Source organism: Cotesia typhae, unplaced genomic scaffold (genome assembly GCF_013202065.1).
Source record: "Cotesia typhae breed Kobodo isofemale line unplaced genomic scaffold, CoteBio_Ctyphae scaffold_13, whole genome shotgun sequence".
NCBI classification, from domain to species: Eukaryota; Metazoa; Arthropoda; class Insecta; order Hymenoptera; family Braconidae; genus Cotesia; species Cotesia typhae.
The window spans coordinates 9,313,203-9,377,448 of NW_027423774.1; the positions used below are offsets into that span (position 1 = coordinate 9,313,203).

The following is a 64,246-nucleotide window of genomic DNA, read 5'->3' on the forward strand; positions in this document are numbered from 1 at the left end:
CAATCCAAGTTTCATACAAAACCTCTAGATTGGGATCGGGAGGAGCTTGATTGGTTTTAATTTTTAAAATGAAAAGATAATGATTAACTTTGATACATATATTATAGATATCAAACTTTACATAGGTCGTTTACAATTAATTACAATCGGATTTTAGTTTAAGAGGTGCGATACGCGACGGAACCATTAAAACACTTTAAGAAGATACATAAAAGAAAAGAAATGTACAATACCTGGTTCCTTTTCCGTTGCGTAATTTCTTTTGGTTTAATTTTATTTCGCTATATAATTTCACTTAAACTGATTTTAACTGAGAAAATGATTTCTGGATTTCACTACGCTGAGTGGGAAGGCCTGCACTAGCGGTGAGAAAAAAAAATTACTTGACTGGAAGAGTCAATACTACCCTGTCGGGCTCAAGACGATAGTAAGTGTGACTAAAAAAATATTAACTAAAAAGTGTCCAACTCCTTTTCGGGGTCCTATTCCAGGGCCTTGAGAGAGGAGGAAAATCGTTGTCGAATCGGAAAAGGGCTTTTCCCTTTCTAGATCCCTTCTCTCAGTGGAAACTTATAGGGTCCGCCCTCATGTAACTGGATGGGTATGCGCACCTACACATCCACTTACAGGCACGGCTATTTCTTTATTTATTATTTAATATTTACTAGGAAATTGTATTATTTATTAGGACAATTTATTAATTATTATTTACTAAAAGGATCTATTAATATTCTTCATTTTTGAAATTTGATTTTATATTAGCTTTTACTTTTATTAATTTGTGTTTTAACTGATTAACATCGTCCAAGTTTCTAAAATTTATTCCTAGTAATTTAGTTAAATAATATTTTGTTTATAGATTTTATTGTTGTATATAATTTATTTTATGTGAAACTATTATTTAAATTTATTATTCAAGATTAGTTGTTTGCATGTTAAAAACTTCATTTATAAATTTTTTTATTAATAGTTATTGTTTAAAACTTTTATTTTACGGTTTAAAATTTACTTAGTTTATCTTAGTTATTTTATCGCTTAAAATTATTTTATCTTATTTGTTCAAAAAAAAAAAAAATATTCTATTATATTATTTAAAAATTATCTTAGTCCTAGTCGTAAATTATTTTTCTGTTTCCAGAAAAATACTTCGAATTTTTACTTAATCTAAGTACACGTGCAGTCGAGGATATTTTTCCGTTTTCTATATTTGTTTAGGCCTTCAGGACCCATTACCTATTTTTATCTTTTAAATATTTTTCGGGAAAAATATCCTCTGTATGTCTATACTCTAATGACTCAGGCGTCGTTGAGGCAAGACGAGTGTACAATTTTTATATTATTATTTAATGTATTTTTTTAATGGCCGCATGAACAGAGCTATGCACATTTACCAATGACTTGCATTTCCCAAATACAACGGTTTTAGTGGTTAAATTGATCGCGACGTAACACCCCCACCGTTAGACGGAGGCACGAGCGGATTGGGAAAGCAATCCATCGAGTACGACACACAGCTATGCTCAACGAGCCTTGTATACCTATATTTAATTACTTAATTTTGAATGAATGTTCTTGGAGCTGGAGCTGCAGTTGTTGGTGTTGACGATGATGATTGAGTCATAGCGGACTGAGATACGGTAGATTGAGGTGTAGGCGACTGAGATGAGACATATTTCGGTGCTGTAGGTTGAGGTGTAGCGTGTACGGACAGTAGTGGATAAAGCTCCTGGGCGTTGGAAGGTGGTATTTCTCCCAACTCGATATCCTTAATTGCAGGTCCGGATGATGGAGGCGGCGTAGTATGATCTCGACGTTTTCCAAGATGTAATAGTAAGTTCGTCATTGAGTCCCAAAAAGCTCCGATGAGGCATAAGGACCATCCATAGACAGTATGTAGTGCATATCCGTGGATGATCGTATCTGCAACCATCTTGACGAGTCGCAGACAGATTACAACGCCTATTATTCCAGCACAGTACGTGCCAAAGCCGGTGAATCGTCCCCAAGTCCGTGACCAAGCACTTTCTGCCAAATGTTCCAATACTTGTTCGTTGAATTTTCACCTCGACTGCCACACACTGTACGATATGTACGACCTCACCTGCAACAACGGCCATGTATCCTGGTCCCTCCATGTAGCGATAGGCGAACTCATCTGGTTGAGTTGACGCTATCGAGAGAGTATTCTTCAAGACTTCCCTCTCCAAGAGACATCGCTTTTTAATTACATCTAAGTACAACGACTGGACCTGAGACCTCATGTATCTCTCCACGTAAATGAACTTGGCATTCACGTAAAGGAAAATATCTAAATTATCTGGATGGGAGATTGCAATGCTCCCTTTCTCAAGAGTTTCTAAATCCTTTTGGTCAATAATATACAATTTTGGATGCTCAGTCCTAGTGATTGAGACACCACATGAGGTTTCAACTCCATTCGTGCTTAAGGAGAAACTCGTATCTCTTACATTTAGTGAGTATACGGTTTCCGACTTAGACCTAAGGCGAGTGGCTGCGCCGCGGTACAAAACAGTGTACGTTTCGGTGGTACAGTATTTGCGGGGCAGTGATTGCCAGTAAGTGTATCCATCCTCTGGATCGATGCACTTACCTTTGCTTAATTTACATGAAGTCCCTGATGGCAAGTGTATCTTGTCGTCAGTGACTTTAACGCGAGCTTGTTGGGTGCGAATTGTGATGGCGGCAGTGCCGGTCACGAAAACACTGTCCCAACTACCATACGCATCGCTATATTGGACGTTGGTACAATCCGCGTTGTTATTCACGCCTCCCGCGAGAGCGATACTTTTAGTTATGGTGACATTAGGGGTTATTCCATCTATAAAAGTATTACCAATGCGTAATGTGCCATGGTCGTGCGCAACCTGGCACATTTCGCGGGTTATCGGATAAACGTAGTCCATAATTCCGTTGCTGACAAGGGAATTATAGGACTGCCAGCCGCAGTGCTGGATAACCCGGTGAATCTTTATTTTACATTGTACTACTGAGAGATGTTCATATTCGTTTAATTGAAGCAACGCAATGTTTGGCAGCGTTGTCTCCAATTTTTCTTCTTCCAGTTCGCACTCGTCTATGTCCACGAGTGATAGCGTTGTCATGTTGAGGACCTGGTTACCGCAATCGTAGCCGATTATGGCGTCCACCAGTCCCCAGTAAGACATAAGTACAAAAAGGAAGTATTGAACAGCTTTCATTCAAGATTAGTTGTTTGCATGTTAAAAACTTCATTTATAAATTTTTTTATTAATAGTTATTGTTTAAAACTTTTATTTTACGGTTTAAAATTTACTTAGTTTATCTTAGTTATTTTATCGCTTAAAATTATTTTATCTTATTTGTTCAAAAAAAAAAAAAATATTCTATTATATTATTTAAAAATTATCTTAGTCCTAGTCGTAAATTATTTTTCTGTTTCCAGAAAAATACTTCGAATTTTTACTTAATCTAAGTACACGTGCAGTCGAGGATATTTTTCCGTTTTCTATATTTGTTTAGGCCTTCAGGACCCATTACCTATTTTTATCTTTTAAATATTTTTCGGGAAAAATATCCTCTGTATGTCTATACTCTAATGACTCAGGCGTCGTTGAGGCAAGACGAGTGTACAATTTTTATATTATTATTTAATGTATTTTTTTAATGGCCGCATGAACAGAGCTATGCACATTTACCAATGACTTGCATTTCCCAAATACAACGGTTTTAGTGGTTAAATTGATCGCGACGTAACAATATATATATATATATATATATATATATATATATATATATATATATATATATATATTAGGGTGGTCCTTATGTTGGGTTTTTTGAAATTTTTTTTCACGATAGTTCAAAATCGGTTCAAAATCTATAAAAAAAAAATCATGCCAAGTTATAGCTCTTAATTTTAATATTAACCCGCGCCCCCGACGGTCAAAGTTTTAAAGGAAAATAACATGGGAAAAGTTATATTTTTACTTTGGAATTTTTACGTCATAAACTAACCAACAAATCACATCAAAAATATTTTTTCTAATGCAAAATTTAACGGTCTACAAAAAGGTCTCTTATCATTTTTTGATAATTCTAACGGTTTTGACGTTATTCGAGGTCTAAATTGAAACTATAATCTTTTTCATAGTTTTTTCTGTTTTTTGGTCATTTAATAGTTCATAAATCATGAACCGGTTATTCTTTATAATCTCATTGGATTTTTTTGTTTAGAAAATTTTCAAAGTAACTGTAACTTTGGAATAATAGTAACACCAATTCATTTTTTTAGCCTGAACTGTCGAACATTTTAAAGATTTTTAACTTTTTTGGATACAAAAGAAATTCGGGACCTATTGTCTCGATTTTTATTGTTATTGGTACAAATATCAACAAACTCCAATTTCAAATTTTGATTTCTGGTTAAAAACATTTTAGAAACCGATCATGCCGCCATCTATTAGATTTTACTTCAATCTCTAACACTAAAATTAATTCTCAGATTACTCATAACCTACATTTATTTCTCAGCTTGATCAAAATCGTTCAATTACTAGTACTGATGCCTTTTTGATATATAAATAAATTTTTTGACTTCATTTATCCGATATTTAAGTAATCAGTTGTGACCCAGATGTCGGAAAAAGGGTCTAGACTAGGGAAGAGGGACTGAGCCGGAGAGAGAGGGCCGATGGCTAGTACGAGACAGCCGAGGAGTAGGGCGCGGAAGAAGGGACCAGGAGGGGACCAACGACAGCTACCTACTCTCCGTTTCTCATGTTCTCCTGATACTTCGACGGGCGTATTTTCCTGCTAAATTATTATTTAACGTTGTAAATAATCCGTTTTCTTTAGTTGAGTTATTGTTTACGAGTGCAGTATTATTATTCTAATTATTAATAATGATAATTTACGATATTGAGAGTATTATTCACTAAAAACTTGTGAAAATATTATTTATCTAATTTAGATTTGATTATAAATATCTAAAACTATTTTTTGTTAGTTAATATCGTTTGATTAAAACAATTCAGGTCTAATAGTTTAGTTACCAATGTTGAATATCTAGACGGGTTAATAATTAGTTAGTTATAAAAGTATTATTTTGTCTACGACGATTATTTATTGTGATTATATTTCTTTAGTTTATTGAAAGAAAATTAATGTAATTAATTTTGGAAACAAATTATTGTAAATTTCCAATTTATAAATTATTCTAAGTCCTAAGCCGAGTTAGTATGGAAAAGCAGCGAATGGTTATATAATGAAAGAAATGGCGATTATTATTTAAAAGAAAAATATTTATAAACGAAATTATTCTAAGTCCCGAGCAAATTTTAGTATGGGAATGTATTCTGTTGAATTTGTATGTAATCTGTTGATATTTGATTTTCAAAACTCAGAATTTGACGAACCGAATGGATATAGAATGAGGGAATTGCCAATTAAATTAGTAGTTTGTAAACAACGTGTAGAGGGCAAAAACGATTATTCTGGTTCGTTGCAAGTAACTTTTTGAAAAACTGTTAAAAGCGAAAATTGGCGATCGGAAACGAAGTCTTGTGACAGAGTGTTATTGAGGGAATATTCTTCTACCAATAACAGCTGGAGGGACATTACCTTGGTTCGCCTAGAACACTGGTAAGTACCTTTTGAACTCTCAACAAGATTTGACTTCCCCGGATCTTCGACCCTCTGTCGAAAATCCGGTAGGTAATCACAAACCGTGTAGGTGGGAGCGGAGAGGATACTCTCCATCCGCTCTCAGGGTAGAGTTTTAGGCCCAGGGTGACGGCTAGTCTCCTGGGGAGTGGGTAACCAGTTGGTGGAGTTGTAGTTCGCGATTTGGACGCTCACGGGAGCCAGAATGTGTGCGAGTTTGTCTTGTACAGACCAGTTTTGATCGGGTCCTGATACGCGTGCGCGACCAATGTCATGAAGACATTTTGTTTGTATTATTTTAGATTTAGTTGTTGAGGTTGGATATAACCTCAACCTTTTTTTTGTCTTACGAGAATTTGTTATTTTGTTTCGTAACTCTTTGTGAGTCGATTTTGATAAATAAATGATTATTTATTTCTCTATCATACCCTGTTTGACATTTGGAGTTATTTAGTAAGACGTAGTTATGTATTATTTATTTTTAAGTAACTGAGATCTGTTTTCTTCTGAAATATATTTTGTTGTTCAACCCCCCTTTTACCCTGGACTCCGGCGAGCTTCAGATTCGAGCAAGGGGGCGCTTTGTGTCGCAGTATCATTCATAATCGTTCAGCGTTAATCCCTTTTTTTTTTTCCAAAGAATAAACCCTCAAAAATTACCCGTTACACAGTTAAATATGGAGTTATCACGTTTATGTCAAAACATTTTTTTGATTGGTGATGTTGACGTTCAAATCGTAGGTAACCAATTACCATCGAAATTGCAAGCTTTGAAAGTGTTATTTTTTTATACACGTATTTCAAATAATACTATCACAGATGGTGTTGCTGCAGTGATTGATGAAATTATTGTGTTTTGGAAGAAAGCTCGAATTCCCGTTCAAGATGTGCAATGATGTCGAGATAAGTTGAAAAAACTGTATGATGAGTGACGCATACTTCTTAAACATAGAAATCGGAGTGAAGTTGCTGTGAAAAAACAAAATGAATTTTCCTGTTCATTAAAAAAATTATTTGACATCGCACCGTCAAATGTATTTGAAATGGTTGATGAAAATTCCAAAGAATTCTTGAATAATCAGAGATCAGATGAACGAATTGGTTTTATTGCAAATATTAAGACGAAATACGATGACGATGAAATTGGTGTTAAAAAATTAGAGAAACAATTGGATTTCGAAAAACGAAAATTGGAAAGTGAAAAAGAAAAATCATTATTTTGTAAATTATAATAATCAACTTACTCATTGATATTTTATTATTTTATAGTGAAGATATTTTGTGTCTTATCATTATCCTTTTTTGTAGACAAAAACGTTGAACTCTTATCAAGCCAAGGAAGTGCTCAATCAGTCTCTAGTGGAGAAGTATACATTCCAACTACTGCCGGCCAATTTAAGTCAAGAAATATAAGAGGAACTCACAATATTCTCAACGAAAGAGTTGTAGCTACTTTTGACCGTTGTAAAGTAAGCGACAGAGATGCTTTGTTTATAACTACAGCTATTTGTCAGTCGCTTATCGATTTAAAATTATTAGAAGTGGATATTAATTCCATTATTGTCAATCGATCATCTATTCGCCGATGTCGGCTTACTATGCGAGAGTCAAAATCAATAGAAATAAAAAAACATTTCCAAGACTTAAAGTTATCATCTATTGTTGTACATTGGGATGGAAAATTATTACCTAATTTGTTAAATACAGAAACTGTTTATCGATTGCCTGTAATAATTACTTCAGAAAGTAAAGAAATTATGTTAGGTGTACCAACGAGTGAAGATGGAACTGGAATGGCACAAGCTTCTGTAGTTCATAAGACATTATGTGACTGGGGATTCGACATATCTGTAAAAGCAATATGCTGTGACACTACTCCTTCAAATTTAGGCCTTCGTAATGGTGCTGCTGCATTACTGGAAAAATTGTTAGAAAGAGATTTGTTGTATCTTCCATGTAGGCATCATATATTTGAAATAGTCCTAAGATATGTCTTCGAAGCTGTTTTTCCAAATACTGTTGGTCCTAATGTTCCACTTTTTATCCGATTCCAAAAGCAATGGGGAGATTTAAATAAACTCAGTTACAAAACAGGTTTAGATGATCCGAAAAATGATAATATCTTGACAAATGAAAAAATTGAATCTATTAGAACTTTTGCGACTGATACTCTTGCATCACAACTGCCTCGTGATGATTACAAAGAGTTATTAGAGCTTACTTTAGTTTTTATCGGTGTCATCCCCGAAAAATTTAGTTTTCGTAAGCCAGGAGCTTGTCACCATGCACGATGGATGGCAAAAGCTATTTATATATTGAAAATGTACATGCTTCGGGAGCAATTGTCATTGAAAAAGGTGAAGATAATAAACTACGGCAAATATGTGTTTTTGTGACAATGGTTTATGTTAAAGCTTGGTTTTCGTCGTCAAATAGTGTCAAAGCTCCGTACCATGATCTACAGTTTATAAAAGAACTCAACAACTTTAAGGCAATCAACAGTAATCTTGCTACTGTGGCAATTAGTAGATTTATGAATCACTTGTGGTATTTATCACCAGAATTAGCAATCATGGCTATTTTTGATGAGGAAGTTTCACAAGAAACAAAATTAAAAATTGTCGCTAAGCTGCGTAAAGAAGAAGAAACAATTGTGATTGATGATATTCCGGAAGAAGACTTGGATTATACTAGTGAAAAATGTAGTGTTAAACGCTTTCAAACTAAGAGCATAACTGAATTATTATATAATGATATTGACTTTTTCGTAACTGCAGAATCGATCAATTTTTTCAATAGATTCGAGTTACAAACAGAATTTTTAAAGATTCATCCTTCTGAATGGGCTCATAATGAACACTATAAAACTGCATTACGATTCGCTAAAAAACTATCGGTTGTGAATGACTGTGCTGAAAGAGGAGTTAAACTAGTGCAAGATTTTTGTAATCGTTATACTAAGGATGAAAAACAAATGCAATACGTGTTACAATTGGTTAAAGATCATCGTCAAATGTTTCCTGACGCACTTAAAAAAACTAATAAAAAAATTTCATGAAAGTATCTGTAATTAAAAATAAAAATGGTAATGTTTGTACATTTTCGATTCATTAAAATATTAATAATACACTTCTTTAATTGATTAATACTTTTCACGTAAATTATAGTTCAAAATTATATGCATAAGTAAAAAAAGTAATCTAATATGAATAATAACCCGTCTATGATTGTTGAATTATTAAATGACCAGAAAAAACAGAAAAAACTATGAAAAAGATTATAGTTTCAATTTAGACCTCGAATAACTTCAAAACCGTTAGAATTATCAAAAAATGATAAGAGACCTTTTTTGTAGACCGTTAAATTTTGCATTAGAAAAAATATTTTTGATGTGATTTGTTGGTTAGTTTATGACGTAAAAAATTCCAAAGTAAAAATATAACTTTTCCCATGTTATTTTCCTTTAAAACTTTGACCGTCGGGGGGCGCGGGTTAATATTAAAATTAAGAGCTATAACTTGGCATGATTTTTTTTTTATAGATTTTGAACCGATTTTGAACTATCGTGAAAAAAAATTTCAAAAAACCCAACATAAGGACCACCCTAATACATACATACATATATATATATATATATATATATATATATATATATATATATATATATATATATATATATATATATATATATATATATATATATATATATATATATATATATATATATATATATATATATATATATATATATATATATATATATATATGTGTGTGTGTGTGTGTGTGTGTGTGTGTGTGTGTGTGTGTGTGTGTGTGTGTGTGTGTGTGTGTGTGTGTGTGTGTGTGTGTGTGTGTATGTGTGTGTGTGTGTGTGTGTATGTATGTGTGTGTGTGTGTGTGTGTGTGTGTGTGTGTGTGTGTGTGTGTGTGTGTGTGTGTGTGTGTGTGTGTGTGTGTGTGTGTGTGTGTGTGTGTGTGTGTGTGTGTGTGTGTGTGTGTGTGCATCATAATAATAATAATTATTATTTAATAAGTCTACTATTATCTCTACTACTACTACTACTACTACTACTACTACTACTACTACTACTACTACTACTACTACTACTACTACTACTACTACTACTACTACTACTACTGCGAACAACACAAGTTACCCCTACCTCAAAAGAGTGGGATGCGCCAAAGTTGCACCATGCTGCTTAGAAGATAATATAGTTGCTACCGTTTTGATGGATCAAACTAATGATTTATTAGTTTTTATAGAAAATTACATGCGGGTATGGTTTAAGCTGATTTCAATACTTTTCAAAAGGTAGTTCAACCATCGACTTTTTTAGCTTATCGACATTAGCAATTTAAACATTCTGCTTGTTCTTCATACGTTTGAATTATCGTTCGATTAAAATATCGTGATTGATAAGTCTGCTGTTTAACTGTCGCGGTATCATAAATCTCTACATAACAAAACGATTAAAACAAATTAAGTTTTAAAATTGATAGAATTCTTTTCAATTGTTAAAATTTTTCAAAATACTTTCTTTTGTAGGCATTTCGAACGTTGAAAATCAATTTCAATAATTTTTTTATTCTGAGAAACTTATAAAATTAACTATGTGTTACTCTTCTTATCCGTTCATTTTAATAGCATTCCGTTTGAAAACATACCACAATTTTCTTTATAAATTCTTCTAAGAATTCATAAGCTTTAATCAAGTTATGGTATGAAATCTAATTTTTTTTCAGAAATATCACCCAAGAAATGATTATAGAGAATTTTTGGAGCTCTCATTAATTTTTCTGGGAATAACTCCCAAAGAAAATCTGTCATTCAAGCGCCCAGGAGCTATGAGTCACGCTCGTTGGATGGCTAAGGCCATTTATTGTCTTAAAATATTTATTTTCAGAGACGAGTTCAAACTCAGTACTCGTGAAAGAAATGGTCTTCGAGAAGTTTGCTTATTTATTATTACGAATTATATAAAAGCTTGGTTTTCTTCGCCTTCTGCTATTCTGGCTCCAAATCATGACCTTACTTTTTTGCAAAAGTTTATTCAATATGAAGCCGTTAATTCTAAAATTTTAAAAGCTGCTACTGCAAAAATGATAAATCATCTGTGGTATTTAACAGATAAGTTAGCTATAATTTCCTTGTTCGATGATGAAGTAGAAGTTGAAGTGAAGAAAAAAATGGTTGTAAATATGAAGTATCGAAAAGGAAAGAAAGTTAAGGCAAGGAAATTCGAAGTTGAAAACGATGATTTGAATGCACTCTTAGACAAAGATATAAGCGACTTTGTGTCGGTAGATTCTGTGTCTATCTTCAGAGCTTTTGATTTACTTTACGACTTCGTTGATAAAGATATAAATTCTTGGGCTAGTGATGAAAGTTTTAAAGAATGTGTGCAATTTTTTACGAAATTAATGATCGTCAATGATGTTGCGGAGCGTGGTGTAGCGTCGATTGAACAATACAATAAGTGTTTCACGAAAAATGAAGACCAATTACAATACTTATTGCTAGTTATAAGTGAATACAGAAAAAACCTGCCCAATTGTAGTAAAAATCTTTTAGTGTAACGATATATATTACTGTCATTATAATAAATAATACATTTTTAGGTTAAAAATCTATTTATTTGAATAAAATATTTAATTTCAAGCAGTAAAATCGCATTTATTTATAAAAATTTTTAGTTTTTTGCAGGTAACGTACGATCGGTAAGAAATATCAAAAACTTGTCGAAAGATAAATTATAGGAAATTGAATTCTCTACAAAAAATGTCATATGAAATTTTCTCATAAAGTTGATGGTTGCGTCGGAAAATAAGAAAAATGTATAAATTTTGAACTAATCCAAATTTAACGTTGAATAATTTTAAAAAAAATGAATATATTAAAAAATTGGAGGAATCCTTTTTTGTAGAGCGTTAAATTTTCTATAAAAAAATATATTGGTCTATTTGAATTATTATTTCTAGCGAGAGTTAAAAAATTCCAAAATTCAAAAGTACATCGTTCCCATGTTATTTAAATGGGAAATTGAAATTTACGTTGCGGCACTTCTTAATATTAATATTAAGAGCTCTAACTTTCACAGTATTTTTTTTCACCATTTCCAACAAGATTTTCTATATAATAAAGAAAAAAAAAATTCATCGATTTTTTTGAAACAGTCTAATATATATATATATATATATATATATATATATATATATATATATATATATATATATATATATATATATATATATATATATATATATATATTAGGTAATTCAAAAAAAATTTTTAATTTTTTTTCTAACCGTCTTTTGAGAAAAAAGAAAACCACAACAATCGCTGACCAACGAGTAAAATCTACGGACCCAATATGCCGAAATGGAGCTATCAATATGTGCGCTGCTTCCAAGAGTGGTGATGAAATAATAGTAACTAACCCGATTGACAAATTGAACGTCATCGGAGAATTTTACCAGTCCATAAACTCACCGCGCTACCTCAATGAGGGAACGAGGTTCAAAGAATATGTTGACAGAAAAGCTGAAGAAACTAAAAACACTCTCAGCAACAGACGAGCGGATGGAGCCACTCTCACTACTTTCAATAGTAACAATAGTGCCCTAAACCCGACGACAGAAATTGAAGATGAATGTCCATTCACAAACTCTAATCAGCTGACAAAAATTCTCAAGAAGCTTCTGAATAAAACGTCTAGTGGTCCGGACGAAATTCCATCCATTATACTGAAACACCTGCCACCCAGAGCCATCAGGGCATTGGTGATCATTTTCAACAATGGATTAAATTTAACCTACTTCCCAGAAGCCTGGAAAGAAGCTAAAGTTCTCCCAATCCTAAAAAAGGATAAGGATCCAACTACTCCTACTAGCTGCTGGCCAATAAACCTTACCTCCAACCTGGAAAAGGTCTTCGAAATGGTAATCAACAATCACATCGTCAGAGTCTGCCGCGATAAGAAGATTATGCACAATCTACAGTTTGGCTTTCGAGCGCAACATAGTCCTACACACGCTATTCATCAAATTCTGGACAAGCTGTTCAACTACCTTTCAGACAACCTTAGGGTTTGTGTAGCCTTAATCAACCAAGAAAAGGCATTTGACTCCGTGTGGATCAACGGACTAATCTTCAGGCTAATCAAATTCGCGTTCCCACTATGGCTTCTGTTGACTATCATCGACATAATTATGGGAAGGACATTCCGCACCTGGGATGGCTCCAACCTGTCTAAAAAGAGATATGAAATTCTTGAAGGATTGCAGCAGGGTACTGTCAACTCACCGATCCTTTTCTGCTTACTTACCATGATGCTTCTCAGTATGTTCGGCCTGAACACTGACGAAAGACTAATTGCTGCAGCGTACGCAGACTATCTGATAATTGGAGTGGCTGAAAAACAACCAGAAATCCTCAAAAAGCGCCTAGAGGACTTGGTCAATAATATCAAAACCTTCTACAAGACCTGGAACTTGCGAATGAATCCTGAAAAGTGCGAGACAATATTATTCAGAAGAGAATCAAATCACTTAAGCAAGAATGCCTTGGCCAAACTCAAGGAGTTCCAAATCTCGACTCTTTCTTCTAACACCAACGAGGAGGTCAAAATACCGAACAGAAACACAGTCAAATATCTAGGAGTCCATATCGACCACCTTCTACGGCTGCGTTACCATTCAGATATCCAGTTGCCAAAGGCAAAAGTGGCCTTTAAGGCAAATAGCCGCATTTTTTATAATAAAAGTCCTAGCAGAAAATCTAAAATCATCTGCTATCTACTGCTGGTCAGGCCAATTCTAATTTACGCGGCCCCAATTTGGTGGAATACGAGCGCTGCAGTGATGAAAAATTTTAGGATTTTCGAAAGAAAATGCCTTCGAGCCTGTATTGGAGCATATAGATCTGAGGAGACGAACTTCAAGAGATTCATCAAAAATTCGGTAATCTACGACATCGCTGATATTCCAAGGATTGATAATCACATTATCAAACTTGTGAGGGGCTACTCTAGCATGATCCTGCAAATTGCCAATGAGGACATCAATAAGCTGGTGATCTTTTCTGACGCTGACTTCGAAAAACGTCATGAGACGGGCTTGCTACCTCCTCAAGCCTTCAATACACTAGACAAAAAGGGACTCATTCAAGATGAAAATAAAATCCCCATACTATTCCACTGGAAACGGCACAAAGCAAACAAAAAAATTAATTTTGCCCCGGACGACCGAAAACTGAGATGGTTTGACTTCACCTACTCTACTGCTCTCCCATTGCGAGACAAACTTGACTCGCATAGACTTTGCGATAAATATTGGTGGCTCACCGAAGAATCAAAGCACCGGAAGGAGCTCAGAACACGCCTACAAAAGTGGTTACCCCATTAAGGGGACAATATTTTTCTGTTTTTAGTGTACCTAATATTTTATTTATTTATTTCATTTTGTTTTTACGGTTAAGAAATTAGTCATCACAGTGGTTTTCAAGAAAATTTTTCTACTGACAAAAGCCAATAAGTAAAAGAGACTGTTCATAAATAATAAGCCGGTTTTTTTTTCTTTGGAAATAATTCTATATAATTATATCTAATTCTACATAATTATATATGATTATATAGGGCCATTTTTCATTTGTAATTATATATAAGTATATATAACTATACAGGGTGATTCAGAATGACCTTCACAGCGGTAAACTGAAGAATCATCTCCTCCTATATAGAGGAGACGATTCTAAGAATAAAGTTCCTTAGTCGCTTTTCGATATTCTCAATAGTTTTTGAGATACTCAAAATGTAAATTGACCAATCACAGACAAGCTTTAGGAATTAAAAAAAAATAAAAAAGAATAATAAATAAGTTTAGCAACACTGCCACAGCAGACTTCAAGTAAAACAATATTTACAAATTTTGAAAAGTTCGATTTTTCACAGAAAAAAAAACAAAACATGCAATTACACGGAAAAAAGTAAACTGTAATAAATGATCGTCGTGTTGTAATAAGTAATGATCAACTGATAAAAATTACCATTTCAAACAGTAAAATCGTGATTTTACTAGTCACTATGGAATATTTATTATTTAAATGCTACAATTTATTGTTTACACGCTAAAAAATACTATTTCAAAAGGTAATATTCGTTATGTGAAAGTCGAAAATGTGAAAGTATAATAATTAAGAACTTTGACTTTGATATTTATAATTTCGTATGTAAAAAATGATCGTATGATATTTAAAAAATATAAACTACAGTTAGTAAATTTTTATATAAGCAACGTCAATAATTACAAAGTAAAATGGTAAATTTTAAACGCAACGCTAAAGATGGAACTGTAATTATTGATGTGCTTCGACGGGTAAAATGTACATCTTAAAAGTAGAATTTTTACTGTTTCAAACGTTAAATTCTCCCAGAGTGTAGGACCTTCCCCTTCTCCTTATTTGTAACGTTAGTGCGCTTGCAGAGCATTAGCATGTACTACAGTCGAATCTAGGGATGGGCGATGTTAATAAAAAACATCGACGTCGAACTATCGATTTTTCAAAATTTTCGCCATCGAACCATCGATGTTTTGATAAAAACATCGAAATATCGATTTTTGATATCGTTGTTGAAAATGAGCGCTAAAATTTGAAAATCCTATAGGATTTTAATTATAATTATGAAATGAATTTGAAAGTAAGCGCCTTGCGGTTACTTTGAATTTAACCGCAAGGCGCGATGATTCAAATCTTTTTAATCATAAATCTGGTCACTAAAAATAGAAATTTTTAATTATATTAAATAAAAAGCATGCAATTACAATAGTTTAAAATTTTTAATTCATAAAATCAAACATACAATTTTATTGTAAATAAATTAAAGTTTTTTGTTAAACAATAACAATATTAAATTTTAGAATTAACAATTATAATGAATAAATAATAATAATTAAGTATATTTTATAATTATTATCACAATAGTCAGATTAAATACATGTGATACTCGATGTGCAAAACATGGTAACCTTTTATTTATTTTTTTTTTATTTTTATTTGTATTATCTTTGTTAGTATTATTGTCATTTAATACTTTTTCTAGAGCCTTTATCATATTGGCTGCACTATCAGATATTATAGCTGTTATTTTCTCAGTTTTTAAGCCAAACGTATTGAAAATTTCTTGTAAAGATGAAGCAATATAAGTTGCATTATGCTCAGCATCTAATGGTTTCACACACAGATTAGTACTGAGAATATTTAAATTATCTGCTGACAAATAATGAACAGTTGTTCCTAAGTAACTTTTTTGTGATACATCTGTCCAAATATCACAGATAATAGAATAAAATGGACTTTTATCTCATTCTTGGATTTTTTAAGCTTTAAAACATCGTACTTGTCATCTACTAGCTTTGTGATAGTTTTACGGCTTGGTACTGTGTACTGAGGTCTGGCTGTTTTTAAAAACTGCTGTAAGCCTTTTTTTTGTACTGTACGTAATGGCATATGATCGACTACTATCATGTAAAGCAGTGCGTCTGTAAGTTTCTGAGCTTCGTGTCCACCTTCTGCATAATAAAATAAAAAAATTAGTATAAATATACACTTTCAATGCATAAAATCATAAAAAAGGATATATTAATTTTACCTGCATAGAAACTTGCTTTTTTAAATAAATTTAAAACAGGATTGCTCTGAAAAAAAGAAAAAAAAACAATTTGAAATAAATATTTTGTTATTTTTTGGCTTATCAATTAATTTAGAGTACAACATTATGTACAAACCTGTGACACTTTCAATTTTTTACATTCAATATGAGAATCTTGTGAATGTTCTTGAAGAATTACAGATGAACGTTTCTTTGAATTACTTTGCAGTTCTTTAGGAATAAACGTTTTATGTTTAGAGTTAAGATGACAACGGAGATTGATTATGTTGCCTGAAGTTTTTATAATTGTTTGGCAAAGTTTGCACCGTGCTGAGCTTGAATCAACTGCGTTAAAATATTCCCAAACTTTACTTTTACTTTTGCCTGTATAAAAACAAAAATATATGAGTTCTCATGCTGAATAGATAAGAACAAAATTGGTGTTCGATAAAATATAAATAAAAAGTTAACGTACATTGATGTACTACCAGGATTACAATTCAACACGCCATTAACTAAGAAAGGATTAACAAAATGATTTTTCATTAACACTGCCCGGGTAAAAAACAAACAATCTACAATAGACTCATGAAAGATCTACTACAGATCTTTCGCTATTAGATCTGCAAGAGATCTACCAAAAGTCTACCTGGGGAGACAAATTTTTCAAAAATCAATATAGTCCATTAAAGACTTTTGAAAGATCTTTGGAAGATCCGTGAGCGGAAGATTTGTGGTAGATCTTTTGAAAGTCTGGTGTAGCTTTTTCAAATTCATTTAATGATCGAAAAAAAAATTTTTTCTTTCAAAAAACCAATAGCCAATTCTTTTAGAAAATTTATTTAAGTTTTCGAAACCCACCTCGAATTTTCTATGTAATCATTGGTTAGTAAAATATTGATAATCGAAGACAAAATAATCCTTTTCCATTCATTTCCTTTTCCGTTATCTCAGCGAGAAATCCTCGAATCAAGATTTAAAAAAAAAATTGAAGCTGGATAAACAAGTTATTCGGTCCATGTAGTGTTTAAGTTAAAAAAATTTTTTCCAAATTTGTAGACTAAAAATAAAAACCAAAAAAATCTAGACAATTTTTTTTTCTGTGGTTTTTTTGAGATTACTCAAGAAAAAATTTCGAAAACAAATTTTACTGTACGACCATTTTTCTTTATAGTATAGCCTGCTGAACAATTTCGAAAAATTTGGATTTTTTTTCTTGATCCCTTAATTTTTATGAGAAGTGTACATAAAAATCTTACTCCACGTATTTTGTTACGGATGTTTTTTGCTGGCTAGGGTACTCGTCCTTATTGTCCCATTCAGAACTTCGTTTGAAAAGCAAAGAATATCGTTTTTGATTTATAAACAAATTATTATTGAGAATCAATACAACAGACTGGATCGATAACAAATACAGAATTGTCATCATTGAAATTTTTAACAATATAACACACATTTTTCAAATTATCAATGTTAATCACGAATAAGTTTTTTTCTTGAGATATTTTACATGACAGTATTGAATCTATCATCACACCAGAAAGCGTTTCAAAAGACATTGTGGTTGTTAATTTGTTTATGATAGCAAAGAATTTTGAATTTGCATCACAACTTTCACATCTATTCTCACAGTTACAATAGTTTAATTGTATAAATTGCGTTATTATTCCAAAATCGCAGTGGGTACCCAAAATAAAGATTCTTAGAAAAAATTGGCGTGATATTTTTAATAGACAGGAAGTTATGAATTTTCTAATGTTAAGGGTAGTTATTAGGGGGTGTTCCGGAAGTCGGAGACAATTAAAATTTATTTCATACCTTTGAAAACCCAAAAGAACGATATTCAGAAATAATTGGCGTGATATTTTCAATATTGTAGAAGTTATGAATTAAAAACAATTTCGTTTCACGAACGTTCGGAACTTCAGGTACATAATTTTTTGATAAATTAAAAAAAATCGCTCAAGTCTCCCTTCGTTATCGATTTTACATAAATTTATTTTTTTTAATTAATTTTTTTACCTTCCGTTTCCGCTTCTCTCATATCACCATCTTCTAGTCCAGTATCTTCACGCTCAACTTCGCCAAGTTCTGTACCTTCTAGTTCTTCATTTGATTCTGTTGAATCCAAACTGTTTGACACACTCTGCATTGAGACCTCGTCATCTACATCTTACAATATATATTCTGTTGATTATGTCTGTCATATTTTTAACTTCTCGCGAAAATCGAAAATTTTCAAAAATCAGGAAGTTATTGCTTTTACCCCGTTTCGAAAAAATCGAGTTTTCATCGGATCTCGACGTTTTAAGGTCATAGGAAGCTTCCCTGATCATTCCCGCGAGGGTGTCACGATGTCTGTATGTATGTATGTGTATGTGTGCGCGTGCGCGTGCGCGCGTGTGTGTGTGTGTGTGTGTGTGTAAGTATGTAAACCTCTTATAACTTTTGAACGGTTGAATCGGATTCATCGCGGTTGGTGCCATTCAAAAGAGCTTCACTAAACTTAGATTCCCTGAAAATTTGAACCGATTCGGACCGATAAATTTTGAGAAATTTAGAAAAATCTCAAAAAAAATAGAAAAAAAAATTTTTTCAGAAGTGGTTTTTTTGGAATAACTTTTAAATGGCTCGACTGATGGATTTTAAAAAAAACCACGTCGATTGCCGCCAATCAGGTCAAAATTGATTTATTCGTTCGAGAGATATCGTGAACGAAAGAAAACCGAAAAAAGTGTTTTTTCCATATAACTTCGACATTTCTTATCGGATCATTTTTAATGGCCTAAGATTATTTCTAGAATTTACAAAACTGCGTCGATCGCCGCCTAGAACGTGAAAATCAGTTGATTTGTTCGAAAGATATCTTCGACGAAATATTTGGAAACACGTGTTTTTCAACAAAACTCCGAAATTTTTGAAATAACTTTCGAACGGCTTTATTGATCAATTTTAAAAATTGTATAGCTCTCAATATAAAAAAACCACGTCGATCGCCGCCAACCGCGTAAAAATCGGTTAATTCATTCAAATGTTATTGTGGTTTAAAAATTTGAAAAATTGTGTTTTAACGAACCTCTATTAGACTTTTGAGCTTGAAGAGTTCAAAAGCATAAAAAAGTTATCTCTTTAAGCTCTTTAAGCTCAAAATAATACATAAATGGTATTTTTGAGCTCGGAGAGCTTATAAACATCATTATTTTAATTGAAATGAGCGGGAAGTTGCACGGAAAGCCTTTAGGGTCAACCGTTTTCCTAATTTTTTTGGTTGTATTGGTCTTACCTGAGCTAGTCAAATCATCTGATTCACTTATGCATCTATCGTTCTCACTTCGCATTGGCTCATCTTCTTGATCTTTCAAAAATTTGATAATTTTATATCGATAAGATCTCGAATATTCCTCGAATGGTTTTACTCGCTTCGGCATTTTTTGCAGTAATTCACTCGAATGTTTTTATAGTTTTTATTTATTTTTTATTATTATAACTAATTTATTTTTAATGAAGCACATACAACTTTTTTTTTTATTAAATATTTTTTTTTTTTAATCGTTCATTTATTTTTTTTTTTTTATTTTACGATTACCGTTGTATTGATTATAATATTTCCATAGTTACGTTATTTATTTATACATAAACAATTATCTTTTAACTAATTAAGTCGTGGTTATCTCGTCTTGCTCTTTAATTTGCATTATTTTTTATTAATAATGATTCTTTGGGCTCTTGTCCTTTGGAGTGGTTCACGTGAACGTGATATTTTGAATTACGATTCAATTAAATTTAAAAAAAATGGTGATGCTTCAGCTAAATGGAAAAACAAATTTTATTCTGTTAAAGTTTTACGTACAAGTGGTAAGTCAACTAATTTATTATGGGATCATTTCAATATGTTTTTCAATTTTTGTATTAATTTATTTATTTTTGGTTGGTTTTTTCCTTATTGTTTTTATTCCTATATTTCACTTACTCAAGTCTTGATAGTTTTATAATTTACAGAGTAAATTACTCGTTGTTTTTTTTTATCTTTTCTCATGGTTCTATTGTTAATTTCACATCATATTGTCATTAGAAGATAAGCAGTGGCTCGAGTCTCTGGTTGTTGATACTGACGGGAATGTGACTTTACCCGATGTCCCGGATGATTGTCATGAAAAGAAGAAGGCTAATAATAATTCAGCTGTTGCTGACTTAAAAACAGCAACAAAAGCCCTCAATGCCAGCAAATCCCGAGAAAACGATTCGATCACTCGCACTGAAAACATCCTTCAAGACATCACTTCGCGGACCAATGCAAGTGATCTTTGCGACTCAGATGAAGATGATATTTTATCAGATCGCGGTTACTCACCAGTTCAAGAACTGGAAGTAGTTAACCCTAATAATGGATCAAAATCACGGATGATCCAGGCTGTAATTGAGACTGACAAACAAAATGTGAATTTTCCATTTGTATGTCAAGTTTGTAAAACTTCGCAAGAAGGTACAATTTTTAATTATCATAACCCATAATTTTGCATTAGTCACGTAACCTCTAACAAATATAATGCTTACCTACTCTATGATGAACCGACTGAGTCATCAACATAGTGCCTACTTTTGACCGACCATTATAAGACTTATTACACTTATTGCTCAGACAATCAATTTTATTGTCGATAAAATTGGGTGACTACGAAAGACTCAAACTATGAATGACTTTTGACTGGGAATAGACTGTTTTCTACAGAAAATTGCATTTTAAAGCCGATTAAATTCCCTTCAATTTGATCTATTTAACTTTTACTTTAAAATGTTTCTCGTTATTTCATGGCCCATTTAAAATTTTGAAATTCGCAAAAATTTTATGTTTAGTGACTTACGAATAAATTAATAAATGAATGAATGATTTTCTACTGATAGCTCATTTTCAATGAATTATAATTACGTCATAACAGAAGACACTCCCTTCAATTAACCTGTAAATACTACACGGAAAGAAAAATATAGGAACTATTCCTATAATATTATAGGAACAGTTCCCAGGCAATTATAGGAACTGTTCCCATAAATTATGGGAACTGTTCCCATAAATTATGGGAACTGTTCCCATAATTATAGGAACTATTCCCAAAATTATAGGAATAGTTCCTATAACGATGGGAATGGTTCCTATCATTATAGGAATGATTCCTATATCATTATGGGAACCATTCCCCTAATAATATAGTAATGGTTCCTATATTATTATGGGAACTATTCCTATAATCGTATAGGAAGGATTCCTGGAATATTGTAGGAATCGTTCCCATACCATTATAGGAATCATTCTCAAAATAAAATAATGCAAAATCTTCGTGCGGAGTGAATTTGAAATGATTCCTATAATATATAGGATTTAAACCTATACATAGATATTAGGGAAATCTTTCCCATAAATTTCAGGAATAGTTTTCATAATTATACACAATCAAGAAATGACCTTGTATCTCGTAATCTATTGACATTATTTAAGATATAAACTCATTCCGATGTTACACTCATCGAGACCTTTCATTTGAGCACCCACATCAATTTTTCATATATTTATATATATAGATATATATATATATATATATATATATATATATATATATATATATATATATATATATATATGTTTGTGGTTTTAACATTTTGGTGACTTCATTTTTTTTTGAAAAATATTAAAAAAAAAATATGAGTTTTCATTATGTTTATGCAAATTTTTCATATATACCATAATTTTTAAGAAATAAAAGCCTTTAGCATTTTGGTGACTTATATATATTGTATATATAAATTATATACATTTGTACATACAAGATGCGCAGTATCCCTTGCGCAAAGGAGATATTTACTTCATTTCATCTTTTATATTAGCTTCATAATTAATCTCAATGATTATATTACCGGATATTTATATTTTGTAATTATATTATAAATAAGAAAAATAGTTTATACTGAATATATGGAAAAAAGGAAAGTAGTAGAAAATTGCAGGAAAAAAATAAGTAAAGCGATTGGCCCTATAGGATCTATACCCGGGAAAAAATGATCAGACCTGATCAGACATGAACAGGCATGAGTCTTCAGGTCTGATCAGGTATGAAAAATGACCGGGTTTGATCAGACCTGGCCAGGCATGTTCAGGTCTGATCAGATCTGTTCATGTCTGACTCGATCAGGTCCAAAAAGAAAAAAGTTGCACCTGCGGGGATTCGAACCGTAGATGCCGCGCTTTCCAGACTGTTACTTTACCTCTTGACCATATAACTTATCTTTACTTTAGAGGTATCTTTCAAACTACTTAAAGTAATTTTAATTTCATACATGACTTATCTTTACAGTTAAGGAAGTTAACTATGCCTAGTTTATTAATTATTAATAATTTATTACATATCAGAGTTATTTGTTTAAAACGGCTATGTATTTTTTTTACTTCATTAACATGTGGCTCTATGCACAGTAATAAAAAAAAATTTCTTTAAGGTTTATTCCAGAATTATAATTTTGTTGTTTTCTTTTAATCTAAAATTTTTTTTTTTATTCAAAACGTATAGGTAACTAAGAATTATCTGTATGTTCTACAATTCAGCAATCTTTCATACTACAGCAATGAACCAAGGCGTAGCTTAAGACACCTTGAAAGGACTTATCGCCTATCGATATCAACTGATCTATTTTGGATATCAAAAACTTTATGCTTAAGCCAATATTTTGAATGAAAGTTGTACATTTAAAATTAATAAGGGGATAGAAATTGATGCGTCATACGGAACAAATTAATTTTAAAAATAGAACTAAAAGAAAAATCAGACATGAGCAGACATGAGCATGCATGAACAGGTCTAATCAGGTCTAATTTCAGGCCTGATCATACATGAACAGGCCTGATCAGGTCCAATTTCAAGCCTGATCATACATGAACAGGCATGGTCAGGTCTGATCATTTTTTCCCGGGATGAACAGGCCTGAGGTATTTAACACTTCAGACATGAACAGGCATGGACGGGTCTGATCAGGCATGATCATGTTTAATTTCAGGTCTGGTCATACATGAACAGGCCTGATAAGGTCTAATTTCAGGCCTGATCATACATGAACAGGCATGGTCAGATCTGATCATTTTTTCCCGGGTAGGCTATCCCTGCAACTTCCCGCTTATATTATACAAAAACAATTAGATTATACATAAATTAATTTTATTTGCCACGATATATTGAACTTTTCGAAGTCGAAAATCAATCTTCCATACGCTTTAAAGCTTTTTCCTTTTACATCTTGATTTTCGGAAAACTAGGTGCAAACAATTACTTCCCGATTTTTGAAAATTATCAATTTTCTTGTTAACGGAAAGTTAAAAAAATCTATGTTTGAAAATATATCTTCCTTTTTCATACGAATTTATTCAGTTTTTAAATTACATCGAAAATAACATGTGTTTTTAGTAGATACGTTATTTTTAAAGAAAAACAATAAAATACCACTGCTTCATAAATCGTGTCACTAGAAATAAATCCAAATGTCTTAAAAATACAAGAGATGTATCTAATACATACATGAAAAAACTATGCTAGTAAATTAACTAAAGTTACTAATCGTAGTAATGTATTAAATAATTAACAATGTTTGAAAATATCGAATCATAAATTACACCTGAACACAAAAAAATAAGTGATCTGTACATTTGACCAGATTTACCTACTCTACATGTATTTCGAAGAATTGAATCTAAATTTGAGATCTGTTTAATTGTACACTTCCAAAAGCTTAAATTAAGTGCAGAAAAACCCCCAAGAAGGTAAAAAATCGTGAAAAATTGCAATCATTGAGATGAAAAAACTTCTTTAGATCTGAATTCGGATCTTCTTCTCATGTAATTCGATCCTCTGAAACAAAATTGAAAGCCTATTCAATGGCTGCAATATTTAGTCCTTTTTTCAAGTATTTTGCACTTTACTCAAAATCTCTGAGTGTAAGGGATACACGGACTTCGAGTTTAGTTTCAGCCCGTCAAAAATTACATAGGTAGATACCGAAATCTTGAGATGTGTACAGATCACTTTTTGTGTGCCAGTGTGATTTATTATAACAAAAATACATTTAGAATCTTATAAATATGTATTGCAATCTTTAGTTAGAAAAATAAAAATGAATAGTAACATAATTAAAAATAATAAGTAGTGAAAAAATTTTTTCTAAATTTAAAATAGGAAGAATCCTATTATATAAATGTCAATTACGACATAACCACATTCAAAATATCATTTATTGTTGAAATTAAACTTTCTCTTGTTGTTCTTTTAATTTATCTGCGTACTGGTTACGAATCCATACGCGCAGTTGAGGTTCTGTTCTCCGAAAACTAGGATTATCTTTAAGAAATTGTCTCATAAGCACTGCAGAGGGGGTTTTCATTGCTTTAATGAAATTTCCAAATGTATCAAATACAAGCTTTTTTTCCTCATCAGACCATGTTCTTTTTTTATTTATTTTCTTTTGTTTGTCTGAAAAATATCAATGATTATTAAGAATTTTAAACAAGACTAAAACAGTACCAATTAATCTGAGACAAGTAAAAAATCTTACCGTTTAATAAATCATACGTTTTTGATTTTTTCTTCAAGATCTCACCAGAATTTAAAGTCGAGTCACTAGGTTCTCGATCTGATAACTTAAAGTTTACTATTTTACGTTTTCTCGTTAAATTTTTGATCGGAGTTGTATCACTGAAATTTTCTGAATCATAACTATTATCTTTTTCATGGTTTTGCATATCTAAAAGAACATTCTGGTCATCATTGTCAGTTTCATAATCTGCAAATAAATATATATATTTATGTAAATTTAGATATTTAAAGAATAAAGACGGGCCAATTCAACTTTTAAAATTCAAAAGTAAAATAAATCATTCAAATTAATGTAAATACTGTATATTAATTAAACTAATCAGATAAATTTTACCTTCAGCCTGTTTCTCGAATGTAGGCTCTGATGTAGACTTACTTTGACTACGTTGTATCATACTATTCACCCCTGACGCAACCTCCAGAATTTGGGAAACACCACAAACATCCCTAGTTACCACACTCTGTCGGTAATGGTCGCGGTGAATTTTTTCAGCGTGGCCCACGAAGTTTGACACATCATATATTCGGCACTCATCTATTTTAAGAGATGCTACTGTCGTAGCAAAGTGTTTGCGAAGTCCTGTAGCTCGCAATCTTTCAGGATACTTTGCATTGCACTTCTTACTAAAATTACGCATTAAAACACATGCTTCTAGGTGTTTGTAACGTGTACCGTCAAATCCAGGCAAACCAAAAATAAACGGATTATCAGGATGAACTTGCGCTGCACTTCGATGTAATATTATAGTGTCGATAAAAGAACGCATGCTGGTTGATAAGAGTAATGGTACTTCTCGACCTTTTTTCCCACCGAATTCAATACGCAAATATTCGTCGACTAATTTCTTATCCTCACTCGATAATCGATTGTACTCATCTTTATTGGTTTCCTCGAATGTTTTAGCCTTTTGATAATCATCGAGGCAAATCCTTTCCAATTCACCTGGTCGCTTACGATTAAATAGTAGAATAAATATTAGAGTACATTGACATAATTTTTCCATGCATAATACTCAAACCCTTCAGCCAACGATTCGATCGCTGAAACAAGACTGGCTTCAACATAATTTCTGAAACTGTTTATATCTTCCATCGTTGGAAGAGGTTCTTTCTTGTGTCTTTTTGTTTTTTTGAACACTTCTGGCCAGCGTATTAATTCGAGTAGGAAATTCTACTTCGTGGACTTCCAAAAATATTTCACAATATCACATCGTCCGAAATCTAATTTTTTATCAACTCCTTCTTATAAACTTTAGCTACTTTCGTAATCCAAGTACCCGCAGTAGTAGCAGTTGAAGGAGCTCTACACTCACTTGTTTCTGCGTTCACACCAACAACCGCTTGAACCGCAATGATCATATTGTCATAGATTCTCGGATCAAGAATATCAGCAAAACCTTTAACATCTACTGGGTTATGATGTTGATTAATTCTACCATTTTGAAAAATAGCTTTATTGAATTCTATAACTTTCAGTAGTATACTTCCCAGCATTCTCATACGAGATCGTATCATTTTATGATGATGCTGGTTTGTATACCGTTCGGTCAAATCATTCACAAAAACTATCAGCAATGAGTCATATCGAACAATTTTTGATATCTGATCGTCATTGTTTATGGCCAGAATTTTCCGTGTTAATTCACTTGCATTGGGGTGAATTTGGCCCATCATTATTTTTGATTTTATCAAATAAGATCTATCTTCATGGTGGTCTTTTTGTTCTGGACATTTATGTCGTCTTATATCCAGTAACCAACGTCCACATTTAGCGCAAGGCTTATAATCTATAGCATTTACCTCTGATGCTTGACGAGGTTGTCGAGAGACAAGGAGATTTCCTTGGTTGAAATCCCTGTTCAAATTATATATATTATTACCCCGGAGTCGTAATTTTTCTATTGCTTCTTTTCTGGCAGCTGAATCTGTAAAAAAATAAAATCATTTGTATTCTAATAGACTCATGTCAGAAGTTACAATTTTTAGCGAATAAAAAAATTTTTTATGGAAATAAATCATTTTTAATGACTAAATACGTACACAGTGTGACTATAAACTTTTATAATAAAATTCAATTTGTTATTGTTTCAGAACTATGTTTTTTTTTTTTTTTGATATATAATGAAACGTTTAAAACTTTTAATCATAAGTATATTTATATTCACTTACTTTTTTCTAGAGCAAGGAAGTGCTTAACTTCAGGTTCATTAGCATGTACGTCTCGATAGTGACGACTTGGAACTACCTTTAGTTCAAAACAGAAACAGCAAAATGTTTTTTTTGTTTCCATTCCCGATACAGGTACATCTAACTCATGAAGAACTGGAGCTACTGCTGTAGATAGCAGTTTTACTACAGAGTTAGTTGTACTTTTTTCAATCACTGAGTTGATGTTAATCGATTCATTTAAGCTTGAATCAATATCGGGTATAAATGTTGAATCGTCATTTGATTGATCAATTTCAGAAATGCTAGAAACTAAAAATACAATAATAGCATGAAAATTTTTCAAATTCTTAGCTTATATGACTTGATGAAAAAAATTTTTGAAAAAGAGAAATTTAATCTACAACTTTTGATTCTATCACTCGTCATATAGACTTATAAAATATACAGTCCAAGCTCTATAAAATTTTGCGTAATATATTACTAGACAAAAACTTATGATTACTTATGATAAGAGTTATGACGTTGTAAACTTACTTGAGTGATCAAATAATATAGGTACTGAAACGACTGAATCATTCGAAACTTCATTTTGTTTCTCTGAATTCGAATTTAATTCGATGTCGTTACTTTCGCAAAGCTGAATATTTGACAAATTTAATGTGGAATTTTCCAAATTATTAATCGTCTCTCTCAGCGCACCATCTGTGTTTAATTTATCAGATTCTTCGAGATGATCTAGTTCGTCGAGCTCACTGATGTGAGAGCCACTCGAATCGGAATCATAATCTGAATCTTGGATACTATCTGGTACATAATTAGGATCTTTATAATCATCAATATCATCGGAACATTTTATCGGATAAGTTCTAGAAGAATCCACGGAAGAGTGATCTGCTATTAAAGTTTCAGCATCATGATTGATTTCTGATAAATTTATGACATTTAGAACTTTGCTGTATGAATTCAAATCTATTCCAATTTTGGTGTTATTATCTATATAAGAGCCATTATTTTCAGCCAATACAACTGGAAATGCTATATTTTCTCCAATTGACGGGTAAAAAGAGATTTCTTCTCCATCTGTATTGTTTACCGGAGCGTCAATGAAAATTATTGGTACATCATCAAGTTCTAATAATTTCGTTGGCCCAGAAACTTTCTGGATGCGTCCATTTATTGTTGGTAGAAAATTACCTACAATATTTGATTTAATAAGTGGTTTACTAACTTTGGTATTTACGTTTATACTTTTATCTTGACTTTTATATTCGGGAGGGATATTATTCATTAGCTCTGGATTCTTGAAACCATGAGAAGTATTTGTATAATCTTCATCATCATTCACTCCGTATTGATAAATTATACTCGGATAATCATTCATGTTCCTGTCTTTTAATTTAAATTCTGACGCAGGTACTTGAAGATTTGATTTGCTATTACTACATCTTTTTAATCTACAATCATCGTCCAGTATTTCATCAATCGGTGAATCATTCGTTGACCTCAAGATATCGTTACTGTCAACGGTATTAAAACGTGTATCATCATCAAATTCTGGTTCTTGGTAGGGTACCAAATCATTAATTTTATTAGACGATGAACTCAAATCTAATTCATTCCTTTCATTTTCAACAGTGCTGATACTGGGTTTGTTGTCCTCCAATGCGACTGATTCATTTTTGAAGTTTCACTAGACACTTTAGTACGTTTCAAATGTAAAATCTTTTGTTCATTTATTTTTTCAATATAGACTATTGGTAATTCATTGGTTAAGTCTTGAGCAATTTTTAATAAATCTTTTTTCTACCTAAAAGATAGAAAAAAATTAATTATTAAAATTTTGATCAAAAACGCCACAATATTAAATTCATTATAAAAGCTTGAGAAATTGAAAACAAAATATATGATTGTTTATGAAGCAAATATAACAAAAATTACTATCCATAGATAAAAAAATTTTAAATAAGTTTTTTAAGTGCTATTTAAAAATGTTAAATTGATTTAACGACTTTCTAGAGATAAAATTTTTAATATTTCGTCATTAACACTTTATCAATCATTGTAAAACTAGAAAAATTTCTTCAAAAATTGAAAAATATCTGCCTTATAAACATTCACTATTTTTAAATATTTTCAATTACTTATATCTATAATAAATAACTATGATCTCTAATAATTACCATTACGCAAAATCAGAGAAGTTCCATATTCATAACCTCTATAAATAAATAATCCATTTTCATTCCGTTTTAAATTTTTGTAAGCTGTTACAAAATATTTTTGTTTGTTGTTTGTAGTAAGCAATACATTGTGTTTTCAATTTATAATAATTGTTAGCATTTTAATAAAATTCACGCAAATAGTATATTCATAGACTATTAATCGATGCTTATGATTAAATAATCACGCAATCGACAGATTTTTACTGTCCAGCAGTATTTGCGTGTACAATAATTATTAATTACACTTGATGTCCAAAGTACATGTGGATTTTTAATTCTTAAATTTTTTCTTCAAGACGCTTATCAAAACGATTTTTATCAATAATTCTTATAAAATCACCATGACAATCCAGAACTCATATACATAAAAAAATGGATGGCTTGATTCAAGTATTCAGACATCAGGTGTCATTGTTAGTCTTTTTTAACTTCGTTCAAAATTAACAATATAATTTAAAAAATATTCCATAGTATAAATTCATTGTGAATTTAAGGAATTTAGAAATTCGATATCGATATATTTATTAGTAATATGCTATTGAACAATATATGATAGTAATAGTGTGAATTAATTAGAAGATATAGATTAAAAAACAATAGTGTATCCTTACCCCACGCGATCAATTCATTCCGTAAATCGTATTAGCAACAAAATAATTACAAAGATAAAATATTCACTGTGTCATAGATATAAATAATTTAATGCTACTAATATTTCCTATGTACTCAGAAGAAAATCACAGAATTTAAATGGGAAAATGGTTCTTTGTTTTTGAAACTTAAAAGATAATACATTACAGAATGATACCAGTTTTAAATATAACCAATATTCAATATAGAATAAATAAAATTATTAAATATCCCACTCAAAAATTCTATTTTCTCATAGAATGTTAAAGATATTTTAACTGTTAGTTTGTCAAGCAAGGTTAGCATTGTATAATAATATTGACTGTTCTTTTCAAGATAGAGTTGATAGTTTTTATTTATTTTTAATCGAGAAACATAATAATAACTTAGTTCTACATTTAAATAACAATGGAGATATTGAAATATCCTATAAAAATAGACGATTAGCAATAGATCATCTTATTATAGATAGATTCACTAATATTCGTCATTATGTGTTTGAAATTCCTCAATACCCCACGCGACTAACATTTTTTGATTTATAAGAAACTGATTGTTCGTAATGTCTTTAATTTGGTTCAATTCTAATTAAATACAATATTTTGTTAAGTATTTTACAACGATTTCGACAGAATTCTTTATAATGATTATAGAACTTATTCTATTTTTGTTGTTATTAAAATAAAAAAAACCTAACTACGTACTTCCTAACTTATTTTTATTATTAATTAAAAAATTTCTGTACCAATATATACAGTTAAATCTTTAATATATCAACTTTTAAATTATTGTAAAAAATTATCATCTTTTTGTATAATTATTGTGTAGTTATAAAATGTTGTACTTGAAAAAAAATTAATACAAACTAGCCTGAACCAAAATAAAGCTGAAAATAATATACTATTATTTAACAATCAATACTAAAAAAATTTATGATAATGAAAAAATTTGCTTCTCTTTTCCACTCTCATTACAAAATTTTACATTAAAAGTTATTTTTTCACGAAAGCTAGCTTAAATGAATTCTATTACATTGTCAATTGTACTTTAAATTTCAAAATAGTATTACTATTCTCTCTACGCAGATCAGTCCATCAGCCGTCATTATTTTATTATTTTCTTCTCAGCAGACTAGCTTTAGCAATGTCAACAAATTCAAATTTCAAATCTGTTACAAGAAATATGTTTTTAATATTTTTTTTGTCTAATTAAATTATGCCATGAATTTTCAATTCGTATAATTAATTTCAATGACAAGTATCACACATTCTTTTGAAATAAATTTGTGTTTTCTGTTAAGAGTATCTGAATTAAGTAATATAGTCAAAAAAATTAACTACAGCCTTAACTGTGCAAAGAAAATAAGATCGATTAGAACAAAAATTTACTGCTAAAACTCTCTTTAAGGGTTTCAACAAAATAATTCATTTCAAGTTTCTTTCAGAAAAGATAAAAATTTCGTAAACCAATTGAGTCGGTTAAAAATTAATTGTAATTGTAAGCTTGATTTTACGTTAATCAAAATAATATTATGCATTAGATATTACACATTATTTATTGTACAAAATTAAGTATATCTTGTTTAAATTAAAGAGGCATACAAACAAGAAAGAGTTATTTAAAGTATTAATTTTATAAAAAAATATTATAAAAAAATAATGCAAATAGATGTTAGATGTAACCATAGTGAGAAAATAATTAAGCATTACAACTTTAATTGTTTACTACATATGACTGAACACAAATATTTATATTATAAATTTAAAAAATATTGTAAACTCCAATTCAAGCAGCTGATAAAAATGAAAACGTAGCTTCAATTATCAAGATGAGAGTATAATAATTAATTATACATCATTAATTGTATGATTTAAATTGAAAATCAAATACAAAGTTTTCACGAGATGTTAAAACAATCATTACATAAAGATGTCATGTACACTTGACGCATGGGGAGTGTGAGAATTGGTCCGATTCCGTGCGGGCACGGGTGGGCACGGGGGCACGGGAAATGGTCATTTTACCACGCTTTTGCGCATGCGCACGGGTAAATTACCAAATGACCGGATTATGACCGCACCCGTGCTCCCTCGCTAAAAAAGATTACTTACGCATGTGCGCGGTTGATTTTCAACTGAGCGAAATATTTAAACTTTAATATATATTTTTTCCAATTAATTTTATTAATAATTATCAATGAAATAATTTTTTCTTCTTACAGCAACCCATCAAATCTTTATAATCTAATTTTTTTTAATATAATTAAACTTAAAGCTACATTTAATTACACATACAGATATTTGAACTCTGTAAATGATCTAACTATATAATTACACAATAGAATCTTTAATAAAAACTTTTTTTTTTTATATTGAAATAACTTTAATTAATAAAAGTAAGGTATTGTATATAATGACACTGAAGTTATACATCCGTTACGGTAAAGTTGAGTACTATAATATAAATTAACAACCTTTCGGACAAGACCAATAACTTTCTGGCTCTTGAACTAAGCCAACGCATGAAAAATGGCTCCAAAATAAGCACTTATCGCATTCAACGCTATCACTAGTACTCAATTCCATTTTACAAATTTTGCATGTCCAATAATCACTTCTTTTTTTGCTAATGATTAATTCATCCAAGTAAACAAATGCATCGCGCTCAAAATATTCTTTAATAATTTTAATTTCAATACTGTCGCTAGCCAGAGCATCGGGAATACTTTTCAAGCTTAAATGTTTTAGATTCTCTATACTTATTTTAATTTTATATTTTATAATTCTTAGAACTTTATCTTCATCAGATAAAATCAATTTTAATGTAAATATTTTTTTTTGAGGCTCTGATAAAAGCTCAAAAGAATTAGGATTATCATTCAGTTCATTAGTAGGTTGACCGAGGAAGCGATTTTTTTTACCTTTAGCACGTCCTCGAGCCCTACTTAAGTGGATTGATAATGACCCAATCGTGGATAGTGAAGCAGAAGTGCAGTTATCTTCTGATTGAATTTTTAACTCATCACTATTTGAATCATAAAGTTGCACCAATTTTTTAATGCGAGTTATTTTATTTTCGAGTTCTTCTTTGTTCCGTGAAGAGGAAAAATTAATATCTAATTTTGACAATATATAGTCAAAATCTTCATTGATGACAGTAGGAACGTCGATGATATGTGATTGATCGGAAGACGCTTCACCCTATTTAATTATGATTAGATAAAGTAACATTATTAAATATTTTTATTTAAAACTTTTCTTCAAGAATAATAGTTTTTTTTTTTAACTATTTATTCATAAATAAACATAGATTCATTATACTTACATTTGATGAATCTTGGTACGTAGATGATTTAACCTGCTCGTTCGATGAATCGGTCACAGAAGAAGTAAATTCAGTTGTAGTAGTAGTAGAAGTAGTACTAGAAGTAGTAGCAGCAGTTGTAGTAATAGTAGGTGATTCAGTGTTCTAAAAAATAATATAAATATTAATATAAATATACTATAGTTCTATATTTATAAGAAGATAGTTGTTTTGCTCGCTCAACTGGCAAGTTATGTTAAATTTGTTATTAAATGGCAGTCTAATAAGTTAACTTGAAAAATATCGTAAAAATAACACAAAAACTAATTTTATTTAAATTTATATTAATATTCCTGATTATACAAAATGATTAATTTTTTAATTATTCTTAAACATACTAAATCATGTAAATCATTTTGAAAATTTCACAAGTAATCATCATTAATCATTTCAAATAGTGAGAAATTAGCAAAATATAGAATGATTAATAATGATTTAAAATTTTAACTATGTCGAATAATTTTCAATAATATCACTTTCCAGATGCCATAAGGGCGTATACCAGCAAAAGGTCCCGGTGAAAAGCCAGAAGGGCGTATAAAAATTTTTTTTTCGGGAATCAACGTAGTTTCGTCCGAAATGTGCAGAACTGCAAAAAAAATTCATACGCCCTTATGGCTCCCGGGACCCACCTCGGATGCCATAAGGGCGTATAAAAAAAATTTTTTTTTGGAAACCGACGCACTTTTGTATGAAACGTGGAAAAATGCAAAAAAAAATTTTCTCCTAACTAAAAATTTCCTTGGACTTAGAAAAAATAAGAGAATTTTTATTATACGCCCTTATGGCATCCGAGGTGGGTCCCGGGAGCCATAAGGGCGTAAGATTTTTATACGCCCTTATGGCATCTGTAACGCGATATAATAATCGATGAATTTCTATAATCTGTAATCAATTAAAATGATTCAGTCCGGATTAAAAATTATTATGAATTAAAGAAATAATAAAAATGGTTATCACTAATGAGTATAGGTAATGATCTAATGAAAATTGCAACCAAAGATTTGAAAACATAGCTTAAATATTAGCTGGTACTGTCTCTTCACAAGACTTCTGATAGACGTCCAATTTGTTACTTAATTTTTTTATTTATACATGTATTAATAATAATAATAATAATAATAATAATAATAATAATAATAATAATAATAATAATAATAATAATAATAATAAGCGATGCTTGCTACGTGGCCTCCAAGCGGCGCATCGCGGGAAACGCAGACCATAACATCAGGTCTGTAGGCGAACGACGTAGCCCGTGCAGTGGGCCAACTACCCACTGCATGGAAATAACTGAGTTACCACAAGATACCAACTCAGAAGTGCTCCCCACAACCGGTCCTTTTCGGATGAGGACCATTCATCAGGTGGGAGGAGCACGCCGGACCCGATGAATGATGACGACCCTGGCGCCTTAAGGACTTACTTTAAGTGGACGGAGGAACTGAGAGTCGATCTCTTGGTGTGCTACCAACGTAGCGAGCCGGGGGTGAGCGGCTATATGGCCCGGATGCACACTCTTTGGAGTGATATGCATCCGGAGCTAGCGCATTTTACGCCCAAACACCTGCGTAATTATGCCGCTCATCTTCGGCGAAATAGAAGATCGCTTGTGCCAGACAGAAGGCAGTCTAATAGACTTTCCTTTCCGGCGCAACTACACCAAGAGCGACGCCGTTCCTCCTTGGACAACAACAATCCCTTTGTAGGACGGCAAGTAAGTATATCTAAAAAGATAACTTACTCCCAACAACAGCTTGACGCGGTAAACGAAGATCTCCGTGCAAACATCCTGGAGGATTCCACCCTGCGCACTGTGAGCCAGGTTGTGTATGGTGCAGCAGTTTCGGCTTTTCCGAGAGAGAGACAATGTCTCTCGATCGAGGCAAGGTTGAAACAGCGCATCTCACAACTTGGCTTGAAAATTGACATGTCCTGGAAACAGGTCTCCCGCATTCAGTGTGTGATTGAGTACGACACAACTCAAACAACATACACGCCCCGAATTCGGCGCATTGCTGCTGAACTTCGGTGGCGTCATCACACACTGAACAAGAGTACTCTTCATGTCATCAAGGAAGAGTCTCTTAATAAATTGCGGGCTCTAGTGGCTGCTAAAAAGTCATTAGAGAAAAGGCTGAAGCGGTTGGTCGACAACTCGTTGTTTCGATCCAGCCCTTCACGGTTTCTGACACCAAAGACCGATGTTACCGGGAATTATCCAACACCTGAGCGGGTGGAAGCTTTTTGGACTGAGTTGTATGGAGATCAACCAAACGTGAACGCCAACACTCCAGCTCTGCACGACTTCAAAGTATTCTGTCGGGAACACCGTCGACAGAATGCTGATGAAGAGAGCCCTGCAGTCAGTGTGGATGAAGTTCGTTCAGCTCTAAATGGCAGCAAAAATTGGGCTGCCCCGGGACCAGACGGCATTAATGTCTTTTGGTGGAAGAAGTTTACTTCTACCCACCTCCATCTGGCCCGCATATTTACATCATACATTAGAGCTGACGATCCGATTCCGGACTGGCTTGTAGAAGGGCGAACCGTACTGATACCTAAAAAAGGTGACTTGTCTGACCCTAAGAATTTCAGGCCTATCACCTGCTTGAATGCGGTTTATAAAATTTTTACAAAAATTTTAAATAACCGTATCTTGCAGCAGATAGAGCCTGTATGGCAACAGATATATGAACAACGTGGCAGTAAAGAGGCCTGTCAGGTTGCAAGGAGAACCTGATAGTGGATCGATGCGTCTTACAAGATGCGATCTACTATCAACGCAACCTGTCAATGGCTTGGATTGACTATCGCAAGGCATTTGACTCAACTCCACATGAGTTGATTTTATATCTACTCAAATGCCTGGGAGTCAATCCCGAAATAGTGGAATGTATTCGGCGTACAATGCAGCTCTGGCGAACGCGATTTCACATTGGAAGTGGAAACGCATTGCACGTAACCGGAGTTGTAGAGTACAAACGAGGGGTCTTCAAGGCGATTCCTTGAGCCCTCTGCTGTTTTGCATTTCACTGCTGCCTATATCTGTTGTTCTCCGTAAAACTCATGGGTACTCTGTGGGGCCTCCGGGTGATCGAAACTATTCGATTACCCATCTGCTTTACATGGATGATCTGAAGTTGTATAGCGCTGATAAAGATCATCTACAAGCGGCCCTCAACATCGTAGCAGAGTACACACGAGATGTCGGAATGTCTTTTGGGTTGGACAAGTGTGCGGTCGTACATCTGGCGAGGGGTAAGTGCTCTGATACTGGTGATGATGTCGAATTAGTGGATGGGAGCGTCTTAAGCCAATTAGACGCCGGGGAGTTGTATAGATATCTAGGAATGGAAGAGCACCGCATGCATGCGGTCTCTGAAGTCCGAACAACTCTCCAGAGCGAGTATGTTAGGAGACTCCGGAAAATTTGGTCCTCCGAACTTTCCGGCAAAAACAAAGTCTCAGCTACTAACATGCTCGCTGTCCCAGTCTTACTATACTCTTTCGGTGTCCTGAAATGGACCCGAAAGGATTTACGAGATCTCGACATCAAAACCCGTAAGATCATTAATATGAATCGGAGCATGCACCCCAATTCATCAGTCGCCAGATTATACCTCTCCCGGTCCATCGGTGGGAGAGGTTTGCAGAGTTTGGAGCGGCTTCACGACCGTTTGGTCCTGGGTTTAACTCACGAAGTTGTCAATTTCACTGCAGACGAGGATGACTTTCTTATGCAAATTGTACATAAACATGAAAATGCGCATAAGGGGTCATTCTTGTATAAGGCAGCAATATATGCGGCAAGAACCCTTGGTCTTGGAGAAATAAACGCTCTTATGGAACTCCGAAAGGAGGAATTTAAGAGCATCATCAGGAACGCCGAGGAAAAACTACTCCTTGGCGAACTGATGGACAAGTCCATGCACAGCGTGTTCTTTAAACACGTGCGTGATCATGGCTTGTCCATCCAGCTGACGTTTTCCTTCTTAAAGTCAGCGGGCCTGATGTCCGAGACTGAAGGGTTCATACTTGCCTGCCAAGATGGTGTCATTAACACTCTTGAGTACCGTAGCAAGGTGCTCCAGGTGCAGCTTCCGGACACGTCCTGTAGGAGGTGTAGACAACATCCGGAGACGCTTATGCACCTTTTGTCGGCATGTCCAGTGCTGGCGAGAGGTGCATATATCCAGCGTCACAATGCTGCCCTGAGAGTACTGTACTACTATCTTCGTCATTGCTACGGTATTGTCGTGACACCAGTGCTGCCTTATTTGCCAGGAGATATTCCACAGGTTGTTGAGAATGACAGTTGCAAAATTTATTGGAACATGCCATTTGCAACAACCCGGCGGATAGATCACAACAAACCTGATATTGTGCTCTTCGACAAGGCCACTCGTGACATTTATGTCATTGAGTTCTCGGCCCCGGCTGAATACAACATCTCAGCCAAAGAAGAGCACAAAAGACAAATATATCAGGATCTCCTGTTTGAAATTGGCAAACTTTACCCAGGTTACCGTGTCAAGCTTGTCGTCCTGATTGTTGGCGTCCTAGGAGGGATGAAACAGTCTTTTGTATCCTCACTTGCCAAAGTTCCAGCTTGCTCATCAAAAGCTGAGTTCTTGGCAGTTAGGATGCAGAAGGCTGTTTTACTTGGTTCTCTCCGTCTCTTAAGGGAAATGACTTTGGCCTGCTGTGATCACTAACCGCCTTGTTGTGCGGAGGGTCCAGCAGTAACGGATGGAGCTCAGGCTGGGCCCTCGGAGAATCGGACTCCGGGGATAACCCCCCTGAGCATTTAATAACAAAATAATAATAATAATAATAATAATAATAATAATAATAATAATAATAATAATAATAATAAGTGGCAGTAAAAGAGGCCTGTCAGGTTGCAAGGAGAACCTGATAGTGGATCGATGCGTCTTACAAGATGCGATCTACTATCAACGCAACCTGTCAATGGCTTGGATTGACTATCGCAAGGCATTTGACTCAACTCCACATGAGTTAATTTTATATCTACTCAAATGCCTGGGAGTCAATCCCGAAATAGTGGAATGTATTCGGCGTACAATGCAGCTCTGGCGAACGCGATTTCACATTGGAAGTGGAAACGCATTGCACGTAACCGGAGTTGTAGAGTACAAACGAGGGGTCTTCCAAGGCGATTCCTTGAGCCCTCTGCTGTTTTGCATTTCACTGCTGCCTATATCTGTTGCTCTCCGTAAAACTCATGGGTACTCTGTGGGGCCTCCGGGTGATCGAAACTATTCGATTACCCATCTGCTTTACATGGATGATCTGAAGCTGTATAGCGCTGATAAAGATCATCTACAAGCGGCCCTCAACATCGTAGCAGAGTACACACGAGATGTTGGAATGTCTTTTGGGTTGGACAAGTGTGCGGTCGTACATCTGGCGAGGGGTAAGTGCTCTGATACTGGTGATGATGTCGAATTAGTGGATGGGAGCGTCTTAAGCCAATTAGACGCCGGGGAGTTGTATAGATATCTAGGAATGGAAGAGCACCGCATGCATGCGGTCTCTGAAGTCCGAACAACTCTCCAGAGCGAGTATGTTAGGAGACTCCGGAAAATTTGGTCCTCCGAACTTTCCGGCAAAAACAAAGTCTCAGCTACTAACATGCTCGCTGTCCCAGTCTTACTATACTCTTTCGGTGTCCTGAAATGGACCCGAAAGGATTTACGAGATCTCGACATCAAAACCCGTAAGATCATTAATATGAATCGGAGCATGCACCCCAATTCATCAGTCGCCAGATTATACCTCTCCCGGTCCATCGGTGGGAGAGGTTTGCAGAGTTTGGAGCGGCTTCACGACCGTTTGGTCCTGGGTTTAACTCACGAAGTTGTCAATTTCACTGCAGACGAGGATGACTTTCTTATGCAAATTGTACATAAACATGAAAATGCGCATAAGGGGTCATTCTTGTATAAGGCAGCAATATATGCGGCAAGAACCCTTGGTCTTGGAGAATAAACGCTCTTATGGAACTCCGAAAGGAGGAATTTAAGAGCGTCATCAGGAACGCCGAGGAAAAACTACTCCTTGGCGAACTGATGGACAAGTCCATGCACAGCGTGTTCTTTAAACACGTGCGTGATCATGGCTTGTCCATCCAGCTGACGTTTTCCTTCTTAAAGTCAGCGGGCCTGATGTCCGAGACTGAAGGGTTCATACTTGCCTGCCAAGATGGTGTCATTAACACTCTTGAGTACCGTAGCAAGGTGCTCCAGGTGCAGCTTCCGGACACGTCCTGTAGGAGGTGTAGACAACATCCGGAGACGCTTATGCACCTTTTGTCGGCATGTCCAGTGCTGGCGAGAGGTGCATATATCCAGCGTCACAATGCTGCCCTGAGAGTACTGTACTACTATCTTCGTCATTGCTACGGTATTGTCGTGACACCAGTGCTGCCTTATCTGCCAGGAGATATTCCCCAGGTTGTTGAGAATGACAGTTGCAAAATTTATTGGAACATGCCATTTGCAACAACCCGGCGGATAGATCACAACAAACCTGATATTGTGCTCTTCGACAAGGCCACTCGTGACATTTATGTCATTGAGTTCTCGGCCCCGGCTGAATACAACATCTCAGCCAAAGAAGAGCACAAAAGACAAATATATCAGGATCTCCTGTTTGAAATTGGCAAACTTTACCCAGGTTACCGTGTCAAGCTTGTCGTCCTGATTGTTGGCGTCCTAGGAGGGATGAAACAGTCTTTTGTATCCTCACTTGCCAAAGTTCCAGCTTGCTCATCAAAAGCTGAGTTCTTGGCAGTTAGGATGCAGAAGGCTGTTTTACTTGGTTCTCTCCGTCTCTTAAGGGAAATGACTTTGGCCTGCTGTGATCACTAACCGCCTTGTTGTGCGGAGGGGTCCAGCAGTAACGGATGGAGCTCAGGCTGGGCCCTCGGAGAATCGGACTCCGGGGATAACCCCCCTGAGCATTTAATAACAAAATAATAATAATAATAATAATAATAATAATAATAATAATAATAATAATAATAATAATAATAATAAGCGGTGCTTGTTACGTGGCCTCCTAGTGGCGCACCGCGGGAAACGCAGACCGCAACATCTGGTCTGTAGGCTAACAACGTAACCGGAGCAACGGGCCAACTACCCGTTGCACCGTAATATCTGAGTTCCAAAACAGTATAATCTCAGAAGTGCTCCCCACAACCGGTCCTCTTCGGATGAGGACCAGTCATCAGGTGGGAGGAGCACACCGGACCCGATGACTTATGACGACCCCGGCGCTTATAGGATTAAGTTTAAGTGGACGGAGGAGCTTCGCGCCGATCTCTTGGTGTGCTGGCAGAACAGCGAGCCGGAGGTATCAGGGTATATGGCCCGGATGCACACACTTTGGTGTGGCATGCATCCGGAGCACAGACATTTTACGCCCAAACACCTGCGTAATTACGCCTCATACCTTCGGCATAATCGACGATCGCTGCTGCCAAATAGAAGGCAGTCTAATCGGCCTTCATTTCCAGCACCGCTACACCAAGAACGGCACCGTTTCTCCGAGGACAACGACAACCTCTTTACAGGTCGACAAGTGAGCATCTCCAAAAAGATGACTCACTCAAAACAACAGCTCGACACGGTGAACGAAGATCTCCCCACACAGCTTCAAGAGGACTCCACTCTGCTCACTGTCAACCAAGTTGTCTACGGTGCCGCGGCTTCGCTTCTGCCGATAGAGAGAAGACATTCTCTCTCTTTCGAGGCGAAGTTGAAGCTGCGCATCGCTCAACTTGGACACAAAATTGACATTTCTCGGAAACAAGTCTCCCGCATTCAGTGTGTGATAGAGTATGTTAGTACTCAAAGACCGTACACGCCAAAAGTTCGTCGCCTGGCGGCAGAACTTCGAAGGCGACATCACACACTGAACAAGAGTACTCTTCTTGTCATCAAAGAAGAGTCTCTTAACAGGTTGCGGGCTCTGGTGGCTTCCAAAAGTCACTAGAGAAAAGGCTGAAGCGGTTGATCGACAACTCTTTGTTTCGATCCAACCCTTCACGCTTTCTGTCACCTAAGACCGCTGTTCCCGAGAATTATCCATCATCTGAGCGAGTGGAAGCCTTTTGGAGTGAATTGTACGGAGATCAACCAAACGTCAACCCGGATACTCCAGCTCTGCACGACTTCGAGGCATTCTGTCGAGAACACCGACGGCAGGATATCGCCGAAGAGAGCCCTGCAGTCAGTGTGGAAGAGGTTCGTAAAGCCCTGAATGGCAGCAAGAACTGGGCTGCCCCGGGTCCAGATGGCATAAACATCTTCTGGTGGAAGAAATTTTCTTCTACACATGCTCATCTGGCCCGGATTTTTACATCATACATTCAGGGCGACGAACCAATTCCAGACTGGCTGGTAGAAGGGCGAACCGTACTCATCCCTAAAAAGGGTGACTTGTCCGACTCAAAGAACTACAGGCCTATCACTTGCTTGAATGCGGTTTACAAGATTTTTACAAAAATCTTAAATAACCGTATCTTGCAGGAGATAGAGCCTGTGTGGCAACAGATATACGAACAACGTGGCAGTAAACAGGGCGTGTCAGGTTGCAAGATCAACTTGTTGGTAGATAGATGCGTCATTCAAGACGCAATCTACTACCAACGCAACCTGTCTATGGCCTGGATTGACTACCGTAAGGCATTTGACTCAACTTCACATGAGTTGATTCTCTATCTGCTCAAATGCCTCGGAATCAATCGCCAAACAGTGGGATGCATACAACGTACGATGCAGCTCTGGCGAACGCGTTTTCACATAGGAAGTGGAAATGCATTGCACGTAACCGGAACTGTTCAGTACAAGAGAGGCGTCTTTCAGGGAGATTCTCTGAGCCCTCTGTTGTGTTGCATCTCACTGCTGCCAATATCTGTTGCCCTCCGACAAACTCGTGGGTACTCTGCGGGGCTACCGAGTGATCGAGTATACTCGATCACTCACCAACTGTTTATGGATGATCTAAAGATATACAGTGCCAACAAAGATCATCTACAAACGGCCATCAACATCGTAGCAGAGTACACACGAGATGTCGGAATGTCTTTTGGGTTGGACAAGTGTGCGGTCGTATACCTGGCGAAGGGTAAGTGCTCTGATACGGGTGGAGATGTCGAATTAGTGGATGGGAGCGTCTTAAGAGAATTAGACGCCGGAGAGTTGTACAGATATCTAGGGATTGAAGAGCGGCAAATCCATGCCGTCTCTAAAGTCCGAACAACTCTTCGCAGTGAGTATGTTAGGAGACTCCGGAAGATCTGGTCATCAGAACTTTCCGGCAAGAACAAAGTCTCAGCTACTAACATGCTCGCTGTCCCGGTCCTACTTTACTCTTTTGGGATCCTGAAATGGCCTCGAAATGAGTTGAAAGATCTCGACATCAAAACCCGTAAAGTCATCAATATGAATCAGAGCATGCACCCTAACTCATCAGTCGCCAGGATGTACCTCTCCCGGAACATCGGAGGGAGAGGATTGCAGAGTTTGGAGCGGCTTCACGATCGTTTGGTTCTGGGTTTAACATACGAGGTTGCCAATTTCACAGCAGACGAGGACGACTTCCTGATGCAATTTGTTCATAGTCATGAAAATGCGCGGAAGGGGTCGTTCTTGTATAAGGCAGCAATCTACGCGGCAAATACCTTAGGTCTCGGAGAAATAAACGCTCTCATTGAACTCCCGAAAAAGGAGTTCAAGAGCGTCGTCAGGATAGCCGAGGAAAAAAACTCCTCGGTGAACACATGGACAAGTCCATGCACAGCGTGTATTTCAAACACGTCCGTGACCATGGCTTGTCCACCCAGCTGACATTCTCCTTCTTGAAGTCAGCTGGCCTGATGTCCGAGACCGAAGGATTTATATTTGCCTGCCAAGATGGTGTTATCAACACTCTCGAATACCGTAGCAAGGTGCTCCAGGCGCAGCTTCCGGACACGTCCTGTCGGACGTGTAAACAACATCCGGAGACGCTGATGCACCTTTTGTCGGCATGTCCTGTGCTGGCAAGAGGTGCCTACATACAGCGTCACAATGCTGCCCTGCGAGTACTCTATTATCATCTCAGATATAGCTGCGCTATCGATGAGACACCAGTGCTGCCTTATCTGCCAGGAGATATTCCGCAGGTTGTTGAGAATGACAGTTCCAAAATTTATTGGAACATACCATTCGCAACAACCCGGCGGATTGACCACAACAAACCTGATATTGTGCTCTTTGACAAGGCTACTCGTGACATTTATGTCATTGAGTTTTCGGCCCCAGCCGAATACAATATCTCGGCCAAAGAAGAGCACAAACACCAGATATATCAGGATCTCCTGTTTGAAATTGGCAAACTCTACCCAGGTTACCGTGTCAAGCTCGTCGTTTTGGTTGTCGGCATCCTTGGAGGGATGAAACAGTCTTTTGTGTCTTCACTTGCGAAGATACCGGCTTGCAGTTCAGCAGCCGTGTCTCTAGCAGTGCGGATGCAAAAGGCTGTCATTTTGGGATCCCTGCGTCTACTTAGGCAAATGAATTTGGCCTGCTGCACTCACTAACCGCCTTGTTGTGTGGAGTGGTGCAGCAGTAATGGATGGCGCTCAGGCTGGGCCCTCGGAGAGTCGGACTCCGGGGAAAACCCCCCTGAGCAATTAATAACAAATAATAATAATAATAATAATAATATAACTATAATATAATAATAATATTATATTATATTGTATAATATTATTATTATTATTATTATTATTATTATTATTATTACTATTATAATATTATAGGATTCTATATGATATTATATGATGTTATATGATATATAGAATAAATATAATTTAAATAAATATATATATGAAACGTCGGGTGTAAGGTCGGGATGAGCTTATATCTTTAATTAAAAACGACAATAGTTAAAAAAGTACGGTGCAATTACAAAAAATTCATTATTCCACGAGGTAAAATTTTATTTATTTATAGTTTATAAGTTACGACAGTCACATAATAACTGCAAGATCGCTAATAATAATGATAATGTGGTGGTGGACATGAACTGAAAATTAAAATTCATTTTTTTTTATTCTAATTAATATTAGAAATGATTTTTATTTAATATAAATATCAATTTGATGAAATAAATAAATAAATAAATGCAGTGTAGTCCCATGTCATTATGGGAACTATTCCTATAATATTCTAGGAATGGTTCCCATAAATTATGGAAACCATTCCTATAATAGTATAGGAATGATTCCTATAGCATTATGAGAACCATTCCCATAATATTATAGGAATGTTTTCCATAATGGTATAGGAATCATTCTTATACTATTATAGGAACCGTTCCTATACTATTATAGAATTAGTTCCTATAATGATATAGGAATAGTTCCCATAATGGTATATTTCACATATTTTTCGTTCCGTGTAGATATTAAAATTAATTTTATTAGCCATTCAAAATTTTTAAAATAAAAAAAATAATAACTTTATCTGCTGAATCCTAAAACAGAAATATTCTTTGACTCTAAGATTTTGCCAGAGGAATTCAATTGTGTGAAGAATTACTAACTTTTTTGCGCCAAAAATCCAGCCAACCCCATACTACGCAAGCAGCCAACCCGAAGTCATCTCAGTTTTCCCAGCCCAGGGCTCTATTTCCACTTGATTCTGAATCAGCTAAAAAATCACACCATCTACATAGTCGTGACACCACAAACCTCTCAGCTGATAATTATCAGCTTGAATTATAATTCAAGTCAACATTCTGACGTAAAACATTCTACTCCTGTTTGCTCTTCTAATGCATTTTCAAAAACTGAATCCCGGAACACTGACAATCAGAAACGTCTTAAGTCCTCTAGTTCTGAGTATTCCGACAAGTTTTCTGGCTCGAATCACCACAAATTTCCTCAAAAATCCAGGGAAGTAGCACGTTCGCGTTCAAATGTTTCATGTTGTCCGAGTTCTGAAAAATCTCCTCACTTCCAACCTATTCAATCACCAAAAGTATTCCATTCACCGATTTCATTACGTGATGAAGTGAAAACCACTCAATACTGTAAGAAGCCTTCGAACCAAAATCACAGTGGTTCTCTTGGCCAAAATACCACTCGGGAAGAGAAACCAAAATATGCATGGAATATTCCTTCAGCTAAAAAAGTTAGTTTGAATCATTTTTCTATTCTTCACACTATTTTGACTATTTCTTATTATCTAATGTATTTATTTTTTATAAAATTTTCTAATTATTTATTTCTTTATTAGAAGGAGTTAATTGAAAACTCAGATATTTACATCAATGAAGTGGATTTACATTATATCAAAGTGAAGTTTCGTCATGAGCCTGCTGAAATGGCACGACGACTCTTCAAATCGATAATTGGAGAAGACCGATTATCTACTATGAGCCGAACTGGTGGAAATGGGTGGCAGCCATTACCCTTAGACGTTAGCCAAACTGTTTACGGTATATAAATATGTTCATATAGTTTTTTTTTTGCATACAAAACAAAAAATTAACTTGATTTTACCTCGACTCTTTGTTTTGGAGCAAACAAAAGTTTTTTCCATTAAGGGGACTCGGTGGTCTAGCGGCCTCAAATTCAAGCTACACGGAAAGAAAAATATGGGAACTATTTCTATAATTTTATAGGTACAGTTCTCAGGCAACTATAGAAACTGTTCCCATGAATTATGAAAACTATTCCCATAATTATAGGAATATTTCCCATAACGATAGAAATGGTTCCCATAACGATGGGAATGGTTCCTATAATGGTATAGGAATGGTTCCTATACTTATAGGAATGATTCCTATACAATCATAGAAACCATTGCCATAACATTATGGGAAATATTCCTATAATGATATAGTAATGGGAAACTCATGTATCTTCCACAGAGATGTATCATGTGGCAGCCCCAATTTTTTTTTTCCGTGTAGGATTTAGACCTATATATTATGGGCACCATTGCTATACTATTATAGGAATGGTTCCCATAAATTATAGAAACCATTTCTATAACAGTATAGGAATGATTCTTAAAGCATTATAGGAACCCTTCCCACAATATTATTACAATAGTTCCCATAATATTATGGGATTCGTTCCCATATTGATATAGGAATAGTTCCTATAATAGTATAGGAATTGTTCCTATAGCATTATGGGAACCATTCCTATAATGCTATAGGAATAGTTCACATAATTTTCTTTCCGTGATTTTTAAAAAACTTTGATTTCTAATTGAAGGTAATGAAAAATGCTTTCAAATTTTTTTACAATTATTCTATTACTTATCAATTACACAAAACTGGAAATAAAAACAGAAAAAAAATTTTTTTTAATTAGAAAAATAGCGCTGAAGTCCCCCTCTTAAAAAAGATGGACCTGACTGGTGAAGGTAGGTTCATCTCTCTCTCTCATATAAATTTCAAAAATATCACTGATTTTTCATTAGCATAGGTATAGTTATCGTCGATACTAGAATTAAAAAATGAAAAAAAAAATTGGCAAAATGGCGCGTAGTTAAAAATATTTTTTGAAAGCGAATTATAGATTTTCATTTTAAACTACGCGCCATTTTGTCAAATATTTTTTTTTTTCATTCTAATATCGACGATAATAATACTTCTACTAATTAAAAATCAGTCATATTTTTAAATTTCAGATCAGAGGGAGAGATCAATCTATATCTACCAGTCAGGTCCATTTTTTTTTAGAGGACTTCAGCGCCATTTTTCTAATTACAAAAAAAAATTTTTTTGTTTTGATTTTCATTTTTGTGTAGTTGATAAGTAATAGAATAAGTGTAAAAAATTTGAAAAGATTGATCATTCCCTTTATTTAAAAATAAAATTTTTAAAATAGCTTAAACTTTAAGCTGCTAGACCACCGGATCCACTTTACCAAAAAATTTTTCCTTTCGTGGATTTTTTGCTTTATAATTGATAAAAAAAATTTAATGCGTACTAGTATCTTTCTGGGTCAATTTGGGTTTTTACAAAATTTGAATCATGAATTCTTATACGTTAAACAACGTAAGAGAGTTGGGAAATAATAATAAAACTCTGAAAGATAATAGCAAGTGCTGGATTTCTTCAGGCATATTTATGAAAGCTTTTGGATTAAAAAATTTAATTTTTCAGAATATGTTAAATTAAATTCAAAACCAAGACTGAATTTTGAGAAATTCGAGCGAGCCGTTACACAAATGTTTACGTCAATCAGGCGAAGTAATAACGTTTCTGCAAAACCTTTACAAAATCTAGTCGATTCAAAAAAGTCATCAAGTTCAACATCTCATCACCAATCGCAGACACCAAAATCATCTTATGTTCCTGAATCGTCATCGCATGCTCCCAGTCAGTCTGCGTATGATTCTTCTACGCGTTCGCACTATCAATCACAAGATCATTCTCTCAATTATCGACAGCCTGATCATCACTCCAAAAATCTTCTCACATCCGTCGTTCCATTGATCGTCATCATTGGTCACGTGAACGATCAAGAAGCCGTTCACTACATTCTCGATGTAGTGATGAAAGTCACCGCAAAAGTTAATGAGCACTGGTAAAAACAATTATTTGAGAAAAATGTTCTTGAATTACGCATATTATTCTGTGAAATTATATTATTAATTTGAATTATACTTACAAATTCTCTAACCAAGTAATGTTTAGTGACAGAAATTCATGTCACTTGGTTCAAAAATTATTTTACTCGATTCAAGACAGTAAAATTTTTGAGAGCGATTTTCTCTACTCAGAATTTTTTAAAAAAATTTTAATAAAATAAAATAGTCTAAAAATTAGATCGGGGAATTTGGCTTCATTAATAAATCTACCTTTAATAAATATATATATATATATATATATATATATATATATATATATATATATATATATATATATATATATATATATATTATTTATGAAATGTATAAAATATATGAAAAATGCAAGCGGGTACTCAAATAAAAGGTCTCGATGAATGTACTATCGGGATGAGCTTATATCTTTAAAAACGTCAATAATTAAGCCATGACATTGTATCCTGTCAACTAATGATATTTTTAAAGATATAAGCTTATCTCAACATTAAACTCATTGAGACCATTCATTTGAGTACCCACATCAATTTTTCATATATTTATATATATTATATATTTTCCCATGGACTGAATTCCAAAAACATTTTCCCGTGGACTGAATTGTGAATCTAAACCATTCTGGAATCCACCGGAGGACGCACAAAAATTTCATTAAAATCGGTCCAGCCGTTTTGGAAGAATTTCAGTGACAAACACACACACAGAAGAAATATAAATAAAGAAGATTATGAAGCACAAAAAAATAAACCTTCAGCAGTCTTGCCAAAGAATGTATTAAAAATTCTACACCAGACTTTTAAAAAGATCTATCACAAATCTTTCGCTCAGAGGTCTTTTGAAGATCTACCACAGATATTTCGCTCGCGGATCTTCCAAAGATTTTCTAGAAGTCTTTAATGGACTATACTGTTTTTTAGAAAATTTGTCTCCCCAGGTAGACTTCTAGTAGATCTCTTGCAGATCTAATAGCGAAAGATCTGTGGTAGATCTTTCATGAGTCTATTATAGATTGTTTTTTTTTTACCCGGGGTACTTAATGATAGATTAACACTCATTCAAACAGATTAAAATATTTACCACTCTTATCAGGAGCTGCAGTTTGGGAAGCTTGCGTGGATCCATTCATTCCTATAGGATTACTGGGTAAATTAGTGGGTTTAAAGTTCAGTGATTGTGTTGAATGGGCAGGATGTCTTGGATTGGCAGAAAATCGCGCTGTTTCAATTGGATTATCCTCTTTCGTCACAGAATTTAGTGTAGGACACTTGAGGTTGAGGAGAGTACTTCAGAAAAGAATAGGAAAAATAATGATAACACAAATAGACATAAAATTATAGAAAAATATTGAAAGTATTGGAATTCACTTACTAATCAACACCGTCAATCGACTTCCACACATTTTTAAAAGAATTGACTTTCGATAATCTATCATTATCAAATGATTTCATTAGAAACTCATAAGCATACTAATCATCATCTGTACATACAAAAAGTATCAAAATAAAGTGATTATTATTAGCCATGATTACTATATATGTAGAACTAACATTTTAATTTTACGTATTGAGATGTTTTTAAATTAGAGAACACATACGGTTCGCTTTGCTGGTCATTAATTTTAAACCATATTTGGAAAAGTCTTAAATCTTCTTCTACTAAAATAACATATATAACATAGAAATAATAATGAAATTAATGTAAAAATCATGACATAAATAAACACAACAAATTTTAGGTTATACCAGAATACATACCTTGACCAGTGCCAGTGTCAGTGTCACTGTAATTGTGATCATCCATCTTAAAAAAATGTTAGCTCAATACAATTTATTCAAAAGAAATATTTATTATTATAAGTTAAACTTTACTGATTTGGTGACTTAAATAAATTAATTTACGCTCTTGTTATAAGCGTCTATGAAAAAAACGTTAAGTTTGAAATTTTCGTTTGAAGTGGTCCTATTGGTTGATGTATCTGAAGTGAACAGCAGCGTCACTACAAACGTGAAGGAATAACTAAAAACCCACGGTAAAATTTAAATAAAGGAATGATGAATTTATTTTATAAAGAAACAAAACTATTAATTGATGGATATAGAAATAAAATTTTTATTATTTATTTATAATTTTTTATAAATTATTTAAACGTCGAATCTAATAAAAATTTTAATTTAGTGGAATAAAATCAATTCCGTCCAAACTTCGGTATACGATTTTCCAGGTAGGATTTTGGACTGGATATTGTCCTGTAGCAACTAAATTTGAAATGAAATCATACGCCGCAACATTATGACCTACAGATAGAAGCGTTTATATTAATTGTTTCTTCAATATTGTTAATTAGTTTCGTTATTTTAGGTTATACCTACTTTTGATCTCTAAATAAGTATAAAAATCCAGATTTTGAATTAAATAGAGTGGTTCCTGGTCAATTTGGAAATAGAGATTGTATCGTCTTGCTCCACTATTGTCTAAATAAATGAAAAACACAAAATATTATTTATTAAATTATATTAATCAAAGTAAACAAAATAAGTTAGATTAGACTTAGTAATAAAATTTATATAGTAAAAAATGCTACTTACGAGGTACTTCAACAATGTTAAAATTAAAATTATTTGCAGCCATGTTTATGAAAAGCAATTGAATTAATTAATAAATATTATGTCAAGATAAATAATAAGTAGACACACTAAAAATGTCACTATCAGTTTGCCGCCTAATCGAATTCACAATCGCTAACACTAAGATTGTAATTGGACACAAAAAAAATATATATATACTATATACTTTTACCCGACAAACTACTCAACGATGTCGATAATTTAGATTATACCATCGGCCATCGATGTATCGACAGAGAAAAAACATCGACAAAAAACATCGATGTTTTCCCAAAAAAACATCGATACTCGAAACATCGATGTATATCGCCCATCCCTAATAGCCAGAAATACGTGGTTAATAAAACTCCTGACAAAAATGTTCCTCCAACGTTCTTATAGCGTTGCGGTTAGGTGATAGTCTCGCGTGCGTTAAGGTTACTATTTGAATCTCGGTTAGGGCAATATTTTTCTGAATTTATTTTTAAGGCAAGCGTAAAACTTCTTCACAATGAATGAATGCAAATGTGATTGAAATCTTGCCCCCTCCTCCAGCTCCTTTAAAAAACTCCGAAAATAAAAAATGTAAAAAAAAAAAATATTAATTAAACAAAAAAAAAAAAAAAAGACAAAATAAAAAAAAAATTTTTATTTATAGTTTTTTTATTGTTAATTTTTTTGTTAATCCCGATAGCAAATTTAATAAATTATATCCGAAAAAAATATTTAAAACTATAAAATTTAAATAGTCAGGGTTGTTATTTACTATTATTATTTTTAAAAATTACTTGGCGTGATATTATAAAATACATATTAAAATGGCGATTTTTACTGTTTGAAACTGTAAAATTTATAAAACCACTGTTGTTATTTACTATAGTTATAGTCACAATTTACTCGGTACGATAGTATAGACTACACATTGAAATGGCAATTTTTACTGGTTGAAACTGTAATTTTTAAAGATGAAAGAGTCGTTATTTACTATAGTGACCGCTACTAATCACTTATTTTGGATATTATATTATAAATTGTGGATTTTATACTTTCTACATTTAGATTTGTAATATTTACATTTTTACCACCCCGATGTCCTCTGTACAGTTTGAAACTGTAAAAAGTAATCGGAATCCGAGTGAATTTTACAGTTTACTTTTTTCCGTGAAGCAATTCCAAACAGACAAAAATATAGATATAGACAATACATAAAATAATTATTGAAAAATCTCTGATTTTACTTGCTCGGTCTCGCTCAGGACTTCGCTAAGCGCTTGATGTACGTCATAGCATTCTTTATTTTTAGAATCGTCTCCTCTATCTACAGTTTACCGCTGTGAAGGTCATTCTGAATAACCCTGTATATAATCTTTTTTACCCGGGTGTATTCAAATTCAAAATTTAGCAATTTCTCCAGTTTTTCAACTTTGTTTTTGTAATATCTCAAACGCTATTGTAGATACAGAAAAAGCCTTTTAATTATTTGAAAGGGGACACTGAGGGCTATTGAAAACAAAATATTTTGAAAAATAAAAAATTTGTTAATTTATGATGATCGTTAAAAATGACGATCGAAGTGAAAATTTTGGCTCAACATTTTTTGTATAATACCTTGTACTGATCTTTAAAAGGGTATTTTTTTTTTCCAAAAACATTAATTTATGAATTTCAAAAAAAATTTTTTTTCGTTTTTTGCAACTTTAAAGTAAAATTAAGTCATGCAGATACATAGTACTGTGATTTCGAGGATTAAAATAGATATTTATGTCATAAGGCCGTGAAGTGGCGGTTTTCTGACAGCGACAAAATTTCGATATGAGATTAAGGTTTGTGGCAGGAAGGTTCGAAACGGGCGTAATTTTAACGTCCGAGGCGTAGCCGAGCTCGTTTTTGAACGATCGCGTCACAAACATTAAAGCGAATATCGAAAAAGCGTCGTTGTCAAAATCGCCACTAAACGGCCGAATGACATACAATATTTTTTGTTATTATCGCTTCATAAGTTTAACTTTTGTGGGATACAAGGCAAACAATGACATCTAAATTTTATGAAGTTTCACAAGGGCAAAAAAACTTTATTTTATATTGATTATTTTTTTAACTTCCCGCTAAGAAAATTGAAAATTTTCAAAAATCGGGAAATTATTGGTTTTACCCCGTTTTTCGAAAATCGAGTTTTCAGTGTGTGTGTGTGTGTGTGTGTGTGTGTGTGTGTGTGTGTGTGTGTGTGTGTGTGTGTGTGTGTGTGTGTGTGTGTGTGTGTGTGTGTGTGTGTGTGTGTGTGTGTGTGTGTGTGTGTGAGTATGTAAACCTCATAACTTTTGAACGGTTGAACCGATTTCATCGCGGTTGGTGCCATTCGATAGGGCTTCGCCAAAAAAATAAGGAAAAAAATTTTCTCAGAAATGGTTTTTTTAGAGTAACTTTTAAACGGCTTAACCGATCGATTTTAAAAACTAATCAGCTCTCAACCTTGAAAAACCACGTCGATCGTTGCTGATCCGGTCAAAATCGCTTTATCCGTTCGAGAGACATCGTGAACGAAAAAAAACCGAAAAAAGTGTTTTTTCAGAGTTACTCCGAAATTTCTAGTTTGATCAATTAAAACTTAGAAATTCTTTATGAGGCTTAAAAAAACTGCGTAGAATGCCGCCAACCGCGTAAAAATCGGTTCATTCATTCGAAAGTTATTGCGGTTTAAAAATCCAACAAATAGTGTTCTATGAAACTTCTATCAGACTTTTAATCTTAAAGAGCGCAAAAGCACAGGAAAAGTATCATTTTGAGCTCGAAGAGCTCAAAAAAAACGGCCCTGTATTAACGGAATTAGCGGAAAGTTGCAGAGATGGCCTTTAGGGTCAACCGTTTTCCTAATTTTTATTATTATTTATTTATGGTGTGGTTGTTATTTTATTAACATTAAGTCCACTTTATAATAAACTGCCAGCAGAGACAACAACCAGCGCCACTCAGTACTAACTGTTTAAAGTTTACTCACAATCATTGGTCGGTACACTAGAGTGTGACTTTTTTTTTACAATCTCCCTTAATTTCGTCTGGGTGTACTTAAACAGTTCGTAAAAAAAAAAGAGGGGGTAAAACTTCACGGCCTAGGCCGTGAAAAAAAGACGGTATGGTAGAGTCTTTAGAAAAGAGTCCCTTTGCGGGCGCCAAACAGCGCTCAAAAATTGAACTTTTAGAGCGACTATAATAAAAAATTAAATGTATGACACGGAAATATTAAATAACAAATTAATTTTAACTTTGTTCTGTTTTTTGCACATCAATTATCAATTATAAAAATTCGACACGAGTCGAAATAGTCAATTTCAATTGCTAGAACATTCGCTAGTCAAGTCTTTGGTTGACCTTGGGTATTGGAATTTATGCGACACAAAAACTGACGCTTGACCAAAATTCCACGAATAAAAATTTGTCTATTTTTCTCAATGACAAAAATCAATCAATTTTACTCAGTTAATTATTGAAAAATTAATTTAATGAATTTTCTTAGATGTTAGTTAATTGATTGAAAACTTTTAGATATTAAAAATTTCCCCCGCAAGGTCGATCGAGCGATCCCCGGGTATAAACCCCCATGAAAATCACTCAATCCAAAAACTAGCAAATGTTCTACGATCTATTTATTGAATAAAAAAAAGAAAGGAAGAGGAATGATAGACCGAGTACAAACCGCGGTCTATCTTCCAGCCACGGAATGAAATAATGTACCTGGGTAATTGTCTTACTACATCCACGATGTCTGTCTACCATGGTGAGTCCTCCAGGTACCGGTTGTTAAATTCTTTTTCACTCCGGGGAATTGTCCTCACTCTAAGTACCGTTTTTCCTGTAACAGAACCAATGTTAGAAATTTTGTCTAAAAGATTGGAAAGACAATCTTAAAAAAAATCATCGCAGCGTTCCGAAAATTCACGCGCGAAAAAAATAATTACCTGCTGTTTCGTTGAGTAGTGACCGGTGCGGCTGACTATCAAACCTCTTCTGATTTTGTCACTCTCCGACTCCCGAGCACTTACCCATTCCACCCCTCCTCTTAATTACTAAACGGAAGACCCCGAAGATCGGGGCGCGCCAGTGCTGAGTCGACTGATTATCGATCTCTGGCGACTTATCGATTTAGGGTAATTTACCCTGTTACAAATGAATAGGTAGGAATTATAGGAAAAATTATTCTCTACAAAAAAGTATTAAGATCATTTCACTGTATCTTTAGCCCAAAAAAAAGTTGAAGCTGCGTCTCGGTTGAAAATTGCTATTCACTCCAAAAATTAAGTTTCCATTTCAGAAATTCCACAAGTAACACTTAGTAAGATTTTCTACATAACACTCCGTAGGACAATCATCAAGACAACTTGCATGACAATAGGCAGGAGAACTAGCAATACTAATTTTAAGACCATAATTGTATTACTCGAGTAAGCCCGAGGAAATGCGCGAAATAATTTTATTTTCTCTAATAAAAATATTAAAGTTTTTATTTATTCGAAACAAAAGAAATAACATCTTATATTATTTTTAAAATAAATAAGTCAATAATATCATTCGTTATGAAGTTGGCTTGGTAAATTTTATTGTACTTTTTTTCTTTCTTTAAATCTGTAACGAGCTCTCTGATTGGTCTATTTCAATCCTCAATAACTCCCAAAATATTGAGAATTTCGAAAAATTTTATTCTTGCAATTGTGCTTAAAATCGCCTCTTCTATCCAAATTTTCTTGGTCGGACAGTAATTCTGAATCACCCTGTATATATATATATATATATATATATATATATATATATATATATATATATATATATATATATATATATTATCGTCTTCTAATTTTTCTAATTTTTTTTCTATACAAATAATTCCATATAATTATATCTAATTCTATTCAATTATATATAATTATATAGGACTTTTTTGATATATAATTATGTATAAGTATATATAATTATATATGATCTTTTTTACCTAAGTGCTTCGTTGCTTTAGAATTTTCAATAATTTCAAAATTAAGAAAACATCGGAGGTAGAATCAAAATTAAGAAATATAATTTTGATGGAATTATTTATTTAGTATATAAGACTATATATTGCTGCGGAGCCTGGATAACAATTTCTAAACTGAACAAACTATTGATTTTTGTGAAATTTGATTTTTTTATAAGTTAATACAGTTTCTGTTATTCCATTCGCAAAATACTTTAGATTAAAAAGTTATCAATCATTGAAGTAACAGACTCTTAGATAAAAAGAACGAATGTTCTATTTAAGTAATCACAAATTCTATATATAAGTAATCAGAAAGTTCTATGAGTAATCACAAAATACCCACTGAAGTAAAAAAAATTATATACTATTCTACATAATTCTCATATAATCTTATATTATAACAGTTAAAGTCGGCGATATGACCACAGCAGTTAAAACCGACTCGAAATAATAACCAATTAAAAAAAAAAAAAAAAAAAAAAAAAAAAAAGTCAAATTAATACTTAAGAACTAATAACAATAATATGTAAATTCTGAAATATATGTGATAAAGAGTCAAATACAATAAATAAATTAGTCAAAATAATACAAGATAGTCAAACTCTAGAGACACACCGAGTGTGGATCTGTTGCCACCACTAGGTGCAGAGAGGGACGCACACAAGAATAAAATTCGTGTGACAAAATAAAAAAAAATAAAACAAAACCACTTCTTAAAAATGGATATAAACCTTTTGCAGTAGATGGAATTTCTATTTTCCTAAGTAACACTTGCGCTTTTGACTCAATAACACATATATTAACAACAGCTGGAAAAGATGATCTAATAAAAAGATGATATAATAAAAAAATTTTTATTATATATGGATATGAATGCAAATCCAATATTGAAATTTATCAGTCAGTTTTGTAATATAGGACCGACTGATGTAATAAATAAAAAAAAACCACCCTATTAGCTACACTATTTAAAGAAAGAATTGAAGACAAAAGTAATATATCTCCTTTATATGTCAGACAGTTGAACATGTGGTCAAGCGTCACTGAAATTTGGCAAAAATGTTTTCCTCCAAGCGCGTGTATTAGTTGCACTTGCAAATTATGTGAAGTATATCGAATTCCTCTGCCAATGGTTAAAGTGAACTATAAAATGATATGGGAAAACAGATTCGGTCAACTACAACAATCAATTTACTCATTTGACAGTAAAATACGATGCACAAAGTGTAAGCTGAATATGATTGACCGTTCTCTTTTATTTAATAAATGCATTTGCATTGAATTAGATATTAGAATGTATCAAAAGAATCCTTTAAAATGTAAATTAATAACTTTTCCATCAGTTATACAATTGAATAACAAAAATTACATGTAAGTATCAATTATTCATTTACATCAACGTCATTTAACATTAAAATAATTGTACACGAAAGATATAATTTATATTTTTATTTATAGGTTGCGAGGAATTATTGAAATTGACAATGGGCATTTTGTAGCATACTGTAGAAGATATAACGATAACTGGAGATTACACGATGATACTGCTTCCAATATACAACCTGTTCAACCTGGGAAAGAGATAGTACTAAATGCTGCTATTTACACTAGGATTGATTAAAATATTAATTATTTTTTTAAATCTTTAGGTAGTATGTTCCCAGTATTCTGTACTCAAGTGCAATTCTATTGAATCATATAAGATAAAATTTAATATAATAAACAATTTTTAATTATATATGTCATCGTTGTAACAATCAAAGTTTTGTAAAACATTGTTATTTTGATATATAAATTCTTTTAACCATAATTTAGAATTTTTAAAGTTTATTATTCTGTTATAATACAAGTTTACTTTGTTTATCTCATAATGATTTACTTTGTTCATAAAATTTCAAATTCCACTGCAAAAATTCATCAACTGAACTAGAGCATCATGGCAGTATTTTGATGTTGCAACTCTAATAGCCAGAAAACTTTTTTGGAATTTTTAAACTGCGATATCTTCTGAACGCGTCGTTTAATATTCATGTTCTTGACGGCATTAGATGCAGTTTTTTAAGCATCGTTGATAAAAATTAACAAATTTTTTTTTGTCCAACAAGGTTTCATTTTTACAAGTACTTTCATGCATACACTCACGGTCGAACGTCCAGTCAGAAATATAGCGGTACGAATAACTTCTTAAGATATTTGAGCATAAAGATCTGATAAAAACTCGATTTTTTTAAATATTTTTCAAAAATTTTTCAAAATAGGACCGAAATTAAACACGTCCCAAACTTTAAAAATTATAAACTTTCATAAAATTAAGCTAAAAAATCTATTTTTTGTATATTTTGATAATATATACTCTTAAAAATGACGTACTAAAATTTCAAGAGCAACATCAAATAGTACAAAAGTTACAGTCATATCTGAAAAGTACTTGCTTATTTTTCAGCTTCTTCTATACATATTTCTCTGTACCGGAAAATTCCAGTTTTCTGATTGAATAAAAAATGTGACTAACAGGCAAAAACATTATCAATCGTTCACGCGAATTTCAAAACTTTTTTTTATAATCCATTTTAATAAATTTCGATTCGTTTTCGTACGGGGATCATGGTACGAGTAACATCCTCTAGTTTCAGGGACTTTTTAATTTTTTTCCATTCCAAGCACTGTAAATAGCACAATCATCGCGGCAGTGGGGAGACTTTTTTTTAGAGCCTTGGCTGATTGCAAATCACTGGTTGAAAATAAAATTTTTTAGTTTAAAAATTATATGATTTTTTTATTATATATCTTCACCTATATCCTTAAAAAATTAAGACACTGCATGCAATAGTTATGTTTAAAAGAAAAGTTCATAAGAACTTGTTATCTTTCCAATGGTTATTCTAGTGGTGGCCAGTAACATACCAATTATTCAGTTTTTACGTGAAATAGCTAGGGATATACGTTATGAAAGCAGTTTGTATTTTAATTAATTTTTTATTGACGCAATGAAAACGGAACGGGAAAACTTTAAATTTCGCACCATGCTATGACTAGGTGCGTTGAGCGCATGCGCCAGTGATAAATTATTTATAATTGTTAATAAAAAGAATTAAATGTGTAATATAAAAGCAAAAACTATAAACCAATACTGACCTAACGATAAAGAATGCAGAAATATAAAGGTTAATCAATTTCCGTTTAAATGAGATGCTAAGACGCAATTTTTTTTTGCAAAATTTAAAAAATTATTTATTAAAAAACTATAGGTGACCTAACAAAAATGATGGATGACCTATACAGACCTAACGTAGACCTATCGATTAAGGTAATTTTGATTTCAAAAATCCTTCGATGGGGTGCTAAATTTGTGCAGGTAGAGGTAACTAACAACTGTCGTGTAGGTCCGTTGACTGTTATGCGGACCTAGATCAACTATCGACGGGGATCCATTCCAATGATAACAACGACCGGCGCCGCCAACATCAACGAAGGAAGAAGTGGACACTTCTCCTTAAAAAAGACGATTCGAGGTTAGACTGTCGACGGAAACGGACGCGATTTTGCGCGCTCCGCAACGTAAATTTAATTTCGAAATATTGTTGCCATTTGTTTATTTGAAATTAATTTATAACGTATATTGAAGTATTTATTTTAATTACAATCGATGCAGTTTTTCATGTCCTTTGAAGAAATCAACAGCAAACATTTTTTAGATGAAAAATTTCAGAGTAATTTGTAACGCAGTGATCGTTATCCGTTAAGAGCCCTTTTATTCGTACTCGTTTAATTATCGACGGATCACAGAGCGCTCTGATTTTAAGCCCTCATAGGCATAGTTCGAGACTCGTAAATGAGTCCCCAAGGAAGAGGTGTCGGTGTAGTGATAGTGGGGAGAGCAGAGGAAGAAAGAAACGCACCAAGAAATTTTGGAAGAGTCATTGTGACTGAACAACCGAACTAAACACCTCGTGAAAAGTTCCCTAATCAGGTAATTATTTTTAATTTGCTCAATTTAAGTGGAACGAAGCGATGAAACTTGACAAATTTAATGCTTGCTAGGCCAACATGTCAGCTCGCTTAAGTTTGGTTTAAATCATAATAAATTCTAATGCCAACTTGCTGTTACAGGAAAATAAAATCTGAGGAGAACGTGACGCGATGTGGTGACCTGGGACTTTGCCGCCAAATCAAACACCTCACCGAGGAGAGATTTTTTACATAGAATTAAAATAAGGAGTTGCAGCTCGTCGAGGGATTGCTGATAGAATTAATGAAGAAACTCCAGGTACAAGTATCATGTCTAAATAATTTCTCGGTGAAGCTGCATCAGCCAGGCTCTTATGTCGGCTGAAGGTCATCGCCATTTCGCGTTCGGTCACAATCATTAGTTTGACCAAAATTTACGTAATTAATTTAACAAAAATTTGAGAATCGTTAGTTTTAACAAAATTTAAGTACCCGAAATTTATTCGCAAATTAAGAATTAATTAACAAAATGTTTAAGAACAAATTTTGTAAAATAATTAGAATAAAGTCTGAAATAAAAGTCAGAATAAAATTACGAATAAACTTAAGAACAAGTCAGAATTAAATAACTAAAATAATTAATTAATAATACCAGGAATTATTTCGGGTTATTGATTAAACACGTAGGCAGAATCTGGATTAATCTTACTAGGAATTATTTCAGTTTTTGAATTCATGATTTCGGTGTCACGTAGAAAAATTGATCTCTGGTAATTGAGTTTAAGTAAAATCAGTTAATTTTGTGTCAATTAAAATCATTGAAATGCTTCAGTAAAACATGTTAGTAAAAACCATCAGAAATGAAAATTAGTTCAAATCAACATAAATAATTTGGAACAAATTTTGATTGTGTAAATTAAAACAAAAGTAAAAATTAGAATCACGAAATAATTGTTAAAATGGTCATCAAAATTATTGATTTAAAAGTAAAAAATAAATCAGTTGTAAATTTTGCTTGGAAGAAAAATCGACAAAAATTTGGGAGAGTCAGCCATCTTGTCTCGCGCTAAAACGCAGAGTAGAGGACATGCAAGGTCGAGACTAAAATCTCAGTGCATTGTAAAATAAAATAAAATTCCCAAAATTAACATAAATAAAATTCGTATCGAGAGTATCGTCGGGAATAGGCACAATGATAGGAAACCGTAAATAGAAGCCCAGGGGGGGTACATGGGAATAAGTTAGAAACCGCGGTATGGTCGCTCCATATGAGGGTACCGTCGGGAATAGTAACTATGATAGGAAACCGTCGTATAAGCGGGAATAGAACCCAGGATTAAGTGTTGATTAATTTTAAGGGGATTATTATTGTAATTGGGTTGATTAAATAAAATGTCTCTTGAAAATGAATTTCTTTGATAATTTTTGTTTCCTTCCTAGCAATCTCTCACGACCTTGTAGAATTAGTCCATGCTCTGATCCAGTTTCTGGATACTGTGTCTAAAAATCCAGTGGCGCCCAAAATAAGTTAAGAGGTGACCAAAGAGAAAGAGTAAAACAGTTTAATTACGATACATGCCGTTTCAAATTCCAAAAAAATACATTTTTTGGTTTTCTTTCCTTTACGATATCTCTCGAACGAACCAACCGACATCGACCTGATTAGCGACGATCGACGAGGTTTTTCAATGTTAAAAGCTGATTAGTTTTTGGAGTTGATCAATCGTAGAGCCCTTTCAAAGTTATTTCAAGAAAACCACTTTTGAAAAAAAATTTTTCACAATTTTCTTGAGATTTCCAGATATTGACCTTAAATTGCATAGATTCATTCTATTTATCGATACAATTATTGTTTTTATAATACCTCAGAAGCAATATAATTTGTTAAAAATTGCATTTTTCGAGAAATAGTTAAATAAAGAAATGATTAATTTTTTCTCAAGTTTATAGTAATTGATGGTTCATTTTGTTTTTTTCAAAATGTATCAATATATATATAGATAGTAATATAATGTATGTTGAAATTAAGACGTTTTTAACACATACATCAAAAATATATCTATATTATTATAAAATACATCAATTGTAAACAATTTTAAAAAAGCTAATAAATACTATTAACAATTATTATTATGTTATTAAATGCTCAGGGGGGTTTTCCCCGGAGTCCGACTCTCCGAGGGCCCAGCCTGAGCGCCATCCATTACTGCTGCACCACTCCGCACAACAAGGCGGTTAGTGAGTGCAGCAGGCCAAAGTCATTTGCCTAAGTAGACGCAGGGATCCCAAAATGACAGCCTTTTGCATCTGCACTGCTAGAGACACGGCTGCTGAACTGCAAGCCGGTATCTTCGCAAGTGAAGACACAAAAGACTGTTTCATCCCTCCAAGGACGCCGACAACCAAAACGACGAGCTTGACACGGTAACCTGGGAAGAGTTTGCCAATTTCAAACAGGAGATCCTGATATATCTGGTGTTTGTGCTCTTCTTTGGCCGAGATATTGTATTCGGCTGGGGCCGAAAACTCAATGACATAAATGTCACGAGTAGCCTTGTCAAAGAGCACAATATCAGGTTTGTTGTGGTCAATCCGCCGGGTTGTTGTGAATGGTATGTTCCAATAAATTTTGGAACTGTCATTCTCAACAACCTGCGGAATATCTCCTGGCAGATAAGGCAGCACTGGTGTCTCATCGATACCGTAGCTATATCTGAGATGATAATAGAGTACTCGCAGGGCAGCATTGTGACGCTGTATGTAGGCACCTCTTGCCAGCACAGGACATGCCGACAAAAGGTGCATCAGCGTCTCCGGATGTTGTTTACACGTCCGACAGGACGTGTCCGGAAGCTACGCCTGGAGCACCTTGCTACGGTATTCGAGAGTGTTGATAACACCATCTTGGCAGGCAAATATAAACCCTTCGGTCTCGGACATCAGACCAGCTGACTTCAAGAAGGAGAATGTCAGCTGGGTGGACAAGCCATGATCACGGACGTGTTTGAAATACACGCTGTGCATGGACTTGTCCATGTGTTCACCGAGGAGTTTTTTCTCCTCGGCTATCCTAACGACGCTCTTGAACTCCTTTTTCGGGAGTTCAATGATAGCGTTTATTTCTCCGAGACCTAAGGTATTTGCCGCGTAGATTGCTGCCTTATACAAGAACGACCCCTTCCGCGCATTTTCATGACTATGAACAAATTGCATCAGGAAGTCGTCCTCGTCTGCTGTGAAATTGTTATTTTTTGTGAAATTTTGTGAAACATTGTGAAAATTATTATTATTATTATTATTATTATTATTATTATTATTATTATTATTATTATTATTATTATTATTATTATTATTATTATTATTATTATTATTATTATTATTATTGTTATTATTAATATGAAGGCGTTCAAAATCGGACCGATTTTTTATTTCTATTTGATCGTATTTTGAACTCCAGAGTGGTAACAACGGAAATTCGTACCAGTGTGGAGTTCAAAATACGATCAAATTTAACGTGAGAATTGTTTGTACTTTGAACTCCCTGATCCGAAGTTGATCGGACCTTGGGAGGATCAAAATACAATCAATATTTCGACTCCGGCAGCTTTGCTGTTGCAGCAGCTTTAGAATTATTGGCTGTATCTTAGTATAAATATAATGTACATTCAATAATCTCGATATTGATCAGTCTTTCATGTAGTGGAATCAGGTAGGTCGTCAGTAAATGTCATGGATTAGTTCCAAATATTTATTTCTTCAATCAATATTTTATCCGGTTTCATAATTCTGATCTACTCAGGAACTGTTGTTCCTAAGCAGTCTTATTAAAATTTGGACTTTGATAAATCAAATCTTATAATCTTTGAAATCGCTTGATGAATATTTAAGAAACTTTTCACTTTGCAAATAATTTTTCCAACAAAATTAGCTCCAAGTCGTTTTTAATTTATTATTGAATTTTTATTTGAACAACGAATTGGAATATATATTACAATTATTAATATTATTTTATAAAAAATAAATTTTCTCTATTTGAGAAATCTACTTCCATTTCCGCTGCCGAGTGGTTTTTTTTTTTTTTTAATAATTTTTTCATTCCTATCAACGTATTTTCAACATCCTTGATGCTAATTTATACCTGCTATTTACAGAACTTTTTATGCTCTATTACTTTGTTAGAATATAGTATCATATCTTTTTACGGTTTACAATTGTCATGAATTTCAAAGTTAATACCTGCTTCATTAAATAATTCAATAGCCCCTTATGTGAAATTCATAAAATGTAAAGTTTTATCTTTATTGATTTTCTCAAGTCATAAATTTGATAAATAACAGGTAAAACAAATTCCCGATTGCAGTTTACTACATAAAAATTTATAAGTGACTCAATTAAACATCTAAGAATTTTCATTGTTCTGTTATTTTCTTTGTATAATTTTGTCGATAAAATTATAACTTTTTCATATTGAAAATTTCATAGCTAGTTATTATTAATATATAATTATTTTAATTTCAATTCTGTTTTGAAAAAACCGTGCTAGCAGTGCATGCTGACGTGCAACTGATTTGATACTACGAAAACGATAAATACTATTGAATAGTGTTACTTGGAAATTTTCTACATAGATCTTATTTAGTGACGTAAAATTTTTATCTGTCAAATTACTTTGGGGTGATGACACGCCTCCTATTTTTAAAAACAAG

General features: G+C 33.5%; 4 protein-coding genes across 5 annotated transcripts; 1 reads left to right on the forward strand and 3 right to left on the reverse strand.

The window, feature by feature from the left end:
* Window positions 1–15,652: 15,652 nt before the first annotated feature.
* Window positions 15,653–18,907, reverse strand: LOC141534773 (E3 SUMO-protein ligase ZBED1-like). Its single transcript, XM_074254342.1, has 4 exons — window positions 18,333–18,907; window positions 16,447–16,694; window positions 16,311–16,356; window positions 15,653–16,230 (listed from the first exon to the last, which is right to left on the reverse strand). The coding sequence occupies exons 1-4, from the start codon at window positions 18,460–18,462 to the stop codon at window positions 15,956–15,958; spliced, it is 699 nt and encodes a 232-aa protein (XP_074110443.1). The 5' UTR covers window positions 18,463–18,907; the 3' UTR covers window positions 15,653–15,955.
* Window positions 18,908–19,992: 1,085 nt separating this feature from the next.
* On the forward strand, window positions 19,993–20,822 carry LOC141534007 (uncharacterized). Its single transcript, XM_074253147.1, has 2 exons — window positions 19,993–20,165; window positions 20,383–20,822. The coding sequence occupies exons 1-2, from the start codon at window positions 20,021–20,023 to the stop codon at window positions 20,820–20,822; spliced, it is 585 nt and encodes a 194-aa protein (XP_074109248.1). The 5' UTR covers window positions 19,993–20,020.
* Window positions 20,823–24,590: 3,768 nt separating this feature from the next.
* On the reverse strand, window positions 24,591–30,452 carry LOC141534008 (uncharacterized). Its single transcript, XM_074253149.1, has 7 exons — window positions 30,440–30,452; window positions 27,644–28,777; window positions 27,110–27,418; window positions 26,254–26,865; window positions 25,275–25,883; window positions 24,900–25,127; window positions 24,591–24,817 (listed from the first exon to the last, which is right to left on the reverse strand). The coding sequence occupies exons 1-7, from the start codon at window positions 30,450–30,452 to the stop codon at window positions 24,591–24,593; spliced, it is 3,132 nt and encodes a 1,043-aa protein (XP_074109250.1).
* Window positions 30,453–31,563: 1,111 nt separating this feature from the next.
* LOC141534920 (uncharacterized) lies at window positions 31,564–55,330 on the reverse strand. Of its 2 annotated transcripts, XM_074254566.1 has the most exons (4): window positions 50,357–51,213; window positions 49,065–50,281; window positions 33,286–33,429; window positions 31,564–33,161 (listed from the first exon to the last, which is right to left on the reverse strand). In XM_074254566.1, the coding sequence occupies exons 2-4, from the start codon at window positions 49,107–49,109 to the stop codon at window positions 32,427–32,429; spliced, it is 924 nt and encodes a 307-aa protein (XP_074110667.1). In that variant the 5' UTR covers window positions 49,110–50,281; window positions 50,357–51,213; the 3' UTR covers window positions 31,564–32,426. The 2 variants fall into 2 exon arrangements, with proteins under 2 accessions (XP_074110667.1, XP_074110668.1); XM_074254567.1 differs by lacking the exons at window positions 49,065–50,281; window positions 50,357–51,213 and adding an exon at window positions 54,320–55,330.
* Between the last annotated feature and the right edge of the window lie 8,916 nt (window positions 55,331–64,246).

What these genes read in the sequence shown, in the direction of transcription:
- LOC141534008 (XM_074253149.1), bottom strand. An exon ending in TATATTATTTGATCACTCAA is followed by an intron (nt 27,419 to 27,643) that starts GTAAGTTTACAA and finishes TTGTATTTTTAG; the next exon opens with TTTCTAGCATTTCTGAAATT. An exon ending in ATTCGAGAAACAGGCTGAAG is followed by an intron (nt 25,128 to 25,274) that starts GTAAAATTTATC and finishes ATTTATTTGCAG; the next exon opens with ATTATGAAACTGACAATGAT.
- LOC141534920 (XM_074254566.1), bottom strand. Translation starts at nt 49,109, where the DNA reads ATGGATCCACGCAAGCTTCCCAAACTGCAGCTCCTGATAAGAGTG. An exon ending in TGCAGCTCCTGATAAGAGTG is followed by an intron (nt 33,430 to 49,064) that starts GTAAATATTTTA and finishes ATTATTTTTTAG; the next exon opens with AACACTGAATCACCTACTAT. An exon ending in CGTACCAAGATTCATCAAAT is followed by an intron (nt 33,162 to 33,285) that starts GTAAGTATAATG and finishes ATAATTAAATAG; the next exon opens with GGTGAAGCGTCTTCCGATCA.
- LOC141534007 (XM_074253147.1), top strand. Translation starts at nt 20,021, where the DNA reads ATGATTCTTTGGGCTCTTGTCCTTTGGAGTGGTTCACGTGAACGTGAT. An exon ending in TAAAGTTTTACGTACAAGTG is followed by an intron (nt 20,166 to 20,382) that starts GTAAGTCAACTA and finishes TATTGTCATTAG; the next exon opens with AAGATAAGCAGTGGCTCGAG.
- LOC141534773 (XM_074254342.1), bottom strand. Translation starts at nt 18,462, where the DNA reads ATGCAGAGTGTGTCAAACAGTTTGGATTCAACAGAATCAAATGAAGAA. An exon ending in GAGAGAAGCGGAAACGGAAG is followed by an intron (nt 16,695 to 18,332) that starts GTAAAAAAATTA and finishes GTTTTTATACAG; the next exon opens with GCAAAAGTAAAAGTAAAGTT. An exon ending in AAAAATTGAAAGTGTCACAG is followed by an intron (nt 16,357 to 16,446) that starts GTTTGTACATAA and finishes TCTTTTTTTCAG; the next exon opens with AGCAATCCTGTTTTAAATTT.